Raw genomic sequence first — 72,089 nt, forward strand, 5'->3', positions numbered from 1 at the left:
GTTTGCGTTCGGTTTTTGCTGTATGGACACGAAATTTAGCGCGTTTGCTCTGGTGTTGATGTCGAATTTACCGTATCGAGCATTACGAATCTGTTTTTTTACTCAATTTTGTCAATGTGTAGTGGCAATTGCAACCGCAATCGGAAAAGATCGAGAGCGAAAGAAGAACACACTCATGCACACAGTCCGTGAGGCCGTCGGTAAATGTTGTGCTCAGCTGTGGTGAAGCAGCTTGCAAGATGGACGCTTGTAAGTCGGCCGAGGAGCAGTGAAATATTAGTGCATCATGTTGCATAAGGTAAGATAAAGTATAAGATAATGTTTGGGACCTTTTCTAATGTCATTTTTTTCTGGTTCCTTGTGTTTCAGACGACGATTCCAGGAGCGACCGACGGCGTCATTGGAAGCGTCATCCGCACAGTCATGTGCACTGCGAGGGAAGGCTGCTTTCGTACAGCCGTAATAGTGAAAATTTTTGTTCGTTCATTTCTTGGGATTGGTTGTTCAAAGTGCAGTGAAAATAGTGTGAAAGTGATGTAACAAATATTTTTATATTAAAAATAAAGTTAAATATTTCGTGTTGCAAGTGTTGTGTATCGACTGTGTTTCCTTTATCGCCGAACAGAACGAAAGAAATGGAAGGGAAAACTAACACTAACACATGGAAAGAAATGTCTCGATACCCGAAGAGAACACGAACGCCGGAGGGACACGAACACGCACACATGTTCAAAACCTTCTCAATAACGACGCCTTTCGCGAAGGTATTGAGAAATTATTGAGAAGGTTTTGTATATGTATGGGTGGGATTTTGCCAGGTGGGCCGCTGCAGAAACGAACGAGTTTTATCTGCAATTATATAAAATGCAGTTGTTTACATGCAGAAAATAACAATGAGGAGTCTTCTGCATCTGCTACCATAGCGAAAAAAGCGTTATTCGCACATTTATCACCGTCATGTTCGTGCAACCGGTACCACCGTCATGATCATGCTGCCGGCAGAACCAAAGGAATGAAAGAAATGAACGTGCTTTTTTACCATGATTCAGGTCCATCTTGTACTAGAAGAGGGTCCTTAACCTTTAGATGATCCTTTTACATCGCACAACAGCTCCAGTGCCATCTCACAGTGGTTAAAATGGGTTACAATTTTCATCACCGCATCCGACCTATGAATGTGCATGTGATATTTTTTGTCGTGAAAGTTAAATTATTATCGCACGTTTGGTTGCAAGCAGAACTCTTGTTACATTATATTTGCCCCTCTGATGTATTCACAATAGTTTACGCTACGATCACACGAAAACAAGACGAGACAAACTCATGACGGTTTGATGACGGTAATGATGATGCTGTTCCACTGGAATCAGTGTCCGAAAATGCATGTAAAATAGAGACTATTTATACCTTCATTCAATTCAGGAAACACTTTTCGCTGAGGCCGAGGCTTCAACGAAACCAAAATACATACCGACTTTTAACTGCACCATCAATTTGGTGCATCTAGCGCAAATTCATGACGAAGACATACACCGCAGTGCATATTTCGCTTGACTCCATCATGGGTGCTTTTACAGCCCTATATTAGCCCCCAATGCAACACAGACGTAAAAGACAAATACATAACACATTAGAGATTCAAACGCATACAATACGAGTTCGATTCTAAATATTAGACAGTAAAATGATTGGGGGATGCATAGAAGAAAAAAGAACTGGTAGGGAATGATGGGAGAGGGGGCAGGATGGAGCTGAAAATTTTGTTTTTGGCAGCGTTGCCAATTTTTTGGCTACTGCAAATGTCAAAACCTGCCTTAGCCATCGTTATTCGGGCGCCCGAAGGTACCAATTTCGGGCGCCCTGCGGGAGCATTTTCGGGCGCCCTTTCGTGTGACGTTTGGAGCTTGGGTTTATACCTTTTTCCGATCGAATATTTGACGTTAAGCCATGCCAAGGTGATTAAATATGGTGTGCCAATTTGTTTGCCAAACATTTTTTCGGCAAACAAATGATTTTGTTTTCCGCAGTTTGTCAAACAGAATTTTGACAGTTTCTCCATACGATTGACATTTTATGTTTGGCAAACACTTTTCATAGACCAGCGGCTAAGCAGCCCTCTAGCAGCGTTATGGTTCGATTTCAAACATTTCAGGCTATTTGGGATGGATCATCAGAGAATCTGGATATATTCCTAGATTCAGTAAACCTTTTAAAAGAAATTACTCAAGGTTATCAAAAGGTAATGCCAGTTAAATTTATTAAAACACGAATCACAGGCAAAGCTAGAATAGGATTTCCAAAAGACATTGAAAAAATGTTGAATTTCTAGATAAATAATCAATCTAGATGTGAAGAAAAAACAAACCATAAGAAAATTAATAATCAATTTATTGTGTCTACTTTTGAGGTGTCCGAGATGATTTGGTAGTTTACATTAACACACTATTACTCTAGACACAAACATTATACATAATTTATTTCAGTTTTAATTGTACACGCACCGCCCGTAGCACACCGAACGCTAAATCCTTCTGAGCCCACGCTTCGCTCCTTCTGATTGCGCGCTAAGCCGATCCTGCGGTCAGCGCCATTCGGGCACTCACGCACTCATCACACGAGACAACCATAGCCGAGCGGCTGTCAGTGCGTGGCGCTAGCAATCAGGTTGGGCCATAACACAGTTAAAAACAATACAGACAAGACAAACTTAAAAAATATGTGGAGAAGTCGAAATTTAAAAAAATAACGATATGGCTGTCAAAGTAGAAGCGGATACACTCATAGACAAAATTGGCAATTCAGAAACAAAAATCTCACTTAAAGTAGGACAATATTCAACAATCACTCTTTTATTACTTACGGAACAATGAATTAATTAATTCTCAATGTTTCATTTGAGAATGGGATAGTTAATCATAATTTTCATTTAATACCAGGTATTATAGAAATAGAAGCAGGTGGTATTCTAGGAAGAGATGTCTTGTGTGTCTTTACAACATACAATTGCAAAATAGATTATGAATATTACTTAGTAAATTATGATTTAAAAGGAATCTCTCACCCTATAGAAGAAACACATTTTTAGTATTTTTAGTTTCACCAGCAAGAAGTGAAACTATTCATAAAATTTCACCAAAACTTATTAAAGTAGATTCAGTAACACATGCACAGGAAGTAATACCTGGAAAATTTTGTGCTAACACAAAATTTTTGAAAGAAAAAAAATAATTTTATTACAGCAGAAATAAATAAGTAAGTTCACAAATATTCAGTATTATGTTCGCAAAGGGTTAACGATTTCAAAGGGCCGAAGCCGTATTTATTAACAAGTAGGACCGATCCACAGGTAAGATATAAAACAACACACATTAAAATTGCGTCCGTCGTGTGACAGCGGTTCGATCGAGAGTGTCCTCGCGTAGCCATCCGAATGATCGCCAAACGGAGGCTACTTATTACCGATAACGGCGGGTTATCGGTGAGTGCCCTGTGCTCGGCTTCAGGTGTGCACAACACAACATCTCCCCCTTTAATATAGCAGGTACGGGTCGAGCCAACGCAGAGCTCTTTTATTTCTAGAGGAGAGGCGTGGCGGTAGCTGCTGTTCCATCTCTCGTGGTCGATTACTATTTGTGTTGGATGAAGATGATTGATGAATCAGCTGGGGGCGAGGTCGAGCCGGATGAATGCGGGACAACTGTTGATGATTATGCCGAAACTACGACAATGCCGATGATGATGATGGATCAACCGAGGATGAATGTGTCGTCGTGGCTGTAGCCGACGATGGTGATGACGATGACCGATTCCAAGCTTCCAACAAGACGTCCATTCTCAACCGGTGATTCGGAAAATACCGGAGTTTGCATTTTCCGGACTGTTAGTGGTTCGTCGCTTAAGCTGATTCATGTGCCTGCGAATAGTCTGCTGGTCGCTAGTCTTTATACGGTACATTACTTTTCCGCATTTTGCTACCACTACACCTGGGGTCCATTTCCAATCGTTTCTTATATAAAGCTTAGCATATACAAGATCGTCTCGCGTTGTTGCTCGATGTTTGCTTGGGGCTCAGCTTTAGGGATTGGACGTATTAATTCCATACATGTGCGAATTTTTCTCCCAAGTGATGATGGTAGCTTCATCATTGTAAATCTTTTTTATCGCGCGTTTAAAGGTGCCCACAAACCTTTCCGCCTTTCCTTTCCTATCCATTTGATTGCGGGTGGAACGGAGCGGTAGTGAGATGATCGATTCCGTTGTTACTACAAAAATCCTCAAACTCAGCATTAATGAAATGACGACCGTTGTCGCTAACCAAGGTAATTGGCATACCATAGCAAGAAAACAGGCTTCGTAAAATGCTTACAGTCGCTGTAGATGTTGTACTGGCCGTCCGTATTACCTCCGGCCATTTGGGAAAAGAATCGACTGCTACTGAAAATGAAAAGCCGTCGATAGGCCCGGCATAATCGATGTGCACTCATTGCCATGGCGCAGTTACTTCAGGCCATGGCACAGGATTGGAATGCGTCGGTGATTTAGCAGCAGATGAGCAGGCTCCGCAATTTACAACTAGTTCTGCAATTTCTCTATCTAATAGCGACCAATAGACGTAACATCTCGCTAACGATTTCATGCGTTGTACACCTGGATGGCCGTGGCCGTGATGGAAGCTGTAGTTGACGAAGGCATCTCTGACGTAGAGATGTCGGGATGATCACTCTCTCTCCGAATAAAATAATGTTGTCCACCATAGACAGTGTGTCTTTTCTGACGTAAAACCGTGCCAGATCCCCATTGGAAACGCTATTTCGTGACCATCCTTCCTTTATCGCGCAACCTCACGCAGAATCGGATCCGTTCCTGTTGCGATTTCTACTTTTCTAAAACTCAGAACGAATAGGGTTAGCGAACTAATTGCAACTGACAGAATGTCGTCATCTAGGCTAATGCTGGCGATGACGTAGTCTACATTCAACTTATCATGATGTTTTATCAGCCGCGATAGGATGTCTGCTTTTCCGAATTGATCAGTAAGTACATACTGTATCTCAATATCGTACTACTGAAGGGTTAGAGCGAATCTCTGTAACCGAATTGCGGTGTATATTGGAATACCCTTCTTGCGTCCAAAGATTCTTAGCAGCGGCTTATGATCCGTTTGAAGGTAGAAATGACGCCCGAAGATGTACTTGCGAAACTTTGTCGAAGCGAATATTATAGCCAGACCTTCCCTATCAATCTGACTGTAGTTTGTTTCCGCCTTCGTTAAAGCACTTGAAGCATGTTGTACGACTTTATAAGTTCCGTCAGGGTACTTGTGACTGATGGTTGCTACCCTGGCGGCACAATTGTACTAATAGTGCACCGGTTAGGGCAATTGCAATTGTACGATTAGGCATACGAAGAAGAAGATCTATTCGTACAATTCAGATAGACAGCTCCGATACTTCCCCCAAGGTTCATAATAATTATTATTTCTCAAGGTTATTAAATATTAATGAATTTTTTTTTATCGTTTGTTTTGTTTTCTATTTTATTTCACTACAATGTTTTTATATCACAATACATTACCACACAATCTTTAAAATAGTTCTAGTCAGGCATTCTGACCGAAACTGGAACACACGAACGAAACATCCTATCATGACGAATGCAGGATGATGATGATGATGCCCACCGGAATGATCATCTTCTTCCAGTATTGCATTGTCCTCGTGCTCGATGTTTGTCCGTGTGCCGAAATCGTCTTCCTGCGGTTGCTGCCGGTTCCTGCATTGGAGCTCCCTGTGTCCTGTGCCTTCTGGAAATGTAGTTATGATACATGTTTACATGTAAATGTAGTTATGATACAACTGTGACTTTTTCAACAGTTCCAGGTAATGTAACAGGTGGGCTGATAATTGTTTGGCCTAACACATATATCGCGCTAGAATATTTATATCCACTAGTCAAGGCCCGGTAGAACCTACCAAATGCCCGCAAACTCCGGGATCCATTTGAACTCTAGGATGCATACAATCTAAAGGATCTATGCAAACTTTAGGGTGCAAATGTTACCTTGTGGTATAACTGTTGGTTGGCCGAATCTACAATTTTCGGTTGAAACAATTTTCTCGTAGTATAGATCATTCTTTAGGATGAATATCAGATGGAGATCAGTAAACATTTCTTACCGTGTTGATCGAGTTTTTTTGTGATCTCGGGCGACTTAGGATTGCAGTTGAAAGTAATGAAGAGATTCGTTTTCCCGAAGGTCAACGCATCCTTGTGAATTGTGCTCGTTTGTACCGGTTAATTTACAACAAAGGATGGATTTAAATAACACCGTATTCCCGAGGATTGAATAGTTCGACAATGGGTTATGCTGCTGCTGATTTGAAGCGTTGTTGGTGCCTATATTCCCATGTACACTCTGCAATTCCCCAAATGATGGTCTGAATGGGGCGTTGAACGGATGCTGGTCAGCAGCCTCATCCCAGAACTCCAGAAGGAACACTTTTGCACGAAGCTGTTAAGAATTATTGTCTTTCTTGTAGCAAAATTGCAGCTAGTTCTTGGCCCTCATCCTCTCCCATGTATTCTATACATATCCGAGTGGTGACTATCACGATCTACTCCATCTGTGATATAGCTGTTCAACGTTTCCAGGTTGTGAAAGATTTAGGAGTATTATTAGATGAAGCTCTAAAGTTCAAGGAACAGATGAATAGGGTAATGAGCTGAGCAAAGATGACCCAATACAATGTCGTTAGTGGAACGATATGCACGATCCCTTCAGTTAACGTTCCCTGTACTGTTCCTCGGCGAGGCCAATAGTCGAAAGCGCCAGCGTGATTTGAGCCCCTGGCTTTAGCACTAATATGGTCAGAATTGAGAAAGTGGAGAGACGGTTCACATGGATTTTAGTAGCATGAATGTGCCAATACCTGAATACAATGTACGCTGGCAATTGTTACATCGTGAGGAGCATAAATCTCGCTACTCTCAAGTAGGTGTCTTATCTATCGCCAACCTTCGATTTTGAGAGCAATGAGAAATTTCAATGTCATGTCCAATGTGTTCGATTACAATATTTCCTTACAAATTCTCTGTAACCGTCTTATTAATGTGAACCCGTTATAATCTATTCTTACTATTGCTTGTCATTTGTTTAATCCCTCTTTTCTGTTATATTACCGTGTCGTGATTGTTTATTAATTAGGTTTAGGTTTAGTTTTAGCCATAAGAAACTCTTGGCTTAGTCCTGATGGCGAACAATTTATCCTGAATTTATCAAAATCTGAACCTAAATTGCTCGGCTAGACGCTACCCAACCCGTAGACTGTAAGTTACAATGCACCTTTTCGCGTCAGCTCATCCTCCTAGACCCAATCGCAAGGTATCGTAGATTTGATTTTGTTCAATTGATTCGCGTTAATTGCTCGTTGACATATTTCTACGCCGTCAGTAAGCAGACCGGTGAATTTCTTTCCAGCAAGAGACCTGCTACCTTCATCAACATCGATCTCTCTGGATTTCGTTCGGTGGAGTAGCAAACTCGCCAGCTAACATACTGTCCAAATCCCCTCGAACCGTGGTCTCCGTTTGTCCGGATTATGTAGTGATAACAGATGCTGATGGTAAGCAACAACACGCAACACGATTTCGGTAGAGTGCGGTGTTGATTCAGGATCTTGTTGCCCTATTCTGGGACGTTGAGGGCAGTTGCACGGTTGAGGTCCCAACCCAACCCAAGCGGCAATGTTTGCGACAAAACGCGAAAGTTGCATGGTTTTCTCCCGTTTCAAGCCTTCCTCCAACCCTGAGGAAGACACTGCCTCCACGAACTCGGTTGCCGCGGGCGATGTCTTTGGTTGCAAGCTGTCGACATCGAATTCTGGCATATGCCAGCTCTTCATCGGTCTCGCTCACCTCGAACTTCGTCACTCCCATTCACCGTCTAACACTCTCTTCACATTCGTGTATGCTATCGTTCTTCGTAAAATAATGAAAAGTTAACAAGCAGAAAGGTAAGATGTAATAATCGTTATAGAGAATTTGTTTGTTGATTTATTTTGATTTGTTTTAGCTAAACAACATATCCATGGATTCCTCATTGCAATCATCAAAGAGATCCGGTCAATATTACCGGCGAATCCAGAAACGCACTCTGAATGAAGCGGTGGAAGAGGAAGGAGAAAGCAGCCGGATGCCGATGTTTATAGGTAAGTTAACACTTCTTAAATTTAATATTCGTCTTCGAACTGTGTTATGTTATCAGTGGACTAGTGTTTCTGTGATTTGGAGACTGTGATTTCGATATTTTATCGTTGTATAATGAAAGTGGATTAGTGGTTTTTGTGATTAAGGGACTATTATTATTTGTATGTGTTGTTTATCGAAAATTATTATTCAAAAATAGTGCGTATGGTACATGCGTCATATTATTGATTTTTTATGCGTGTGCAATGTGTGTTACTGTAGATTCTAAGGCTACCAACCAACGGATTAGCCAATGCCATTTTGTATTGAAAGGCGATGATGTCGGATGTGTGCGTGCAGAAAAGTGCGTAAGTTCAAAGGGCGCTGACCTAGGGATCGTGCTAGCAACGAACGAACGAGAGAAAACCTGCTCAGTAAAGCGTAGGATTGATTACACGATTTATTTGATTGAAAATAAAAAATGTGTTCGTTGTGTTAATTAATTATTATTCGATAATATTTCCAGTCACTGCACACAAAATCGTATTATTTGTTTATTTTGTTTTAAAAAGTGAAAGGACGTTATAACATTTATTAAAATTGTTCATGTAGTTAGTATGCCCTTTTTTTCTTAAATCGAGTTTATGTACGATCATGTTAGGCTGTAGTTTCGATATCGATTATTACAGCATGATCGAAATAATCATAAAAAATCATTGAAGTTAAACACTTTTTTATCTTTTTCTGTGACGCTTAGTTCTATTCTGTGTTAATTTTTCGGGACCCTCTTTTACTTAAAAAACCATAAAAAATTGTTTTATGGTTGTGTTAAGTACAAAATTACAAATTGTCGTACAGAATTAGAGATAACAATTAATTGTAGCTATGAATAATTCGTATTTTCATTTGTTAATGTTACCAATGGTTAATATTTATTTTTATTTTACATAAAATGATCGATGGTATAAGACGAAAGACGCAGATCTTGTTTCCGATGAAAATGATGTCCTGGAGGACATTGATTACACGGACGAGCAAACGGAGTTTGAGGAAATTGACTTCCAGCAGAGGTTTATAGAGGAATGTCTTCGCTTTTGGGCACTAAAGACCAATGCGCCTCATTCCTCTATCAATATTACATTGAAAATTTTTCAGGCCAAAACAGAACTCTACCTCCTAAGGACGTTCGTATGTTGTTGCGTATCAACCAAACAAACAAAGAAAATGTCAGCATTGGAGGCGGCAAGTTTTGGTACAACGGCGTTGGAAAGTGCCTTCGAAAAACATTCCGGTGAGTAAAGGGTAGCTTTACTTCTTTTTTAATTATAAGCTTAATTATTAAGAGCGAAATGTGTTGCTTCTTCGGTAACACTTAACTACGCTAGACAACAAGCACATGTTTCTAGTAGATATTCTAATAGATTTTTTAACTCTAATGTTAACAACCACGTACCTGGGCTAAGCCATACATTTTATAAAAGAAATTGTGGTATTGTTTCGTGTCGTAAAATTTACAGATTTTATGCTGGTCATTTGTGCTTTTGATTATTATTTTTATATTGCAAACGCAACTATATCAAACATGTAGCAAAAAAGCTCTTCATCGTCAAATTTAGTACTTGACATTTTCTATCTCGACGGTATTCGTACCTTAAACACGAATTCATTCATATGAATTTTGATTATTCAATAAAGCATTTAATTTTATTTTATTGTAGTAATATTCGCTTGGTGGCTGACACCATTTTACCATTAACAATTTCGGTGGATGGATTGCCGCTTCACAAAAGTTTGCGCAAGACATTTTGGTCCATGCTGATGAATGTTCATACAATGCCACACATAAAACCCATGACGGTGGCAATAGTTTTTGGCAACAGCATACCCGATTCAGCCCATGAGTACTTGGAGAAATTAGTCCAAGAATTGAATGAGCTTATGGATCGAGGCGTAACATTGGGCCGTGACATGGCAGTCGTAAAAATAAGTGTTCGTGCTTTTGTAGCCGATTCACCTGCACGCGCTTTTATTAAGGGAGAATATGAAACGTTTAAAAGATGACTGAAATAATAATTGTTACTTTTTTAAATTTCAAGGTGTGGCAGGGCATGGAGGCAAACATGGCTGTTTGAAGTGTACGGTTGTTGGTTACCGTCACCCAACATCTCGAACAGTCTGCTTTGCCAGCGTGTCTGGCCCGCTTAGGACCGTTGCTGGTTTCCGTCAAGGGATTTATGGAGATAGAAAATTACATTTATTTACAAAAAGCGATACACCGTTGGAAAGGCCAAGGTCTTGGCTACTTTTCTACATAATCGCCATTTTTTCCAACACCTTGCGCATCCGCAAGATGAACTTGTCTATGCCGGCAGAATACCACTCTCCGTCCGCCTCGCGCAGCCAGGTGTTGACTTCTTTCTGCACCTCCGCGTCACTTTCAAATTTCTTCCCTCCGAGATATTTTTTCAGGGCGGGGTAGATGTGGTAGTTCTTTGGGGCCACGTCGGGACTATAGGAAGGGTGATCGATGATGTCCTAGCCAAATTTCTTGAGCAGGTCAAGGGTAACGTTGGTTCAGCTACCTGAACAGCTAGGGCCCCACGGATTCGGGCCGGGTTACAAGATCAGGAAGCAGCAGTGGACTGGAGCGCGCGTACCGATGGAACGGGACCCAGCGAAGCTCCAGCACATCGTCGGCGAACTTTTTCCGGAGCGACCGCCCATGGAGTGGCCCACAGCGGCCAGATTGTCGGAAGAGGACATCGACCGGGATCCCGTCACCGAGGAGGAGCTGTTGAGCATTGCAAAATCGCTCAACCCGCAGCGAGCCCCGGGCGACGACAATATCCCGAACGTGGCCCTGATAGCGGCGATGACGGCCTTTCCCGGTGTCTTCAGGAGAACGTTCCAGCACTACATCCGGTCAGGCTACTTCCCGGACGAATGGAAGAGGCAACGGTTAGTGCTGTTCTCCAAGACGGGGAAACCACCCGGGGAACCGTCGTCGTACCGGCCAATCTGCCTACTGAGCGTCCTCGGGAAAGTACTGGAGCGACTCATTCAGCGCAGACTCACGGAGCATCTTGATGCGACGGGTGGTCTGTCTGACGCCCAGTACGGATTTCGAAAGGGACGCTCTACGATGGACGCCATCAACAGGGTGCTCGCCAACGGAAAGATCGCGCTCGACAAGAAGGGCAAGGGCGACCGACTGTGTGCGATGGTGACAATCGACGTGAAGAACGCCTTCAACACGGCCAACTGGACAGCGATCGGAGAGGCTCTGCAGCGAAGGAACACGCCACCGTACCTCCTGGCGATGCTGCGGAACTACTTCGAGAATCGCACGCTCCACTACGAGACGGACGAAGGATTGGTCTCGCTACCAGTGTCGGCGGGCGTGCCTCAGGGTTCGGTTCTAGGGCCAACACTGTGGAACGTCATGTACGACGACCTTCTCCGTCTGGAGCTGTTCGGGAAGCGAGCGGACATCATCGGGTTTGCTGACGACGTGACGTTCACCCTCGTTGGACGGGACACGCAGGACATCAGCGCCCTTGCTACGAGGAACCTGGAGACGATCGAGCGTTGGATGGGAGGAGTGGGATTGCAGCTGGCCCATCACAAGACCGGCTACATGATCTTCTGCACCCATCACACCCCGCAGATAGGCCAACTACGAGCGGGGACACACACGATCGAATCCACGGAGACGCTCAAGTACCTCGGGGTTGAGCTCTGCCGCAAACAGCACCACGGTCGACATCTAGAGGAGGTTTGCAACAAGGCGACTCGTATCACGAACGTCTTGACCGCCCTGATGCCGAACAAGTGTGGCCCAAAAAGCAGCAGAAGGAGACCCCTGGTGAACGTCGGGAATAGCATTGTCCGCTACGCTGCGCCAGCGTGGGGACGGAAGCTTCTACAGAGGAACACTCACCGCACCACAGTCCAGAGGTCGCATCGCACCGGAGTGCTTCGAGTGGCCAGCGCATTCCAAACGGTTTCATACGACGCCGCCTGCGTGGTTGCAAGCACCATCCCGTTAGTTCTCCTCCTAGAGGAGGACATCCGCTGCCACGACGAAAAGGCAGCGAGGGGAGGTCCAGCACCAGACATACGGAAGCGGCAGCGAGAAGAGACCATGGAGCGCTGGCAACGCCAGTGGACAGCCGGCGCAGAGCAGCAGAGTTCGCCAGGTTTGAAGACAAGGAGGCTGATCCCGAACATCAGTTCATGGGTTGGCCGCAAGCACGGGGAAATAGATTTCTATCTTACCCAAGTCCTAACGGGACACGGGTTCCTGCGGAGCTACTTCGTCAACAAAGGTATCCTAGAGGGCTCGCCTAACTGTCCGGTGTGTGAGCATGACGTGGAAGATGTCGACCACGTGATGTTCCATTGTCCACGGTTCGCCCGAGCACAACACGAGATGCAGCAACAGAGCCACACCCGCTTGACGATGGACAACCTTGCCACGGAAATGTGTGCCAGCCGCAGCACATGGGAAGCAGTCCGGACGGCCGCACGGACAATCTTCAAAAGCCTCCAAGTGAGGTGGAATGAGGAGAGTCCGCCGACGGCCAGAAGACGACGGCAGCAGCGACGGAGGAACGCGCATCAACGGGGGCAGCAATAGCGGCCCCCCGCCACCAACAACACCAGGACAACGGAAAACAGAAGCAGCAGCGGTAGCGACGAGTAACCAGAGCAGCAGCAGGAGCTAGGACCCACCCGAGAGTGGCGGCCACGGACGGGTGGATTCTGAACAACAGCAGCAGCAGCAGACGGAAGACACGAAGCGGCAGCAGCAGCGAGGACAACCAGGAAGGACGACGCAGCAGTGCGCAACAGCAAGGGTGCTACGCACACACGACCCCGCATGGAGTACTACGCACATCAGCGCATCGGCAGGGTTCGGATCAGGTCGAGGAGTGGTTTAGTGCGGTCGCATCGGTTGCTTGACTCGCTTCACGGGTCAAGCTTCATGATGAATCCCACATAACCCATCTCGAGGGGCGGTGTCTAGCCGCGATATGCCCCTCTAGGTGGGTACCTTTTGAAGGTTCCCTCCCCGTTAACAAAAAAAAAAAAAAAAAAAAAAAAAAGGGTAACGTTGGCTGTGTGCGGGCGCGCGTTGTCGTGGTGAAATTTCACTCCTTTGCTCAGCAATCCCGGGCGTTTGTTTTTTATGGCACGACGAAGCTTTTCCAGGGTCTCACAGTACCTTGCTGCATTGATAGTGGTTCCCCTTGGCATGAAATCCACCAACAATACCCCGTGGCGATCCCAAAACACCGTAGCCATCACCTTGCCGGCTGACAGTGTCACCTTAAACTTTTTGGGTTTCGGAGAATCGCTATGGCGCCATTGTTTGGACGACTCCTTTGTTTCGGGTGTGTAGTGATGAGCCCACGTTTCATCCCCCGTAACAAACCCTTCCAAAAAATCATCGCCTTCCTCTTCAAAACGGGCCACAACTTTGGTCGCACATTCCACGCGCCGCTTCATGTGGTCTTCGGTCAGCTGTTTCGGCACCCATCGGGCAGAAACTTTGTGATACTGCAAGTTGTGCACAAGGATATGACGGATTGTTTCGCTGCTACACACTCCTCCAAGCTTCTCTTCCAAGTCCCTAATTGTCGCACGGCGGTTTTTGAGCATTTCTGCCTCCACTGCTTGAACAATCGCATTCGAGACCGACGGTCGGCCACTTCTCTCCTCGTCTCATTAGTGCGCCCGGAATTGAACTCGCGGCTCCACTTACGCACGTTTTTTATGTCCATACACTTTTCCCCGTAAACTTCAACTAGTTGACGATGGATTTCAATAGGTGTCACCTTTTTCGCACTCAAAATACGTATTACAGAACGCAATTCGCACTTGGACGCTGACGCAAGGGGTACCTCCATCGTTGACGGCTGCTCAGCCAAGACTGAACGGTCGGGGAAGCCTCACCCAGCAGCAAAGTGGTAGTGGGGGAACCAAGGAACACGGCGGTGTTGCCAGATTTCACCTAGCGCGTGATCCGGTGAAGTTGCAGCGTTGGAGACCTTACTTTATTGTCAACCCTCGTACAACGAGATCATTATGGCAACGAACGGTACCGCCATGTATATCACAAAAGGATCGGTTGCTTTAACTTTAAAGAACTGTAGGTTTGCATCTCCCGAAAAAAACAATACACTAAACAAGCAACCAACTCCAGTGATTACATCGAAAGTGTTGAAACACTTTTATTTTATCAACATGCGTTATTTGAACCGCGAACGCCGTACCGGTGCTATTTACAAACAGGTGGCTAAGTTCCTAAAGATGGACGCAGCCGAAGAAGCTTACCAGCAGGTGGGCCCTAGCCGGAATGGCAAGTTCAACTGTTGGGTGGTAATGTGTCGTGTAAAATAAGGGCTTCGTTTTTTCAGTTCCTATCGAAGCGGTTGTGGAATTGCCTGGATTGGTAGATTTCAGTCCATGTGGATCGACGAAGGCATCCGTTACTGAGCGCTATCTTACAGCTTTTGCGTTTAATACTTCTGCATGCCAAAGCCATCTTAGCAGACCATAACATATCCCTCCCAGCAGAAAATATTCATCTCCAAAGTGTTTACCTGTCCACGGTTCACATTGCAGACGAACGGGGGAACGCATGGTTTCTGACCACGGACGGCACTATCGACTAGCTGCAGTCTGCCTCGGATGGCACGGATGTTAATGTAGACAAAGTCTACGTGAGAGGACGTAAACTGGGCCTGAAAATGCATTTGACGGTCCTATGGACTCGAGCAATATGCCCCGTACATATCCGATGCCTCCCTACTCCATTCGTTGCAGGATGGTGGGAATTGTAGATCTAAAATCACTCTTCTCACATATGCAAGTTATTTTCATCGCTAAGATTCTCCTCAACAATATTGATGCCTCATCCTTACTATCTATATTCATTCCGGCGGGCCTTACCTCTTACGGCCAAAATGATCCTTTTTTGCGAGCTATGAAATCATTTAACTGCTTTTTATCATTTCGATTGTAATATCTCGATATCTGCTTTTCGAGTCCGACTAATTAATGACTCTTTAGAATCCTCTATGTTTAGTTTGTTTCCTCCTCCTCCTCTGACGCGTTATTAGATTTAAGATTAGACTATAAGATTCCTTTTGTGAAGCCTTCTGAGCGGACAAATTATTTTCCGTATATGTCTGAACAAATTATTTCCTCTTAACACTATACAATCATTGTATATCCAGCAAAGGATACACCCGTGACCTGTCGAACGGTGCTGATCTTCTGTGTTTGACCAGTTGATTTTTGAGTCACTGCTACACACCTTTTGGTACGACTGGAGCGACGTCCTAAGTCTGGTAGTTGGCGGTCAAATGCAGTGCCGGAAATAACATTAGCGTCTTACGTATTTCCCGGTCAAACATGTCATGTTACGCTGCACACCATGCGTGTCAACTTTGCGCTCAAATATGTACACATTTACATTACCTACAGAGCGCAGCACTAATTTCGTGAGCGCACCATTCATCTGTCGCTACATTGTGATATGTAGAACATAATAAAACTATTTCGGAGATTGTTATATCTTAAACCACAACAACTACAAAATGCAATTGTGTTTAGTTCAAGTGCCCATAACTGGAGTATATTAAATAAATTACTGAGTTCAGTTATGTGTTGTTTGCTGAAAAAGGGTTTGCTGAACAGCGAATCGATCACCTGATGTAGACCGGTAGAATATCGGGCCACGGATGTCGTTAACTAGCCTTGCGCTTCGTATTACACCTTCCAAGGAATATAAACGTCTGCGCGACGAATTAACCGGCGCAAAAACTTCTCTACTTGTGGCTTGTACTCCGAATCTACTTGTAGGCCTTGATCTAAATCCTCTAGCTGTTCCTCAGTTTCTAGCGGTGTTAATTCAAGCTCCGACCGAAAGAGAAGCCCTTCATCTGGCCGGATTGCTGCTGCAAATTCCTCAATCGCCTATCTTTGCCTAACAGCGTCTCTTTTAATATGGTTCTTCTAGAAACGATCCATCTTCCACAATAATCCACGGGACGCCGTTGACAAAAACAGTATTGATTTCCATTTCGACAATTTCACAACAGAACACAACCAACTCGAAACACAACTACACTAAAAAAAGACAACAATTAAAAAAAAACGCAATAAAACAATATCATTTGACTACCTACAAAATCACAACATATTATTGCGCACACCCATTACGCGACTTTTTGATGCATCCTTGAACCAAAACCATGACTTCAACGCAGCAGATTAAGATTTAAGTTTCACGCGCTGCGCGTAGAATAAAACGCAGTCGTTAGCAACTCTCCTGAGCAGGTTGGCAAATATCACAATAATGTCTTCCCTTCACTTTCCCCACACACAGCTGATATGTGGTAGCAGTAGCAGGACGACAGAACAGCACATTCCAAGCCAAAGAATAAATACTAGGGCGAAGAGTAGTGGAAAAAGGACAAATAGTACTGATAGACACGTGTACCACCTCCAACACCTTATTTTATTTTTTGCCTTTCCCTAAATTTCCGTTCGTTAAATTTTGCAAAAGCTAAAAAAAGCGCTTTAGCCAAGCCACACACCTCAAAACGCGGCCGAGTTAAGGTCAAACCTGCTTCCCTTGGCACATAATCAAGACCGAAACGCGACGTCTAAAAACGGTCACGATTAGTTCCAAGTTTTGGGTCGCGCGACCTTGCTGTAAGCGAACCCGTTAAGTTATTGTTGTATAATAAACTCAATAAACAATAACTGCAACTACTACTACTAAAGTATACATTAAGATCAGATTGGTTTTAGAATTCGTCTCATATTCTTATTTTTTATCATTATTGTTTGTATTTGTAGTTGTTTTGATGCGATATTCATGTCGTCAGTAAACAAGCCTATTTGTTCTTTTTGATGTCTAACGGTTTCTGTCAGTAATACGATTTTGTACAGAGTACAACATAGGTGCCTCTACAACCTTTTCAACACTATAGGTGTGCTAAAAGAAGTACAATAATTCGATTGATGAACATTGCTCAATTGTATTATTTCACTTGGTACTTGTATTAATAGACTTGGCGCGATTTATCTCAGTAAGATTTTTAGATCAATGCTAATCGATTAAATGCGATGAAAAGTCCATATGTAATTGTTGCGAACAACGGTTCGATTGAAACCACACAGGCGGTACGATAGAGGGGCGATAGGTGGCGCTCGCGTCAAACCAGGAAGAGAATGATCGAATGTTATGCAGGGTATGCTCAGGGTATGCCCGAATGGTTTGTTAGAAGAAATTATGCATTGTTAGCAATCAAATTTGTAGCATTTTTTAAAGTTGTTGCTTCAGTAACACTAAACTGGTTTCCGCAACAAGTGTGTACGAGTAAACACGTTCAGCGCCATATCATCCAAAACAACTGAAATATGCCAAATTCGAGCGTATGTTATGGTACGGATTCAACAGTTCGTTATTCTGTTATTATTATTGCACATAGAAAATTATACATAACAACATTTTGTTATTGAATCTGTTATTGTCTACACTCTGAATGTTCTTTAACAGAACGAAAATGTTTGCCAGAAACTATCTCGTTTCACTCAATATATAGTCCCTCGAGAGATGAAAACCCCTGCTTGATACATGGTTACAAAATACACATACACACACGCTTTGTTTTCGGCTACTATGTTTAAAAGTCTTGTACCAAAAGGCACAAGCACAACCAAAGCGTACCTAGGTTCTAGAAATGAATCTGTATTGCCCCAAAGTAAGATATTTACGATAGACTAGAAGCGATGTGTTTATAGTAGTGATGGGAAAAATTAAGTTTTGGCCGGAGCTCCGAAATTATCTGGAATCTATTCCGAAGAGTAAGTAGAGTAGAAACAGCTTTTGGATTCGATTCCGGAATCTGTTGCAGAATTAGATCCCGGAATCGGAATTGATTTTGGAGAAAATTTTATTCTTTTCCTTCTTCTTTATTGGCGCAACTACCTCAAGAGATCTAGGCCTACCATTTCTGGCTTTCTGTGGCTTTATTTACTCGTAGCTGGATAGTCAGTTTTGTGTACGGGGGATTGGTCCGGATGAGATTTAAGTCATTTCTGTCCGTTTGTCCGAAGACCGGCGCCGCTGTATTGTATTATATTGTTATCATGCCACCGGGCTGCCCCCGAAAAGATCTTTAATCAAGTTAACTTTCATGTTGATCTCGTAATAAACTTCACTTCAAATAAGACTCGTAATAAAAGATAAAACAATCTATAAAAACTTATTTGTAAAATTTCAAATTTTCCCAAAAATACGTTACATTTTAAGATTAGAAACCTTTTGTTTAAAATTACTTTAATTTTCGAAATAAACGAAAAAATATCAACTATTAATGTGCTGCCCAACGTGAAAATAAGAAATCGATCTCTGAATGTGTCGTTTGGCCTCCGCTCAGGATGGCATCTCCAGATGGAATGTTTATTCACTGTCATATCAGGTTGTATGTATACAGAGTTCATGCAAGGTGTATTCATGTAAGGTGTGACCGTAGGTAATAATTATAAACTAACGTTACATCTTCCCTTTCGAGTCTGTTAATAATATTGAAATTTGCCATCGCGATTTGGACGCACTATTCTTCCGCTCCTAGTCGTTACCGAATTTGTTGGGGGTACCGGCTCAGAGACGTGTGGTGTTATCGAGTCTGGCAAATTAACTTCCGGCTGAGGATCAACTTCTAGGTGGCAATCTTCGTGCAGATTCTGATGATTGTTTGTGGTCGACTGTATCAGGCATGGCTGTCTCTCGCAGTTGTTGTTGTCGATGTTCTGTGCAGTTTTCTTATCTTTAATGTCTCGGACGTTTCTGCGTAGCACTCTTCCATCTTCTAATTGTACTTTGTATGATCTTGGCTCTACTAAAGTCTCTGTGATTTTGCCGTCGCTCCAAAAGCCTGACTTTATATCCTTCAACATCACCGGTTGTCCCACTTGATATGTCTTGGGTTTCACAGTACCTCTGTCGGCATATTGTTTCTGCTGCTGCCTCTTCTGTTTCAAGCTTTCTGTTACTTCTTGAACGATCCTGGGCTTGAGTACCATGTTCGAAACTGGAATGGTAGAACGGATTGTACGATTCATTAGTCTTTGACTTGGAGATTGCAACTCATTATCTCTTGGTGTAATTCTAGTTAATAGTAAAGCCAGCTGTATATCAGAACCGTCCTCCGCGCATCTCTTCAGCAAGTTTTTGGCAGTTTGCACAAACCTTTCCGCCAGGCCGTTGCTTCTTGGAAAGTGTGGACTAGCCGTTGTATGGTCGAATGACCACTCTTTACTAAATGTGGTGAATTCACTGGCAGAATATTGTGGTCCGTTATCAGTGTACAGCACTCTCGGTATACCATGCGTTGCAAACCATCTTTTCAGTTGCTCAATTACTTTTTTAGATGTGGGTTCTTTTAGCTTTGTAAAGTCGAAATAGCCTGAATAGCTATCCGCTATCAAAATGTACTCACTGCCACCGAAATGGAACAAGTCAGATGATACTATTTCAAACGGAAGTGTAGGGATTTCATTGTTGATCAGTTCATGTTTAATGTTTGACCTTTGATGTTTCTCACAAACTGCACATTGTTCCACCATCCGTGTTATTTCTGTTGTCATTCCTACCCAAAACAAGCATTGCTTTGCACGGCGTATGCAACCTTGAACTCCTGTGTGACCCTTATGAATTTCTTTTAGCATCTTGTTTCTTAGACGGCTAGGGACTACAATTTGATGAGAACGAAATATTAGTCCCTCGTACACGGCCATTTCATCTCTAAAGTACCAATACTTTCTTATAGCTTCTGAAAGGATTCTTCTTTCGTTCGGCCAACCATCCATTATTACCTGTGCTAATTTGACCATTTCTAAATCATTCCGACTTTCTACAATTATCTCTTCTCGTGCTGTTTTGGACATTTGTAGAATAATATGTACTTCCAGTTCATCTGATGGTTCACTTGTCGATTCTTCGTTGTTTACATCTCTACTAAGGATGTCTGGTAGAGGGATGTCCGTTCCTTTTTTATATACTATTTCAGGTGCATACTGGGTTACGTCAAGGATAATGCGTTTTAGTCTGGGAGGAGCTCTATCAATAGATTTTTTGAATATGGTTTCTAATGGCTTGTGGTCTGTTTCTATACTCAATTTTTTTCCGTAGATGTAGTCGTGGAATCGATTGCAAGCAAATCTAATAGCTGCTGCTTCTTTTTCAATCTGTGGGTAATTTTCTTGTGCCTTTGTCAGTGATTTGGACGCATATGCGACTGGCTTGTTATTTTGTAGTAGAACTGCACCGAAGGCCTTGGAGCTAGCGTCCACAGACAGAGTGACATTCGCGTTAACATCGTAGTAAGCTAGTATAGGTGGACTTGTCAAGGCTTGTTTTATTTTCAAGAACGCTTCTTCTTGGTTATGGTCCCATAACCACTCAGTGTCTTTTACTAATAATCTTCTAAGCGGTTCAGTTAACGCTGATAAGTTTTCGACGAACTTTCCCAAATAGGTAATAGTTCCCAGGATTCGCTGCAATTCTAGCTTGTTTGTCGGACGCTTCAGTTTTTGTACTGCTTCCAGCTTCTCTGGATCAGCTTTCAGACCTTTATCTGTGACCAAGTGTCCTAGGAATTTGACTATTTGTCTGTTGAAAAGACATTTGTCTTTATTTAATTTCAGTCCTGAATCTTGTATTCTTTTCAACACTACTTTGGTGATATCATCCAGATTATCTTTTGTTTTAGAGTGAATCAGAATATCATCCATGGAGCTTTCTACGCCGTCAATTCCTTCTAATAATGTGCTAATCATATTTTGAAATACTTCTGGCGCAGATGCTAATCCAAACGGCAATCTTGCGCAGGTGTATCTTCCCCAGGGTGTACCAAAACCAAATATTTTTCCGTTCTCTCTGATACTGGTATTTGCCAAAATCCTTTTTTCATATCCAAAATCGAAAAATGTTTCGATCCGCAGATACGGGCTGAGATTTCCTCCACTGTCGAGAGCGGATGTATTCGACAGATAAGGTTCTTATTTACCTGTGATGGATCAATGCAAATGCGTAGCTTACCTTTTTGTCGTACGATGACCATAGCGTTAAGTACTGGTGTTGGTTCTGTTATTGGTTTTATTACGCCCATTTTCACCATCGAATTTATTTCTTTTTTCACCGCTGATCGAAGCGCATGCGGAATTCTTCTGGGCGGATCATTCCGAAATGTTGGGTTATCTACTAGATCGATGTCATATATGAATCCTTTGATGCAGCCTAGACCGTCGAAAAGCGAATTGTCCATGCTCACTTCATCCACTCGTGCAATCAGCTTTAAACGTACACTTGTTTTTCTTCCTAGTATGGGTGTCACGTCGCCGTCAACTATTTTGAACGTTGCGTTTTCTTTACGACCACGGACCATTAGTGGAATATTTGCTTCCCCTTTCACATTTACCTTGTGGTTTGTGTACGAGACTAATCTTTTTGTCCTAGAAAGTTTAAGTTCTTCTCCTAATGTACAAAAGATCTTCCACGGCAGCACGTTGCAAGAAGCTCCGCTGTCCAGCTTAAGTGAAACGTTTTTTCCTTTAATCGTCACCTTTTCATACCATACATCTTCATTTCTTTCGTCGTCATCCTGGATCGCAGCTATATACACTTCTTCCACTGTCAGATCTTCTTCGTCTTCCATATCCACCATTCTTACGTGTCGAGTTGTTACTGCTCCTTTTGTCGGCCGGTTAGATGATTTGTTCACTGATTCGGGTGCACTGCTGTTGAAGCATTTTTCCGCGAAGTGGCCTTTCTTTCCACACTTCAAGCAGTTTTTGTTAAATGCTGGGCACATTCTTCGTCTGTGCTCTCTACCACAGCGATTACATGGAAACGTGTCATCACTGTGCGATATGCCTTCTTTCCTTTTCTGTCGTACTTCATCCACTTCGACAACAGGCTTTTCTATTATTACTTCGTTTTGTTTTCGTGATTGTTCATAATTTCTCACTAAATCGATCGTTTTTTGTAGGTCGTTGTCATCGTTCAGCAATTCCGGTATCAACTTTGTGTGACGCGTGCCCGCAATGATCCTATCTTTAACCATCGAATCATGTAGCACACTAAAAGCGCACCGTTTTCCTTGTTCTTTGATTCGAGTGAAGAATACATCACACTGTTCTCCCTCACTCTGAATAATTTTCCCAAATATATATCTCTCGTACGTTAAGCACGATTTCGGAACAAAATAAGCCTCAAATTTTTCTTTGAGCACATTAATGTCCGCTTCCTGCGTTTCCGTTAAACCAAAAGTGTCTAGCACTCTAACACTGTCGTCGCCAATGCAGCTCATAAACGTTGCCGCTTGTATTTGTGGTGCTTTATTTTCCAGCCCTGTCGCAACTGAATACCACTTGAACTGACGCCACCATTGTTTCCACTTGGGTGCCATGTTTTCCTCGATTGTGAGCGGCTTCGGTGGTTTAATCGACGCGGCTTGAGTCGACATGACCACATTATCCTCGTTCGGCATTTTCACTGCTTACACTCCAAACTCGTCTAAATTGTATAATTCCAAACTTAGGAAACTATTTCCTTAAAAAATTTGACTGATCCCACTTCTGACACCATGTGTCGTTTGGCCTCCGCTCAGGATGGCATCTCCAGATGGAATGTTTATTCACTGTCATATCAGGTTGTATGTATACAGAGTTCATGCAAGGTGTATTCATGTAAGGTGTGACCGTAGGTAATAATTATAAACTAACGTTACACTGAATAGTAAATATAAACGATATTATAAGGGAATTTGAGTTACGCGAATTGCTCTCCCAGCCAACCAGACTACGACCACAGAGTCTGATTAGGGTCGTAGAATTTTCATTTGTTCTACACTACGACTTTGTGGTCGTAAAAGCAGATTGGTTCGAAATCGTGCTATTTTATATCATACCCATATAGCCATTCTACGACCGTCGGTCGTAATAAAGTCATATAAATTTGATTTTGTATGGAAATGGTCTTTGTATATAAGACTGGTTTTTGGCCATGCTATGTAACGCCAAGGAGGCACAGAAAAAAGTCTTGACAACAACTATAATTGAAAACAGGTTTATGATCCAACTGAAATGTATCTGAAACATGTTATATTTCACCAAACTATCGAAACATTTCATCGATTTCGGTTGTAGTTTCAAATCTGTTTCGATAAATGTCATACAGCTTATCGAAGATAGCGATATATTTCGTTTTTTCCTATCTGTCATGTCAGAACAATTGTCAACACTTCATTTGATATAAATCGTGTGTTTCTGTGTTTCAGGCAGTCAATAGTGTTTTTGAGGCTAATATTAGCTATCTTTTAGCTATTTGAAACGTAAGTAGCCGTAAATATTGTTAAGCGAGTATAATCTGATTATGATTCCTTCGATTTTCTGCGATAGGAATGGATTACGCTGCAAAAATAAGGAGAACCGGTATGCTGTACAGGCGTCGTACTAAAGTGGAGAAAAGCAAGTACAAGAAGGGAGAACGAACCTTTGCGAACATCGATCTGGCAACAGGTAAGATTACTTTGCACTTTCCAACAGGAAAATACTGTAAAACTAGGGAAACTTGTGGTGTACAACGATCGGAGATGTTTTTCGGGCCGCCCATGGTAGACTTATGGCGGCACTAGATTTTTGTTCTTATATCCTGTAGTAGATCGGGGACGGTGCGGTGGTGTAGTTCATCGGCATTATCTAACACACGTCTGGTACCACTATCTAGTTTGGACCATCTCTTCTTAGCGACGAGTGACAAACCAACTAAATCAGTCTAGTGCCGGTCCGTCTAGAAGAGGTAAACCTATCGGCCTAGAAGAGGTAAACGTAGAACAGCCTAGGGTTCGATCCCTGAAATTCTTGCGATAACATCGATGCCTTCTGTAAAACAAAGGATAGACACGACTAGTTTGAAAGTGAGGCATGGTTGAAGAACATCACATGCAACACGATGAGCACAATATCGAACCCGTGGATCTCTCATTTTTCCCCCCGTACACTGGGACCTTCCAGACGGGTTGTCAGAATTGTTTTGATATGGAAGTACATTATTTCCTACTATGTATTGACGCTGACGGACCAAGCAGACCTGCGCCAAAATATAGTAAATTACACTAGCGGTCTGATAAAACAAACTTAGCGGTTGTACAAATATAGGATCTAGCAAAAAAATCTGTTAACTCTAACTAATGGACTGAAAATATCTGAGTACTCTCTTGACCTAACATAGGTCATTTTAAACTTAAAATTTATCCTACAGAGCAATCCCCTGTCTCCGGCCCTCCTTTCTGGTACATCCATCTTGTTGTTGCAATGCGTCGGTTGTGTCCAGGATCCTCAGCACAGTTGTTAGTAGAACATTGATCCATTCATACGCCTGGCTATTTTTGTTCTTAATTTTGTCCATAAAAACGGAAGAATAGCTAAATTATTTCTAGTAATTACATATTTCTATTATGTTCATTCTTTTTATTCTTCTATTTTAATTTTTATTGGTTATAAATTTATAGATTTATCTGAAGCCCAATCGCATGTTAACGAACCCGCGGAAACGAACGTGCCATCATCAAGCTTTGACAGAGAATTCAATCGTGATACAAAGTATGACAAAGATGGCAAACCATATCCTGATCCTGGCAACGACGAAGTTCCTGATTCTGACAACGACGAAGATCCAGCTGCTGATAACGACAAAGATCCAGATCATGATAACGACGAAGATCCAGATCCTGACAACGACGAAGATCCAGATTTCAATGTCATGAGCCTCCGAGATTGTTTAAAATATTGGGCTTTGTTGAAAAAACAATCGCACTCATCTGTATCTTTATTGCTGAAAATTTTACGGATGAAAACTAATCATAAACTACCTAAAGATGCTCGAGCTATTTTAAACACCAACAGAGATGTCCTGGAAATAACACCAATTGGAAATGGATCGTTCTGGTACCGTGGAATAGAAACGAGGCTAAGAGAACACTTGAGGTAAAGTAGTTATCAACCTTATTAAGTATATCAAACCTTTGTTGTCATTTTTTTAAATTTTTAAATTGAGCGCGACTCAACAGTTTTTCAACTTAAAATACAATGTTAAATACGAGTTTTAAAACAAAGCTACTTGTTTCGAATGTAACTTTCTTCAAATGATTTACGTTAATTTTGATACAATTTACTTGCACTTTTTCGCAGTTCAAACAATGATGTTTAAGCAACATTATTGTCATGTGGGAGAATAAAAAACCAGACTAGATTATATGTCGTAATGATTCCTTTGTTCTTCACTATACAACGATTCAAGTTTTCTTATTAGAAGCTATTGTTGGCTACTACATAAAAATGTTTGCAACTTTTAAGTATTATACCTTTGTTTTCTAATATTGTTCTATTTTTTTCAGATATGTCCCGGTAACCCTAGCTAGTTGGTCTCTTAATGTTTTTATCGATGGGCTTCCAGTACACAAATGTAACAGAGTGCAATTTTGGCCCATAATGATAAACATTCATGAAATGCCCCACATTGCACCAGTGACTGTAGCATTGTTTTGCGGAAATTCAAAGCCTTCAAATGTACAGCAATTTATGGAACAATGTGTAGATGAGCTGAATAAACTGATGGAGCATGGATTTATAATTTATAATCGAAAAATAAATATTAAATTACGAGCTATAATTGCTGATTCGCCGGCTAGAGCATTCATCAAAGGTAGTATGAGTACTAAAGAGATTTATCGTAAAAAACAATAATCGATTTTATTATTTGCAGGAGTGGCGAATATCAACGCGAGAGACGGATGCTTGAAATGCACCTGTGAGGGTGAATACAATTATGACGGAAGATGTAATGTATTCCTAGACACAGACGCATCACTTCGAACTGATGAAGAATTTCGTCGAGCGGCGTACGGAAAACACAATAGAGAAGTATCTCCTTTAATTAAGCTGAATAATTTCAACATCGTTGATAGAGTTATAGTAGTTGATGAACTCCATTTGCTTGACCTAGGAATATCGAAGAGATTAACTGTGGGTTATCGAGATGGAACGTTAGGAAAGAGAACAAAATGGACAGCAGATCAAATAGACAACATATCAAGTTTCATTTTAAACACAAAGCTTCCTAAAGAGATAGATAGAAAATTGTCATCTTTAAAATACTTGAGTGATTGGAAAGGCACACAATTCAATACTTTTTTTTAAATATTTAAGCATATTAATATTTAAAAATAATTTGCCTCATGAAGAGTATGAGCATTTCAAACTTCTGTTTTGTGCCATTGTTTTGTTGTCTTCCAACGCTTACGAATCTTATTGGAGTATAGCCGGAGATATGCTTCAGCAATATGTTAAAGATTTTGCCATTATATACGGCGAAAGATATGTAACAAGTAATGTACATAATCTTCTACATATTTCATCCGAAGTGCAACAACTTGGACCACTGCATTCCTTTTCTACGTATCCTTTCGAAAATGCATTGGGTGATTTGAAAACACGGATTCGTAAAGGAGGTCAACATATTCAGCAAATTAAAAACCGGTTCTCTGAGTTAGACGCTTGTCATATTAAAATTCGCAGTAGAAATTACATCGAAAAATCCATTGCAATTACATCGAAACCCAACGGGGACATTGTCTTGCAAATGAAGAATTATATTCTAAGCAACGAGGTAGGAGATAATTGGTTTCTAATCAGAGATAACCAAATCGTGAAGTATACCAGAGCTTCAGGTCAAGGCAAAAACATAAACGTGTTTGGTAATGCTATTAGCACAAAATTTGATTTTTTTGTTTCACCGTTTCCATCAAAATTGATTAACCTTTACGTTGGTGATCTTACGAGTTTGTCTACGATAGAAGATTCTTATCATTATAGTTTTATTAAATGTAAATTAGTTGCACTATTTATAGACGAATGTTTTTCCGTTTTATTCATACCTCTTGTACATACTTTAACATGAAATTAAGTTAATATACCTTAGTGATAAGAAAACTGATTATTAATTAAAATAAAATGATTATTTATTTTGGTTGGCGTACTCGAGATGACGATTTGCGTATCCCTTTAGCTTTAGCACGTTCTTCGGCATGTTTAAGTCTCTTCATCAGAAAAGTTTTTAACATTTCATCCGACACTTTTATTACGTTAGTGCTTCCAACATGTTTAAACAGTTTTAGAATGTTTTTGTATGAATTCATTGCTATTTTGGTACCAGTTTTAGAAATGCCTGTCCATGAACATTTAACCAAAAAATGTTTATCAAAAATGCCATCAAGAAGCGCAAACAACCTGTTTTGAACATTTTTATCAACTATTTCTATTTTTTTAGCTTTAGATATTTGTTGGAAATATTCTTCATTGCTCAACTTTCGAATTCACTGAGCTCCTCGAAGTTAGATATTAATGGTTTGTCGACTAAAGCAGCTTCTGCGTTTCCCACATCGGTGTAGTTAAGTAGGGTTAAATACCCAATACCTTCTATTATTCCCACACGATGAGTAATTTTTTTTGATTTTTCAGAATCTCGGTATTTACCCGGTCTTGAGCTTTAATGAAACTTTCAAATTGTTTAGTATGAGCTGTCAGCAATTCCTGTAGTGCAGCATAATGAGAATTTGATTCTGTTAGGTTGTGTTGAGAGACGCTTTCCGATGCTTCTGATGTAGATGGTGCTAGTTCTGGTGGTGGTGTTATTGGTAGCAAATTTGTTGCTGGTGTCGTTGGACATGACAAAACTGTTACCGGTGATGCTGATGAAGGCAATATAATGCCTGGTGCTGCTATGTCACATACGTCGTTTTCGTCGTTCATCTTATGTTGATTGGCTTACATTGTAGCTAACATTTTCTCAGAAAAACGTTCTTCGTAAGCTATTATTTTTGGTTTTTCCTTTACAGTTAACGGCGATGTATCTGTTGCGGTGGTATCTGTAGATGATTCGCCAGACATGTCGGCGGCGAGAATGATTGCATCATCATACATGAGGCCTTCATATTTTACTAGGCATTGCTGCTTAGACCAACCAGCTTGAGGAACGGAGTTTTCTTCCAACAATAAATAATTAATTTTTCCTTTACAGTTGGGCCAAAACAGATACATTTTACCGCTGCTTGTTCCTTGAACCCAGGAATCTGGAACAACAGATAGTTCTCCATGGCCCCTTGCTCCACGGGTTTGTACCACCGAAAAGGGCATGCTTGTTCTGCGGAACCAAATCATTCTTTAGCGTGTTTTGGATGTACACTACATGTTTGGTATGTATGTTCGTTTACTACTTACCTTTTTACTTTAGAAATACACACTAATGCTATATGTTTTCACTTAATTTCCTTTTTTGAGGTGCAGCTCTCTCAGATTTATTCTTCGCTGTATGGTTATTCCGGCACCAAAGGATGGACAAAGCAACAATTTCTGCGAATCTTTGCACTTGTATGTTCAACCAAAATATTATCTCCGAACCAATCCATGCAACAGAAAGAGAATGCAAATCCTGTTGCCTCTTTCTCTCACTCGAGCAGAACGAAGAATAAAATTAAAACGAACAGTATTTAACGAGTCTGAAATGTTTCATTTATTTATGAGAAATATTTCACAAGAACCTAAATATCGTTTCAGAAATATTTCAGACGTTACTGAAACGGTTTCAAAGCGTAACGCATTTAATTTTCACGTAACGCTTCCTCAAATTTTCGTAACGAGTCTTATAATTGCTGCTGCTTGTCCTCATTTATGTAATCAATTACGACTCCTTATATCGGTCTTTCAATGGTCGTATTTCAGTTTTTGGCTATGTGGGTACCTAATAGATTTACTACATAACTTACCAGGCTAACTTGCATGATCGTTGCTAATAATTTGAAGCGGTTTTAGAACCTACTTCAATCTATACAGCTATGATTCTGCATACGATACTTCATTAACCATTTTTGTTTTCAGGCTGTCCGTATCTTTCATCAATATAATTATTATCATTGGCATGTACCAAGTTAACTAAACCAAGGTTGGATAGGTTCTGGATAAAGATATCAATTTCCGGAAGACGCTTCGTATACAAGTCGTTAATCACCTCAGATCTCAAACGTATATAAATTACCCATTCGCTAATCGTCCATTCAAAACAGCTTTAGAAGCTCGTTTGGGAGTTTGCATCACATTTTACCTTGGCGAATCTATGTAATCTATTAAGAAAAAGAATTCGTACGTAAATTATTTATTAGTACTATTCGTTTCTTATTTATCCAGCAACCTTTCCTTTGCGTAGTTGTCTTCTGTTAATTTTCGTTATTCATTCATCTTTTTGACTAACTTTTTTTTATAAAACACAGATTTACAGGATAAAAAAATGACGAAAGTATAAATACATTTGGTGGTAAAGTAGATTTAGTGAATAATTTTCAGTTGAACGAACGAACGAACGTCCTTATGGACAGACAGGCTTGGTAGGTCCAAATTAAGTTAGAGGGATGCCGTTGATGAGTCCACCAGACAGGCCGGGATTATGGATTGGCTAACGGCGGTGCTCGACCGTAGGTGGTTTAGAGGACTCCTACAGCAGGCCAAGACCACGAAATGCCGGAAAACTCAAACCCGTTGTTATCATTTAACACCCAGTTGAACATCATTAATTCAGAATGTCAATTGAAAAACTGCATTTGGTTAGAAAAAAAGGTAAAATTGAATTCGTAAGCATGGTAAGCAAATACTGCCATACAAGCACCGATCACGATGTTGCACGTGCTACTTGGCAAAAGTTATTCATTGTACCGTGAATGAGCTTCCGAGCACTAAATAATATCGAATAATTAACTGATGTATAAGCTCTTTACGATAGTGGATAACTTGGATGCATCATTCGGAGTCTGTTTAGAGCTCTTCAAGTTCAATGTAAGTTTTAAATGTCGACGATGTTGTGTGTTTTAAATGTCGAAACTGGATCCACACACAGGATTTCAAAATCACCATCTGAGTAGACACCAGAAGTACTCAATGAATGGGTAGCAGAATATACCAAGAGACTTGACCTTTAAACAAACAACAAGTAGATAGATAACATGGAATTTGTATAAAATGTATAATCTTAAATAAGTTAATTTTTCATACATAGACTGTGAAGCGGAAATCTAAGTATAATCTTATTTTACGTAACTAAAAGTTAAGCCCCCCCTCCCCCTTATGTAACAAATTGTAACGCTGGTACTGACCCCCTCTCCCCCCCCCTATCAGCGTTACGTAATAATTGAATGAGCCCTTATACGCTTCAAAATTGTTCCAAAATTATTTTGTATGGGTGTACTATATTCCCCATGATTAAAAATAGTTTCTCTATGTTAAAAATAGTTTTCAAAATAAATTTCGCAAGATCATACATGAAATTGTTAATCAAAAATTAAATTGGTTAACATATACTGTAAACAAAAAATGAAAATTATGCCAATAATGATGGATTGCAACGAATTCAGTGCAATAGATGTTCATTGCAGACACCTGCAGATTCTTTGGTTTTAAAACAATATTATTACATCTATATTAAAACTGCAAATACTTTACAAACCAAATCAAACCAAATATTGGTAGTAAAAAGACTAAGTAAGACACAAAAAATCCAACTGGTTTCATCAATAAGTTTCAGGCGCACTTGACAGTACTTTAAAATATATTTAAAATTAACTGGGAAATGATTTTAATGGTCTGCTTTGTAGTTATCTTGAAGAGGGTTTAAAGACATTTAAAATGTAAAGACTGATTAGTACAATCAAAAGACATCATAATTCTAATTTGATTTGGTACAACCATGATAACACTTGTTTAAGATTTAAAAGCATAGGAAATGTTCCTTGGGGCCCATCATGTTTGCAATATGATCCCCGGATCGCTAGGGATCACCATCTCCATACAAGGATCGGATCGAATCAACCGATACCCCTCCAACTTCTCACCACTACTTCAAAGGAGTGTCTGCACACGCTAATGAATGCTATGTGAGGGATTAATCACACATACTATGTTATTTAATGTTTCCCACAAGGAACACGTCTGTTCTTGTCGAGTGGTTCACGTGTTTTGCTACCCCTTTTATAATTTCTTTTGCTGGTGACCCGACTACTAGACGTTGATCTGTTTTAATTTGATTGTGTGATATTAATCGTCAAGAGAAGTATCAAATGGATCGTAATCAGCTCTTTCAAAAACTATGTGCAAGTGTAGCGAAGGCCTATCCTTCAAAGAACAAAAAGCAAGTTCAAGATTTAGCTGTGCAACAATGGAATGAAATAAAAAAACAGAATGCCAAAGAATTCTCCTCGTTAATTTTGGAACAAATTTCTGTCCATGAAAAGAAAAGCATGGACCAGAAAGGAAAACTTTTGCAGTACTGGGCCAAGACATTTACAAACAAACAGATTGAAGAAACAGGTAACAGTACTGTACATACAAAAGTATCAACGGAGGCAGGATCAAATCGAAACGATAATTCAGTTGCAATTCCAACGAGTTCCGGTGTGAAGCGCCCTGCCGCGTCAACAGCCCCAGCTCAGTTCCAGTTGAAAAATGATCTGGCACGAATCTGCGACGATATTGTAAGTAAAGTTATATATTTATTATATTTGGTGTAGGTCCAAATTGATCTTAGTAAATAAGCGAACACATTTTGTAACACTTTTTGTTTAGCCAATGTATGGCGGACAAGTTTATATTAAATAAATAAATAAATAAATAAATATTTATTTAATAAGATAGTGACATTAGACATCTTTTAGGTCAAGCTACGCGACCGTGAAAATAGCGGTTTAATCTTCGAAGAAGATGTGGCCTTTTTGAATAAACTTATGTTAGAAAGAAAGGAAAAAGAAAAGGAGCTTCGTATGAAAATTAATGCACAAGAAAGGCAAAAAAAAAGTTTCGTATTGAAAAAAAGAAGGCACTACAAGCCTTGTGTACGAATTTTCCTAAAGCGAATGAATACTTAAATGTACATTCAAGTGTGGGAAGACCATCAATTGAGGAGAAGCAGCCTGAACTGCAATCAACCATCAATTATTTCGATTTCGCTACATGGATCTGCTGCCGAAGGGAAACGTCACGATGAAAGTATCCGTACTGTTAAAACGCTTTCGGAACTCAATGAGGCATTGCAACTACGTGGATTTCAGATCAGCAGTTCTGCCACGTATTTGAGGTTGATTCCCCGCAGGTCAAATACGCTTGAAGGAAAGCGACATGTCACAACAGTTCCTGTAAAACTTCTTCGCGCTATGAATGACAATCATACAAAACACCAAGACGGTGAGTTCTGTACAGCAACAATTAATATGTTGGAAGAAATGTCTTCATTGCTTGGACCTAATGAAGTTGCGTTTGTTAGCCAGGATGACAAAGCACGAGTTGCCATCGGAGTTACTGCAGCAAACAAACAAGCTCCTCTTCTTATGCATTTAGAGTATCGTGTGAAATTGTCAGACCATGACTGGGTGGTGGCGAATCGTCACAAATTGATACCTTCGGTGTACGCTGGAATCAATATAACACCAAACGGCATTGGTCAGCGAGAAGCAGTTGGTTATAGTGGCCCTACATACGTTGCTATTCGGTCAGGTTTGTATAATGTACTAGTGGTAATTTGTTTGAATATATGTAAAAAGTCACTTGTACTTTCATCTCTAGGAAAACATTCTTCTTCAACGGCTCTTTCACATGGACTGGATTATGAAAGGCTAGTAGAACTTCCTGAGTTCGATAATATCATGCAACACGAAGGAAACGTAAAGCCAATCCATGTAGTAATTGTAGACGGTGGACCTGACGAAAATCCGCGATATAGGAAGGTAATCGATGTGGCAATCCATCATTTCCTGAGATTCAAACTGGACGCTTTTTTTTGGCTACTAATGCACCTGGTCGAAGTGCGTTTAATCGCGTAGAAAGAAGAATGGCGCCATTGTCTCGAGAATTGTCAGGCCTTGTTCTCCCTCATGATCACTACGGATCCCACCTAGACGAAAGACTTCGGACTAAAGATTTGGAATTAGAGAAAAAGAATTTTAAATATGCAGGTGAAACGCTTGCAGAAGTGTGGAATGACATAACATTCGATGGATTCCCCGTAGTTTCGGAATATATTGACCCGAGTGCCTCCGAGTTATCGTCTGATTCCATCCTTAGCTGTGATGCAGAATGGTGTTCAACACATGTACGAACTTCACAGTACTTTCTGCAAATAGTTAAATGTTCAAACCGCAAATGTTGCAGCGCACCCAGAAGCAGCTATTTCGATATAATGCCCACGCAATTCATGGCTGCTCCGATTCACATCAATCAAACTACAGATGGGATTAAAGCCGTAAGTCCAAGTTTGTTTGCGAGTGGATCGTTCGTTTCGCTTTTCCTAAATAACTCCATGAACACAACAAAAATCCTACCTAAAACCCTTCCATCATACAAAGAACTGCCATATGATCTATATTGCCCTTCACTACAAAAGGCGTTGCAAAACAGAATTTGTCAAATTTGCGGAATATATTTTGCTTCACAAGTTATGCTAAACCAACATAATCAAATTCATTCAAAAAACGAAAGGTTGTTAGAATCCAGTGTCAAACACTAATAAATTAAAGGAATAAAGTGGACGGATGTTTATTGGTCGAAGGATCAAGAACGACTGACTAAAGATGGCTTCGTATGCCACCAAGAACAGAGTTGCCAAACTGACAACGTCAACATACAATATATACAGGGTTTCACAATAAGGTTACAGATATTGTATCCCAACAAACACCACATAAATAAAAAAAAGAAGGTGATTACGATCAATGATGAGGAGGATATATGGGCAGACTCAGATAATGAAGATTTAAAACACGTTGTAAATGATGATACTATCCCAATCGTTAGTATTGACGAACATTTGCAGCCAGTTTGGCAAAATTTGTAAACTGAAAGTAAAAGTATGTTGTTTTTTTTTCATTCCTTACGTTAATAAAATTTAAATTTCGTACATTTTTCGTACGTTGTGTACGTTGTGTAGTTGGCAGGAAAAAGAAAGAAATTTAATAGGTTGAGAGGGGGGGGGGGGGGTGGTCATCGAAATGTTACGTAATTATTGGAGGGGGGTTGCGTCCAGTGTTACGTTTTGTAACAAGGGGGGGGGGGGGGGGAGTCAAAAATTCTTAAATTTTGCGTTACGTAATAATTGAATGAGCCCTTGGTAAGCGTTGTGTAGCACGTAGTGTAATGTAAGAAAAGTGAAAGCATGAGGAAAATAATAGAATAAGTTCGAATTGCTTGAATGCAGCAAACTTGATTAAATTCTGTTTTGTTGAAATATGGTAGATGATCGTGCTTAAATGCAGAAAACCGAAATGGGTTAAGTTTAAATGCTGCACGAATCCAGGTGGAAAAGAGTTGCTTAAATGCAGAAAACCGGAATGGTTTTAGCTTGAATGCTGTACGAATCAAAGTTGCGAAAAAGAGTTGCTTAAATGCAGAATGAGCAGTTCAATTACCATACATAACACAAATGGTGAGCGTGGGTCAATTTTCAAGGAATCGCTTAACCATTTTCAAATATCGAGCAATACACGCCGAATATGACGAGTTACGAGGAAGCCATAGCCAAACTAGACAGATTTTTCTTGCCTAAGCAGAATCCTACGTATGAACGGCATTTACTAAGACAGATAAAACAGCAACCAGGGGAGAGTTTCGACACCTTTATAATGAAGTTACACATGTGGATTTGGCGATAAAATCGAGGAGAATATAAAAGATCAAATAATCGAGAAATGTCAATCCTCTGGGTATGGGTAGTCTCAAATGCATCCCTAGTGGGTTTAAATCTAACCGAAATAGAGGAAGCTTCAGAAGCAGACAGAATCATCTAGTTGGTTCGCCAAGGAATAGAGATCGGCGATTGGACTGAAGATACCAATGTCTTCAAAGTGTTTTCAACAGAATTGTGTTTTGCGGGCAAAATACTGTTGCGAGGAAACAGAATAGTAATACCGACTGCGTTACGAGAGCGAACTTTGCATCTAGCGCATGAAGGACACCCAGGCATGACCATCATGAAACAGAGACTGCGAGCTAAAGTATGGTGGCCAAAATTGGACATGCAGGTAGAACGTTATGTTAAGAACGGTCGTGGTTGTATGTTGGTATCTGCGCCATCCGCGCCCGAACCGATGAAACGGAGAGAACTACCATCGGCCCCTTGGCAACACTTAGCAATGGACTTTCTTGGACCATCATCATCAGGACATTCACTACTAGTAGTAGTTGAATATTTCAGTCGCTATATAGAGGTAGAAATCATGAAGAAGATAGATTCTAGTGAGACTTCAAAAAGATTAAACTCAATTTTTGCTCGTTTTGGGCTACCCTTATCAATTACTGCGAATAACGGGCCCCAATTTTCCAGTGAAGAATTCTTGGAATTTTGTACCAGTAACTATAAATTAGTCAGCACTACTCCGTATTGGCCTCAGCAAAATGGAAAAGTTGAAAGACAAAACAGATCTCTTCCTCAAAGGTTAATTATAAGCCAGCCAACGAATGCTGATTGGACCGATGAATTAAACAAATATTTATTGATGTATCAATCTTCACCTCATTCGATTACTAAGAAAACACCGTCAGAGATGCTTTTCGGATATAACATTAGAGATCGGTTGCCATCCATTTTTCAACCATTAATTGAACATGAGGAATTAGCAGATCAGGATTAAGAATCAAAGGAAAAAGGAAAGAGATACGCAGATAAACGAAGAAACGCTAAATTTAATCCCATACGCGAAGGAGACGATGTTCTGGCGAAAAGAATGTACAAGAACAACAAACTCTCATCAAACTTTGGACCAAAAGTTTTCAAAGTTATAAAGAGAAAGGGAGGCGATGTACTAATATCGGCTAAGGAATCAGGAACGATGTACCGTAGACATGTTTCTCATTTACTAAAAATTCCTACTGGTGACAGTAACCCCTGTACATCAAAAACAATAGATGATATAGTGCCTCATAATAACGAAGAAAGAATGGACACGTCTACAGGTACAATAGATCAGCCAAGCGTAAATGATTCAAGCGACACGTCCGAGGTAGTCGCACCAAAGAGCAAACGAATTACTCAAAAGCCAAATTACTTGCATTACTATGTTTCAGCAGTAAGAACCCAGTCGGTTAATAACTAGATCGATTCATTAAAGAAAACGAGGAGTGAATGTAGTGTAGCAACCTGGCAATGTATAAACCTCGGTATGTTAGTTGGGAACTGATGACCGGGAGAACAATAAAGTATAGACAGTTGCACATAGACAATCGGACGAGTAAGATCTCTTTATTCAAAACATTACAGATAGTACTCCTTTAGCTTCGTTGTATATCGGCTCTACATACGTAACAGTATCGGCGGTAATCTTAGCTTTGGCAAATGTGTGTTCTACACGTAAGCATATTTATTTGGTTTACTGTACATATAAAAACAAGATTTATGTTACAGAAATACGTTTTATTTAAGTTCTCAGTTAGATACCCTAAGGACAGATTTCCCTGATACTTGGTAAAATCAAGTAAGCCTTACTTGATAGGCATATGATCAGGTGGGTTCTTATGCAAAGAGAATAGTAGTTAATATAGTATCCAAACGTTTATGGTTTTGATTATGGTTCGAAAGAAACAGGTGCAACTTCCAATGATAAATCTATCTTCGAAAAACTTATTTACAAGTTTAGAATAATGAATGCAGGACTTATGATGACTTGTGATTATGTTATGTTATCCACGAGCAGCTATGGTTGGTAGAAGCCAAACACGCTCTACAATGCTCTAACGCTTTATTTCTGAGCATCTTACGCTGATCGCGACTAAGAACGTTTCATCAGTGTTGGGCAAAGTTCATGTACCAGAGTTTTACAAAGGTGATATGTTGGCTAGCCGAAAATGTAAAGATGACACAATGTTGTGGTTCCACATAATGAAACAGTTGTATTTATTAAAACTGTGTGCAGTTGCATCACACCTCCTTGGCCGTTTAATCCCGACTGCCTTACGTTTCTTGATCCTGAGAAGAGTATAACGATCCCTGATCGTCTTTCTTTCTTGTCGCTCTTGTGCTTTTCAACCAACAAGAGACTTCTCGCGGGGTGTCCACTTGAGCGTCCGGTTGCGTACGCACCCAACACAGTGGCACAGACCCTTTTTTTTTTTTTTGTTAACGGGGAGGGAACCTTCAAAAGGTACCCACCTAGAGGGGCATATCGCGGCTAGACACCGCCCCTCGAGATGGGTTATGTGGGATTCATCATGAAGCTTGACCCGTGAAGCGAGTCAAGCAACCGATGCGACCGCACTAAACCACTCCTCGACCTGATCCGAACCCTGCCGATGCGCTGATGTGCGTAGTACTCCATGCTGGGTCGTGTGTGCGTAGCACCCTTGCTGTTGCGCACTGCTGCGTCGTCCTTCCTGGTTGTCCTCGCTGCTGCTGCCGCTTCGTGTCTTCCGTCTGCTGCTGCTGCTGTTGTTCCGAATCCACCCGTCCGTGGCCGCCACTCTCGGGTGGGTCCTAGCTCCTGCTGCTGCTCTGGTTACTCGTCGCTACCGCTGCTGCTTCTGTTTTCCGTTGTCCTGGTGTTGTTGGTGGCGGGGGGCCGCTATTGCTGCCTCCGTTGATCCGCGTTCCTTCGTCGCTGCTGCCGTCGGCGGACTCTCCTCATTCCACCTCACTTGGAGGCTTTTGAAGATTGTCCGTGCGGCCGTTCGGACTGCTTCCCATGTACTGCGGCTGGCACACATTTCCGTGGCAAGGTTGTCCATCGTCAAGCGGGTGTGGCTCTGTTGCTGCATCTCGTGTTGTGCTCGGGCGAACCGTGGACAATGGAACATCACGTGGTCGACGTCTTCCACGTCATGCTCACACACCGGGCAGTTAGGCGAGCCCTCCAGGATACCTTTGTTGACGAAGTAGCTCCGCAGGAATCCGTGTCCCGTTAGGACTTGGGTAAGATAGAAATCTATTTCCCCGTGCTTGCGGCCGACCCATGAACTGATGTTCGGGATCAGCCTCCTTGTCTTCAAACCTGGCGAACTCTGCTGCTCTGCGCCGGCTGTCCACTGGTGTTGCCAGCGCTCCATGGTCTCTTCTCGCTGCCGCTTCCGTATGTCTGGTGCTGGACCTCCCCTCGCTGCCTTTTCGTCGTGGCAGCGGAAGTCCTCCTCTAGGAGGAGAACTAACGGGATGGTGCTTGCAACCACGCAGGCGGCGTCGTATGAAACCGTTTGGAATGCGCTGGCCACTCGAAGCACTCCGGTGCGATGCGACCTCTGGACTGTGGTGCGGTGAGTGTTCCTCTGTAGAAGCTTCCGTCCCCACGTTGGCGCAGCGTAGCGGACAATGCTATTCCTGACGTTCACCAGTGGTCTCCTTCTGCTGCTTTTTGGGCCACACTTGTTCGGCATCAGGGCGGTCAAGACGTTCGTGATACGAGTCGCCTTGTTGCAAACCTCCTCTAGATGTCGACCGTGGTGCTGTTTGCGGCAGAGCTCAACCCCGAGGTACTTGAGCGTCTCCGTGGATTCGATCGTGTGTGTCCCCGCTCGTAGTTGGCCTATCTGCGGGGTGTGATGGGTGCAGAAGATCATGTAGCCGGTCTTGTGATGGGCCAGCTGCAATCCCACTCCTCCCATCCAACGCTCGATCGTCTCCAGGTTCCTCGTAGTAAGGGCGCTGATGTCCTGCGTGTCCCGTCCAACGAGGGTGAACGTCACGTCGTCAGCAAACCCGATGATGTCCGCACGCTTCCCGAACAGCTCCAGACGGAGAAGGTCGTCGTACATGACGTTCCACAGTGTTGGCCCTAGAACCGAACCCTGAGGCACGCCCGCCGACACTGGTAGCGAGACCAATTCTTCGTCCGTCTCGTAGTGGAGCGTGCGATTCTCGAAGTAGTTCCGCAGCATCGCCAGGAGGTACGGTGGCATGTTCCTTCGCTGCAGAGCCTCTCCGATCGCTGTCCAGTTGGCCGTGTTGAAGGCGTTCTTCACGTCGATTGTCACCATCGCACACAGTCGGTCGCCCTTGCCCTTCTTGTCGAGCGCGATCTTTCCGTTGGCGAGCACCCTGTTGATGGCGTCCATCGTAGAGCGTCCCTTTCGAAATCCGTACTGGGCGTCAGACAGACCACCCGTCGCATCAAGATGCTCCGTGAGTCTGCGCTGAATGAGTCGCTCCAGTACTTTCCCGAGGACGCTCAGTAGGCAGATTGGCCGATACGACGACGGTTCCCCGGGTGGTTTTCCCCGTCTTGGAGAACAGCACTAACCGTTGCCTCTTCCATTCGTCCGGGAAGTAGCCTGTCCGGATGTAGTGCTGGAACGTTCTCCTGAAGACACCGGGAAAGGCCGTCATCGCCGCTATCAGGGCCACGTTCGGGATATTGTCGTCGCCCGGGGCTCACTGCGGGGAGGCACAGACCCTTAGTGGTAGAGAAGCGTTCTGAGAGTTTTTCATTCTCCATCGCCTGGTATGTGCGTTGGTCACTCTGTCAGTCTGTTAAATTTGGGTGCGATCAAAGACGAGCTCGTTACGTCGTAAAGTTTAATCATGGGTATTGAACTACGACAAAACTAAAAATATCGCTATACAAATTTTAGTTGGAGGCGACGCATAACGTTGCCATGTTACCATTTCCCACATCCTTGGATCATTTTTGTGGTGTGAAGCATTTATCTTCGCACATTGTTGCTTTGATCGTTAGCTTTGATTAAACCAAAAAATAAATTATTTTAATGCTTGGTTTAGTGCAGAACTAAAAAAAAATAAATCTTTGCAGAACAAACCAGCCAGTTTAGCCAGAATCTAGAAAATGTAATAAAAAAGTTATGTGTTACAACAAATTGCTACGCATCCTTATTTGCTTTTATTGATGATATTGATGATGAAAAAAAAAATAAATGAAGTCACTAACACTTTTAACGACACATCACCTAAATGTGGATGGTCCCCGACGGTAACCATTCAAAAATGAGTGATATCGCTATACAAAAATTCAAGTATGCTTCGACTGCGGCCCACGGTAATAAATGCGATTTTTACATGGCGTAGAACGCATTAAAAACTACACCAGAAGCAACCAATCAAGTTGAGTTTCGCAGCTTTTTCAATATTTGTGCTCTATTATAGCGGTGATTTTTTTATTTGTGAAAAATTAAACGATACTACTAGCGAGCGGGTAAGCTTCACAATGATTTAAAGAAGTATCTAACAGTAATAAACAACTGTTAATATTGATTTTAGAAAAAAATGAATTCGACAAATCAGGAGCAAGAAGAGAGTATTGGGTCTGGAATCTGGCGAGAGTTATCCAGACCATCAAGGTTGGCGCCTTATGCAACTCCACCAGAAGAAACACCTATTGCGCGAATTGCTCGGTTAAAACGCAAACGACAAGCGGAATACCGCCAACGTCTTCGAAGCGCAGCAATCACCGTACCGGAAGAATCCTCAACAGCTATTGAGATAAATAATACAACGATGCCTTTACCCTCAACTACGCAATCATCAACGGGTGCCATCGGTCAAGTTCCTGTTTCTGAGGCATCGATAGAAATACCATCCACCTCAAACTGGATGGCACGATATGCAACCCCGCCCAATGAAACGCCTATTGAGCGAAATCGCCGTCAGAAACGAAAGCGACAAGCCGAATATAGACAACGTCGCCGTGCTTCTAATACAATGGAACTTTCTTTGTTATCATCTGTACCTCAACCAACAACTACTACATCTGATACCAATGCTGCGTCAATGCCCATCTACACCAGTATCGATTTTGCCCAACTCCCATTACGTCAACGGTGGGAAGCAATACGTCGCCAACAGCTCCGTCGTCGATATGGGACAAGGTTGTTAAAAGCTGGACTTGGCTACCACGATGTTTACAATCGCCCTACTCGGCATCGGCTGAGCATTCGCGAACCATGCCAATATTGTGCAGCACATAAATGGCCAGGAGAAACGGGCACTTTATGTTGCAACAGCGGCCAAGTTGTGTTGCCATCATTCGCCGAACCGCCACGCGAACTGATCGAACTATTCGCCAATCCTCATTTTTTAACAAATATTCGGTCGTACAATAACGCATTCGCATTTACTTCGATGGGGGCATCAATCCGACCGAATGATCGTGTGCGTCAGGACCACACGGTAACTGATGGTAGAGGAATATATACTTACCGAATACAGGGAGCGCTCTGCCATCGCATCGGTTCACTAGATCGAACTCCCGGGCGTGTTCCAAAGTATGCCCAATTATATTATCACGACTCTAGCATTGAGGAGCAATGGAACGAAATGGTCGAAATGCGCTTGGCACTGAGCAGCAGGTTAGATCGCGAAATTGTAACAAAACTCCAGCGAATGTTTGAAATCTGCAATCCTTTGACCACTATATTCCGTCACGCGTACGAGCGGATGGCACGCCTGGAGGACGTACGGTTGCACATTCATGCGCGATTGCCCGGTCTTGATCAGCGTCGCTATAACCGACCCATCGCTGAAGAAATTGGTGGTATATTCCTCAGCTCCGAGAATGGTCAACCGCGTGATATCGTCCTGCAGAACCGCACTACCGGGAGCCTCATCCGGGTATACGAATCTCACCAGATGTTTGATGCGTTTCAATATCCGATCCTACATCCATACGCTGAAGTAGGCTGGTCGTATGGCATGCCAAAGGAACTGCGTCGTGTTTATGCTCAAGCAAATGGCCGCACTGGCGATGACCAACCCGACGGTAATGCTGCTTTGGTACAAGACGAAGGTTTACGCTCATCACGACAAATAACTCCCCGCGAACATGCCGCCTATCGGTTATGTACACGGGACGGGGATATGTCATTGATACACCGTGCCGGACGACTGCTGCAACAGTATAGTGTAGATCAATGTTGTAAAATTGAAGAGCAACGACTGAAATATCAACGAGAACACCAGGCGCAGCTACGAGCCGATGCTTACTCTGGTATTCTGGACTACGCAGGTTTAGCAGATAACCAAACTCTCGATGAAACTACCAGTCACGGACGAACGTTGGATCGCGCTGGGTCGCGTATTATTCTTGCACCAACGTTTCCCGGCAGCGACCGGTTCATGCGGGCCCAATACCAGGACGCAATGGGCATTGTACGTGCGTTAGGAAAACCCGATCTCTTCATTACAGTTACTTGCAACCCAAAGTGGCCAGAAGTAACCGAAGCGTTGTTTCCACAACAACAAGCCGCTGATCGACCGGATCTCACAGCTCGCGTTTTTCGTCTAAAACTTAAAGCCTTCCTAAACGATCTTTCAGCGGGTGTGCTTGGGCTTGAGATAGCACGCATACACGTGATCGAGTATCAAAAACGTGGTCTCCCGCATGCCCACTGTCTGGTGATTCTGAGTGATGCTGACAAAACCACGGTCGGCAGCCGACTACGACCGACTGGTGTCAGCTGAAATTCCTGACTCGGCAAACGAGGAGCTTTATGACACGGTGCGCAAGTGCATGATGCACGGACCATGTGGTCGGTCGAATCCACAAGCACCCTGCATGAAAGACGGCGTGTGCTCGAAAAAATTTCCCAAGCAATTCACCAACGAAACACGCCAGGCAGAGGACGGTTATCCAGTTTATCGACGCCGCAACGATGGCCGCACTGTCATTGTTAAAGGTGTACCATTGAACAACTGTTATGTGGTGCCACAACCCATGGCTATGTCATAAGTACGACTGCCATATCAACGTTGAAGTGTGCTCGAGCGTGGCCAGTGTGAAATATTTATACAAATATGTCTACAAGGGCCACGATCGTGTTGCCGTTTCTGCTGCTGAGTCTTTGGACGAGATACAGCAATATTTGGACGCTCGATACATTTCTGCGTCTCAGGCCATGTCGACCATCTTCGGCTTTGAGATGCAGGCCAAAACGGTAACTGTTGTTCAGTTGCCAATACATTTAGAACATCAGCAAAGTGTCGTATATCGAGCGAACGATAATATGGATTCCGTGCTTCAACGAGGCCACCACACCATGCTGACGCGCTTCTTCCAGCTGGCAGCAAACGAACCGAGCGTCCGTTCACTAACGTACCAGGAGATCCCGGCCCATTATCGATACGCTAAACCCTCGCGGCGATTACCGTGGTACGATGGCACAGGAAACCAATGGATCCCGCGCATTCGTCAGACCGACATTGTAGTTGGCCGTATGGTTTACTGTCCCATGTCGCAGATGGAACGTTACTGCTTGCGTCTGATGTTATGCTACCGAAAGGGTCCTACATCATTCGAGGATCTGAGGACAGTTGACGGTACGATTTGTGCATCCTACCAGCAAGCAGCCATCATGACCGGACTACTGCAGGACGATCTTGAGTGGGAACGAGCGCTCCAGGAAGCCGTTTCGTTCCGAATGCCCCATCAACTGCGCCAACTATTTGCCCTCATCCTTTCAGAAGGCATGCCGCAAAATCCACGTCGACTTTGGGAGGTGTATGCGAACCACCTATGCGAAGATTTTCATTGGCAACATAGGGATCGATACACTTCCGAGGAATCGGACCAAAATCGGTTGTTGCGTGCGGTAGAACAGTTTCGAAGCTTGCGTATCATCGACGATTATCTTCGCGGAACGACTCCTATGAAAACACTGGCCAGTTTTCCGGACATGCCACAGCTCGGTGAGTTTTCCGATTTACCAGCCGATCTCCTCCGAGTTGACCATACGTCGAGTGATAATTTTCTGATCGATGCTGAGCGTTCATACAGTATCAGCGAACTGGATGAAACACTTGCTTCGATACATGTGCTCAATACTGAGCAGCGTATGGTGTATGACATTGTGATTGCAGCGGTGGACCGTAATGGAGTGGGAACGGATTGTCTTCTTCAAGAGGAACAAATCCTGTTCTTTCTGGACGTACCTGGTGGCACCGGCAAATCTTTCCTTCTTGAAAAGATTTTGGCTTACACGCGTCGCCAGTCGAAGATAGCTCTCGCTGCAGCATCGAGTGGAATCGCCGCATTGCTTCTTAGTGGCGGGAAAACGGTGCACTCTACTTTCAAACTGCCCCTTACGTTAGATGAGAACACGCAATGCACCATACCTGTCCAGTCGTCACTAGCGAACCTGATACGGCAGGCGTCGTTGATCGTCTGGGACGAAGCTTCAATGAGCAGTCGCTACGCCCTCGAAGCCGTCGACCGTACTCTGCAGGACATCGTGGGTGTACGTCGGTCATTTGGTGGTAAGGTGATGTTGCTCTGCGGTGACTTTCGCCAGATTTTACCAATCGTCCCGAAAGGTACTCATGCACAAGTGGTGCAGCAGTGTATCAAAAAGAGTGAACTATGGCAACAGTTCCAAGTTTTGCGCTTGAAAACTAATATGCGGGTTCAAACGGCACCGGATGCGCAACATGCAAATGACATAAAGGAGTTTGCCGACTTTTTGCTCCGCATTGGAGAGGGCCGCCATCCAACGTTCCTAGGATCGGATCCTTCAATTGCCAAGCTCCCTCGCGACATGGTACTGCCCCGTACAACCAACCTGGAGGCCGACGTTCGATCGTTAATCAGCCGAGTTTACCCGGATATTAGACAAAACTATCACCAACCGCAATATTTTACTGATCGTGCAATCCTGTCACCGAAAAACTTGGATGTAACAGCCATTAATAATACCGTTCTTCAACAACTTCCTGGTTCCGAAAAAGAATACCTATCAGTTGACACGTTGGTTAACCAAGAAGAGCATGATGCGCTACAGCTGCCCGCTGAATTCCTCCACTCGCTCAACATGAGCGGAATTCCGGTTCATCGGCTTCTTCTAAAGCAATATACACCGGTATTACTTTTGCGAAATCTAAATACCGAACGCGGACTGTGCAATGGGACGCGCCTGCAAATCATCGCACTTAAATCGAACTGCTTACATGCACGAATTTTGACTGGCAAACATCAAGGAGACGACGTGCTATTGCCCCGGATCTTCTGTGACAGCAACGATGCGAGCCTTCCATTTCAAATCCGTCGCAAGCAGTTTCCAGTCCAGGTTTGTTTTGCGATGACAATTAACAAGGCGCAAGGCCAGTCCCTGCACCATCTTGGCCTGTACTTGCCCAACGAGGTGTTCGCGCACGGACAGCTGTACGTAGCACTGTCCCGAGTAACCTCGCGATCAAATGTAAAGGTGCTCATCGTGAACCCTGAGCGAGAAAATCAAAACGGTGTTGCGGTGAAGAATGTCGTGTACCAAGAGGTTATCAGGGATTAAATGTTGGATTATAGGGTAAGTTCATTCTATCGGGTCAGTTAATGAAAGAATATTTATCAACTTACATTACCCTAACAGGAAAACAAAGACGTCCCAGAACCGTGGTAAAACAGAATGGCACTGCAACCAACGCACTATGATAAAAATGAAGAAAGCGAGTGAGAGACAGTTTTCAATGGTGGTATTTCAAATACCATCCTGGAGGGATGGTCCAGTGCGAAGAATTTCAATTAAAAAAAAACGTTAATTGAAAATTTTTGTGATTTACAAATTTTTTTGTCTCTTCCATATTTTTAGCCGTAAATATGTGGAAATATGTATAAGAAGCAAGTTGTCCATCTATACAGGATAATACCTTCATATCGGCCATAAAAGGATTCATTGCGTACTTTCATTGCTTGAAAGCTTAATAGTGCATAGAATTGATTGTATAAAGTGAAAAAATGCGATTAAAATCGAATAATTGGAATCATTTTGGACACAACAAACTTCAAGAAGACAACACCGTGTCAAATTTCTGGTGAAATTAACATCTTTCCCTGATCCTTAAGATGCGTAGCCCTGTAACCGGGCCAATTAGCTAGTAAGATAAAAAATCATGTTGTCAACTGTAAATCCATCGTTATACAAAAAAAATCATACTCACTAATTCAGTGCTACGATCGGCTCGAAATTTAGTTTGCTGGACAAACTGCTTACAGTGAATCTGTCCTTTCCCAACTCATTATCCCAGCCTTTCTAGCGGATGTAGCCAGATAGATGGTAGTGCCATGGTATGGCATCAGCGTACCATGCAGGCATATAATTACAGTGTGGCATGCAGGATATAATTACGTTGCACGTGTGATCGTATCAACATTTCTTGACTCACATCCGTTCGTCTGCATGTCATCCGATCAGTGGAGCTAGACGACATTATCGCCGATCGTTGGAACTTGTCCCCTACGGAAACGGTTGCACTCTTTATCACTTGACTCTCATCCAGAAGGCTAGCCCCATACAACACGACACCAGTCATCGATCAACGCAGGTCCCCTACGGAAGAAAACGCATTCTTGCAGCCCGATACTCCGGAAGCTAACACATCCTCTTCATGCGCGATTCCCACGTTTCGCAATAGATAGCAATCAGTTCCCGAAAAGTATAAAAGAACAGGGAACATAGAATTAGGCGATTCATTTCACACTTAGTTTTGTACTGGTAGGAAGTGGACCCGCGAGTTCCCACTAATAATCAATAAATTTTTTTTTTATCATAACCTGTGGTGACTATAGTAAATATATGCTTAAAGATTTACAATCCACCCGAAGATCTTCCAAATCAACTATTGATTTGCCAATTCTCTCTCCAGATATTGGTTTACCAGGGCGTCGATTTCGATCTTAACAGCCGTTCTCTTTCGGGGGGAAAGTTGCTCCAGCTTTTCTCGCAATGACGACACATAGTGCATTTCTGGACGATTCAGGTGGTCCAGAATTGCATGACTCATTTCAACCAACGTCTGTAATGCCTCACTACATTCCTCATCGATGCGGGAGTTCTCCTCGCGTCGATTTTGACGGGTTGATCGTACCGCCGATTGCCGATGGGCCTGGTTGATGCTCCTCCTCCGTCACCACCTCCTCTTCCAACATCTCCTCCTCCAACACCACTTCCGGCGCAGCAGTATCCAATAGTGCATCATTTAACCATTCTTCCATCATCACTGCATCCTGGGATGGATCCACACGTTCCGAAGTCTTCAACCGCGTGTTCGGAAGCTAAAAGATAAAAAAGAATTTTTGGAAAAGATATGCTAGTTATTAACGTTATTTTATGTATTGTATGTTATGAAACATTACAGATGTTTCATATTTTCATATTTTTCCCTTTTTTAATAATCCCCTGGTTATTTATTTCCTTTTTTTTCAGCTTCCTAGTACACAAGAAGAATGGATAAAAGTAAGCGATGGTTTCAATCGCAAATATGGATTTCCCCACGCAATAGGCGCTTTGGATGGAAAAAATGTAGCTATTCGTGCTCAAGCACAAAGTAGAGCATCATACTACAATTATAAAAGCTTTTACACCATTGTCCTATTGGCTGTAGTAGATTCGGATGTGAACTTCCTATACGTAGATGTCGGCTGCAAGGGTCGTATTTCCGATGGAGGGGTATTAAAAAATTCGGAATTATACAACCTCTTGGAAAGAGAGGAGCTTAATATTCCTAACGCGGACAAACTTAGGCTAAACGACACGGTTAACATACCATACATGTTTCTTGGAGACAAGGCCTGTCCCTTAAAAAAATATTGCTAGAGACCATACTCTACCCGAGACCTGCGTAGCGACAAAGGCAAAGGCCTTCTCTAGATTTATTGTCAATAAGGAACCATATTGCGCATTACTTAACAACTCTAGAATAGTTATTCTATTACTTTGTTTTTTTTTTTTATTGTTAACTGTTGTATTGCTTATCATACGGCCCTCGGCCGTCATAATGGAAAAATAAAAAAAAAATGTTGTATTGTTTTATATTGCTATTGTTAAATATGAATTTTTAAATATACATTTATTATTGACAATATAGATATTATTTGCAACTTTCTAATCAAACTTCCGAATGTATATATATATATATATATATATATATATATATATATATATATATATATATATATATATATATATATATATATATATATATATATATATATATATATATATATATATATATATATATATATATATATATATATATATATATATATATATATATATATATATATATATATATATATTCCGTATTCTCTCAAGTGTAAGTGTACAATGACAAAGCCGCAACCGTTTTATATCAATATACATAAATAATAATACTTACAGAATTTTTAGTTTTTCCCCCATCAAAAGTGTCCGCGAGGAAAACCATTTCATCGTACCACATCCAATCAATCCGGTACTTTTGCGATGTTCCTACAAGCAAGCAATGATTGATTGTATATTATCAGTTATATTACAAATAAAATATTTTTAATGAATGTTCATGCTTTACCTGCTCCGGATGACATGCTGTCCTTCCGGACCTTGGTGTAGTGCCGATAGGAAGAACGAAGACTCTTCCACTTTTCCTTGACTTCGCTGATGGTAAAGCCTGCTCTTCAGCTATTTTCGCCCACGCTCTTTCCCGCGCCATGCCGTTACAATATTCATTCAGTGCCACTGTTGCGTCACGCAACAGGCTCTTTTCGGATTCTTTGCAAAAGTTCTACTTCCAAACACACACGTTGATTTAACACGTTATATTTCCACGAGTTAAAAAATTTACATGTGTTATACCTTGCGAAAAAGAGGCCCTAATGCGCGCTGACACGTGCTTATATCTACGGTCGTCAACCCAGCCTCTCCGGTCATCGCTCCAACGATGCTTCGTGCTACTTCGGGTTCTACAAGACGACGGCAGCGCCCTCTCTTTGCAAGCGCCGTAATCACGACCAGTTTGTTATACACCTTGGTCGGACTGTTTACATTTGTCAACACTCCCCCCCAGTGTTTTCATCCGTGGAGACACTCCTTGTTTGTCCGACATCTATGACAGCTAATTTGACGACCGGCCGTTCCAGCACTTTTCCGGATGTTATTTGTACATGTGCTCGGCGTACTTCTCCGTCCTTCGACTTCACGGTGCTTATGACGCGACCCTTTGGCCAGTAACCGCGAGGCAGGTTTTCATCTATTAGTAGTACCAGGTCTCCATTACGTAGTGGCTTCGTTTGCTGGAACCATTTGGTGCGCTTGGTGAGAGTTGGTAAATATGTAGAAATCCATCGCCGCCAGAAAACGTCCGCATAGTGTTGGGAAGTTTTCCAGGAGTTTTGTAGTGCTCCTGTCGCGGCATCGAATTGGACCGTTGGTTTTGCTCCAGATGACGAGCCCAGCAGGAAATGGTTCGGCGTCAACGGAGCATCCTCCTCACGATCAACAGGTACGTCTGTCAACGGACGGCAGTTGAGAATATGTTCCACTTCGATCAACCAACTTTGAAAGATTGCGTCCGTGGGATACCTGGTGAAACGTACATAATCCAGAGATGATTTAATGGATCGTACTAACCTTTCCCATGCTCCTCCGAAGTGCGGCGCTGCGGGCGGGTTGAAGGTCCACTTCGTTCCGGTAAGGTTTACCTCTTCTATCACCTGGTTCATGTTCACTTCTTTTAGGGCTTCACGCAGCTCACGGCTCGCCCCGACGAAATTCGTTCCTTGATCGGATACTATCTCATTTGGTGTACCTCGACGTGCAATGAAGTTCCTTAGCGCTAACAGACACGATCCGGTGGTCATGGAATGAGCAACCTCGATATGCACAGCGCGTACTGTCAGGCAAGTAAATAGTACTCCCCACCGTTTTTCGGTCTTCCTACCGTTGACTACCACAAATGGACCGAAGTAATCGATCCCAGTGAATGTAAAGGGTCTTGTGAAGGCGGATAAGCGACATGCAGGGAGATCGCTCATTAATGGTAGGATCGGCTTTGCATTTTTTACTCGGCAGAGCTGGCATTTTTTTCTTATTCTGCTACAAGTGGCCCTCAGCGCGGGGATCTCGTACTTTTGTCGCACCTCGTTTATAACGATACTATGGTTCAGGTGCCGGTATCGACGATGGTAATCATCAACGATGAGGTCGGTGACTGTTGCTGATTTTGGAAGAATAATAGGCCTTTTCGTGCTATCTTCGACGAATGAGCACGCATCAATTCTACCTTTCACGCGCAGGAGGCCTTTTTCGTCCATGTATGGACTACGTTTAAAAAGCGCACTTTGCCGGTTGAGCTGCATAGTTTGGTTAGGGTTGTCTCGAGCCTCGCGTAGTATGCGATATTCTTCGTTGAATGATTGCTGCTGCAATTCGCGAAGGATGGTGGATTCTGCGTCTTGCAGCTCGGCTTGTGATAACGGCCCTTTTTGTCGTACGTTTGGCGTTCGAGCATTGGTAATGAAGCGCAATACATAAGCTATTGCCCTTTGCATCCTCGTCCATCGAGAAAATCGCGTGGGATCGAACAGCGGCGACTGCTTGCAATGAGCGTTGACACATTTTCGTTCCTCTTCGTGCGTTTCATTGTTTTCTAATTTTTCTGATGGCCACTCTGATGTAGGACGGCTGAGAAAATCTGGTCCTTCGAACCATCTGCTGGAGCTGAAGTGTCGGTGTAGTTGTGACCATTTTGTCCCTTCATCAGCAACATTAGACTTGGTCGATATCCACGACCATTCCTTAATCTCGGTAGTCTCCATGATTTCGCCCACTCGGTGTGCCACAAATGTGCTGTATCTTCGGTGGTCCGAGTTAATCCAGCAGATGACGTCTCTGGAATCGGTCCAGAAGTATCGTTGGTGTATTTGCTGTCGATGAGCGTTCGCTATTGCGGTGGCTAGTCTTGCACCTAAAACTGCAGACTGAAGCTCGAGTCGTGGGACGGAGATGTATCTCAAAGGTGCTACTCGAGTTTTTGCTGACACTAAAGCTACCTCGATGGTTCCTTGTCTTTCATATCGGAAGTACGCAACCGCTGCAAAGCCGTCCTTACCAGCATCTACGAAAACGTGTAGCTGCAATACACACCCGTCTAAAGGCAACGATCGTCTGTAGCAACGTGGAATTGAGACCTTCTCCAGATGAGGCAATCCTGCTAACCATTGTTTCCATCTTAATTCTTGCTCGAACGGTATAGGATCGTCCCATCCGACACCACTTCTCCAAACCTCCTGCAGCAAGACCTTCAAATATAATAACAAACCAGCAATTAAACCTAGGGGGTCATATATTGTCATTAAAACCTGTAGCAGTTGGCGCTTAGTTGGTGTCACATCGTCTTGAAGTATCTCTTGCCTTCGTGTTGGTATTTTAAAGCGGAACGTATCGGTACTCGTTTCCCACCACATGCCTAGTACCTTTTGCGTCGATGGCGTGGAGGCAATGTTAAGATCCTTCTCGCCGAATGTCTCACCACCCACCTTGCGAAGCACTTCTTGCGAGTTGGAGAGCCAATTGTGTAGCAGAAATCCGCCTTCTGCGTGAATACGCGTAACATCACGAGCTATCTCAATCGTTTCTGCCGTAGTTTCGGTGCTGGTGAGCATATCATCGACGTAATGCTCGCTTTTTATGCAATCGACTGCGCGGGGATGTGTGTCGATAAACCTGTCGGCGTTCAGATTCTTAACAAACTGGGCGCAGCTGGGCGAACAGCATGCCCCAAATGTCATCCTCAGCATAACGTATTCATCAGGGTCACGTTGAGTATTGCTCCAGCGCCATAGAAACCGTTGACTGTTCTGATCCTCTTTGTTCATATGCACTTGATGATACATTTCGCGTATATCCGCGGAAACTGCCACTCGATATTCCCTAAATTTCTGTAACACATTCGGAAGAGGTGTTAACAGATCTGGCCCAGTTACTAGCATCGAGTTCAACGATACTCCTCGATATGATGCCGCCGCATCCCACACCATTCTAACCTTGCCTGGCTTGTTAGGGTTAACGACAGGAAAAACCGGAAGGTACCACGTTCTTGGATGTTCTATCGACCTTTCTTCTGCTGACAGCTCACGAATGTACCCTTTGCGAAGATATTCTTTTATTTTCTCGTTCATTATTTCCTGCAGTCGTGGCTCTTTCTTCATTCGACGATCTAGACACTCTAGCCTTTTCAACGCCATGGAGCGGTTGTTTGGCATACGTACTTCATCGTAACGCCACAATAATCTCGTTTCATACCTATCACCGATCTTGTGGGTATGATTTGTTAAAAGGTCGAGTGCGCGTTCGTTTTCTCTCGATTGGAAAGCCTTTGCGTTTGACGATCTTATATCTTCCAGGGCAAAGCTCCCTTTTAACGCTGCATCTATTCTATCTTCGATGTTTTGACATTCACATACGGTTATGCCATGGGTGAACACTCGTTCGTTGGCCCCGTGACCATCTGGGCGGCAGCAACCGGATACTACCCATCCGAGCCGAGTTTTGGTTGCAACTGGCTCGTTTAGCGTACCCTCTATGGTTTTGAGTGGTCGCGTAAGGTGGTAGTTGTCGATGCCAATTAATATACGCGGCACTGCTGACTTGAAGGAAAGAATCGGAAGCGCGTTTAGGTATCCGTACCTTTCTCCAAGCATCTTGGCGCTGACCGTCTGTGGTGGGAGCCCCAGGGATCGTACTGTACGCACTGCGGACATCTCGTACTGTTGATCACTATCTCGTGCGCCCGAAATGTAGATATTCGTCTGTACAGAATCGTTTTCTTCGCGTATCTGTCCACCGGTCCAGCTAAGACAGAGCGGCTTGGTAGAACCCTCCAGTCCTAATTCCTTCATCAATCGATGCTCCATTAGGGTGACCGTAGAGCCCTCATCGAGTAGCGCAACTGTGTATATCCTTTTGCCGCGTCCGTGCAGCGTAACAGGCACGTACCGCAATAGTACGTCCGGATGCGAACCTGAGAAATGCGAAAGATTAGCTTGATACTTGCTGTTTTCGGCCTCTGGCATCGCCGATTTGTCGTGCAGTAGGGGGTGATGCTTCCTTGCGCAGCCATTTTTTCCGCATGTCCTCTTGTCTCGACACTCGTCCCGGTGACGTCTCAAGCACGCACTGCAGAAATGGTTCTGACGCACGTGCTTCCAGCGGTCGTCAGCCTTCATCTGTAGGAACGCCTCACAGCAGTCCAGTTGTCGGCATCGGTCGTCGCAAGCGCAGGTCGTTGTCGAGGGTTGAATATTACGCACTGGGGTGTGAACGTTAACTTGCTTCACAATTTTCTTGTCGTCCCGTTTGGAAGAAGGAGGAATGACTAGTAAAGCAGCCTCCTTAATATTCCGCATCCACTTCCCGAAATCTGCCAAGGTTGCCGTCGGATTTTCTACACAATGCATTCCCCATTGCAGCTTTACCATTCCGGGGAGTCTGCTCACTAGCTCTTGCAGGAGCGGTCCATCGAAACGGTTTTCCGAACAGCTCATTCGGACTGTGGCACATATCTCTTCCACCTCTATGCTGTAGTCAACCAGGGACTCCAAATTTTCTGTTTTGGGCAGCGGTGTACGCCTGACCTGCTCCAGTAATGTGTTTATCACTATTTCGGGACGCCCAAATCTCGCTTTTAACGCCTCCATCACTTCTGGCAGGTTATCCGCATGACGTAAGCGGCACTGCACTTCTTTCAGTGCTTTCCCTTTTAGTGCAAGCTGAAGGCGCAGGATATTTTCACCGTCCGTGTACCCGCAGAGACGGGTTGTTGCTTCATAGCTTGCCATGAACATAGACCACTGACCAGGATCGCCAGAAAACTGTGGTAGCTTTCCGGTTACCGCTTGCCTCGCGGAGCGTTGGACCCTGGTCAATTCGTTGCCTTCTTCCGTCGATGTTTGACCCCACGCCGTCGAAGAACCAGGCGGTGCACCATACGAAGCACGTGGACTCGACGCCATCATGTTTTCCTCCATTTTCCGTTCCATGGCATTGAGCCTGGCTAAAACAGCGTTCATAGGGCTCTGCGTTTCCATCCTTTCTAATTTACAAAAGGCGCATAACCACTCGTTGCGTTCTGCCCCGGATTCGCGCATGGGCAGGCACATAACGTGCGTTTGTCTATTGCAATTTCTACAAGCGATCATCTCGTTCGTTTCGGTTCCGTTACATGCGTAGCAAATTCGCACGGAACGTGACGGTCCTGGCGCATCGCTTTTCTGATCGATGCACGCCTTTATTTCCTCAAAGAGGCGACTAATCTCCCGCATGGCTTCTCCCTGCTGGTTCTTCGGTGACGACGACCTTGGTTCGGTCGTTTTTGCGATACACGGCGGGCAAAACCATTCTCGATTAAGCACAGAATCATCTACGTTAACGCAATCAAAATGATACGGTGCCTGACACGCGTCACACAAAACGCACTTTTCACCTCCCGGTTGGGAGCACACGCCACACGACAGCTTTTCACTCTCAGCTCCCATAATTTGCGTTTGGTCGACCGACATTGCCCGATTTCCTCAGGGCTCGATGAACGTATATCCGATTTCCTCAGGATCACACTTCACGACACTATCCGGTTACCACTAACGCAATTCCGAATTACTCAGGATTAGTAATGTTCGAGTAAAACACGCGCGAATCCGACTTTCTCAGGATTAACCACTCGTATCGCGAATACACACACGAACCCGACTTTCTCAGGGTAAAACGCGCGCGATCCCGAGTACTGAATGTGCGATTTTTACACGAATTAAAGGAGTATGTAAATTTTTTAAAATGTTGCGTCACGCAACAGGCTCTTTTCGGATTCTTTGCAAAAGTTCTACTTCCAAACACACACGTTGATTTAACACGTTATATTTCCACGAGTTAAAAAATTTACATGTGTTATACCTTGCGAAAAAGAGGCCCTAATGCGCGCTGACACGTGCTTATATCTACGGTCGTCAACCCAGCCTCTCCGGTCATCGCTCCAACGATGCTTCGTGCTACTTCGGGTTCTACAAGACGACGGCAGCGCCCTCTCTTTGCAAACGCCGTAATCACGACCAGTTTGTTATACACCTTGGTCGGACTGTTTACATTTGTCAACAGCCACGTTCCACAACACTGGTTGCTCCCGAACCGCCGCAATGAAACGTGTCGTACTATCATGCGACATAGTAACAGACTCAAAGAGATGGTTAAAAAATCATTAAGGATTACTTATAATTAGTTACATGCGACTCGGTTATAATTGCACACTGCACATAAATAGATAGTTTAACACACGTTAAACCATTACATTGACCGGAAGAATACGATAGTTGCACCGCGTGTTGACTATCCAGGAGTCGTAATCAATGAAAAGGTGCTCGTCCTGCTTGGCTAATTGGCTGAATCAAATACTTAATCTGCTCGGATGTATTAGTAACGGATCAAGCCCCTCGGAGGCGGAGTGAGGCCTAAAGACACTTTATTTCAGCTTAACGAACTAAGGGACTCCTCGAATGAGATGAAATGAAAAAAATATATATATATCTGAAGGGGGCTCCATAACTGTCGAACTTTGAGGGGTGTTCTAATTTAGGGTACCCTCTGGCATGCGTGAAGGTTGGTGCATGCGTGCACCACTTTATGTAAGATACTTTTACACCACATAATATTAAGGAACGTAAATGACGAGATCCTAGTCGGGCACCTACTCCGCCCATCGTTAGACTCGCTAGCGGATGCCTCCGTGGGTGCAGATATTAGTGAAGATGTTTAATCCTAACCGAAATTCTACACTTGCACTACGGATGTCTTTTTCCTAATATTGAGCCAAATACACCCTCTTTAACAATCGGAAACGACCAAAACCAACATGGATCAATCGTAAAATTCGATGTTTTCTTTGAAGTGAAGAAAGTATACTGCAGCATGAAAAACATTCGACCGATAAAAATACGAGTTACAACATAAATAAATAAACGAACTAACTACCAATGCACTTACCATTTTCTTCGCTTTCTTTGGCATCTGTGCCATTATTTTACTCTCAATTTCAAAATATATACGCCTGGTTTTTACATAGTTTTCTTTATTTATTAATCTTCTTTATTTTCAATTTTAATTATAGGATGCCAAAAGTATACGCTAGTTATATACAGTTTTCTATGAAATAAATTAAATATTAAAACAATATTATATTTGAAAAAACAACCGTTGACACTGTTTTCTTTTATAATTTAAAACGAGTTGAGGAAAACTATTTATAGGTTTTAAAAGATACATTTTTTCTTAATTTACACTAAAATATTTCATCCGATTTGGATCACGCATTAAAAAGTTATTTAATTTTAAAATTGGTCGTTAACGGTTCGATGACAGCGTCGTGCTTCATTTTTTCCTGCATTGCAGAATATGGCGTGACGTCGCGCTAGCGTGAAATCTGACAGCGTTTACGCTCGATCACGCCTATTTCTACATACGTCTGAACACCGCTTTTAATGTGTTGTGTTTAAAGTGATTATACTAGACGCACATATTATCAACATTTTAGGGCAATACCAACTGTGCAGCTCGTCCTGAACAACCGCGGGCGCACGATTCGGCAACAATTATCTTGGATCATGATCATTGTTATTCATCAATCAACACTCTTAATCCAGGAGATCCCATTCCATCTACATCATCTTCCGATCCAGTTACAAATAACCAAGGAGAGTCAGTTTCTGGGCAGCTAGCGGCTTTAGCAGGTGAAATTAGAAGCCTGAGAGAAGGTCAAGAATACCTTCTGACCACTTTTGAATATGCCATGGAGACTGTGAGCGATCACCGGCCAATTTCGTCATTTAAAGTGCAAACAATGAAGTCCAGAGAGGAACTAGAAAGTTTTGACGCACAATGATCCGATGCGGAATTTATGGAAAAACTCATAAGCTGTATCAAAACGGAGACCGGGGAACACCGACAAATGTATATCATGCACAATATTGATATTTTATTTTATCCAGAATTAATGGCAGCGTGTAGTTCGAGTGAAGTCGGTACTCCCCATCCTAAAATTACTTTTAAACCGTTCCGAAACATCCTACAGTTATTTTCCGTTTTAGGAGGTAGTGGTGGCGATACACTTCCTGCGTATAAAGTTATGGAATATTTAAAGGAAAATTTTACCATGCGAAGCAGAGATTGAATACCTTTAAAAATGTTCGCGCATCAGCTCCACGGTCAATAAGGACCTATAATAGGCTCGCACTCCAAAACATTATAAACAATAGTACAACTTAATATGAAATATGCTCATTTCTACATACATGCATTAATCGCAATTTGAACTAAACATTAATTTTTGATATAATTGATAATTAGATTGTGCTCGTCGTATAATGAATTAACTGTTTTGCTATTGTTGAAATATTTGATGTAACTGTTTATCAATATGTTGTAAACAAACGATGTTTACACCGACCGCTGCTGTCACTGTCGGACATTATATCGTATTTACGAAGTTGTCGGAAGAAAGCTTCACGGTCGGGATATCTGAGTACCGCGGTGAGTGAAGGACTAACCGAAAAAGAATGTATATAAGGGCAGGACGACGCACGAGCCGCCCTTTTTTACCGCTAGAAAACGTTGACGAATAAAGAACTAATTTTTTGGTTCGCTCTAGTAAGATAGCGTTCCTAATTAATTATCGACTTTTTGCGTTTTCTACACAATATGTAATGAGGGTGTTTGAAATACATTATGTGATATTTGGTAAATTTATTGCTCTGTGTACGTCTAATGTCATTTGTTGTTAAACGGGATTACAATTATTAACTATTTCGTTTAGTTTTACAAGTTTATTTTTCTCCTTTTTCTTTATTTGTATTACAATAGCGATATAACTAAGATTAATACTATGAATATAATATTAACTACAGCCTAGATCACTAAATTAATGTATGCAGCAAAGGAACAAAAACTGTTTCCTCCTGATCTACTGTTCTTATTGCTGCCATCTTTGCCTTAATATCGCTTGGCTTAAACTCATAAAAGGTCTGAGATAAATCAGTTTCATTGCCTTTGAAAATGTACAGGGTATAAGAAGAACATGACGAGTTAAACTGTGCACTTGGGTTAACCAGTTTTCTTCCTACTATTCTTAAATTAGAATCTACCATTTCAGCAAACACAAAATTAATAATTTCTTTTCCTGCGGAAAGAAACCATCCGTCGCGCAAGGTACGGTTCAGAGAAAATCCGAGTATGTGTAACGTCATATTTTCTTCCACTCCTTTTTAAAAAACTTCGTTGTTGGGTTTTGTTATTGGAACAGCAAAGCTTTCAAATTCTGATAATCGATTTATAGTTTGTTCCATACATTTAGGACCATGTCTAAGCATTCTTTTGATATGATTTAGAGCATTTTCGAAAGGATAAGCAGACATTACGTTGAGGGGCCCAAATTCCTTCACTTCGTAGGTTAAATGCAACAAATTGTGCATATTACTGCTTATATAACCTTCACCGTATATAGTATAGTACATTTCTACATAATTTTTCAGCATTTCAGAGGCTTGATCCCAAGTATCATTATACACGTTCGACGAAAGCATGGTAACTGCGACAAAATATAACTTGAAGTGTTCATATGTTTGAATAGGCAAATGGTTTTTCATTACCAAAAAACTTGCATACAGCAAAAAACTGCTAAACTCTGTGCCTTTCCAATGCAACAGTTCATCCAAGCCCCTGAATTTGCGATGTATTTCCCGAGGAAGTTAAATTTTTTCAATTTGTGCAGAAATGTGTTAACAAGTCTCCACTGACCATTTAATATTAGGTGCGCAAATAAATAACGGCCGTTTTTTCATTATCAATGCCGTTTCTTCAAGTTTATTTTTACTCTTGTCATTTTTATTTGAAGAAATTGGGTCAATCAAAGTATTTGCCATTATTATTTATTACTTTCTTCCACGGGTAAATAGCGGATTCCTTTTCGGAAAAATGATTTTTGACGCATTCCAGGTATTCATCCAATTCTGGATCTGTTCATAGGAGGAGAACTGCTGGTCAGCCAATCCATGTGCCATGGAACGGAACAGATGGAAATCTGATGGTGCCAGATCCGGTGAATATGGCGGGTGCGGTAAAACATCCCATTTGAGGGTATTAAAGTAGTTTTTCACAGGTTGGGCAACATGTGGCCAAGCATTGTCATGCAACAGAATAACTTTGTCGGGGCGTGATGAGTATTCTGGCCGTTTTTCACGTAGTGCTCGGCTTAAACTCATTAATTGTTTCCAGTAGCGTTCACCAGTGATTGTTTCTCCCGGTTTCAGAAGTTCGTAGTAGATGATGCCGAGCTGGTCCCACCAAATACTCAGCATAACTTTCGAGCTATGGATGTTCGGTCGACCTGATGATGTTGGGATATGACCGGGGGATCCCCATGATTTTTTGCGCTTAGGATTGCTGAACAAAATCCACTTCTCGTTTCCCGTCACGATTCTGTGCAGCAACCCCTTTCTGTTGTGCCGCTGGACCAGCAATTAACACATGCAGAGTCTGCGTTCAATGTCCCGCAGCTTCAACTCGTGTGGTATCCATTTGCCCTCCTTCTGTATCATGCCTAACGCATTCAGCCGTGATGATATGGCCTGACGAGTTACACCAAGCACGGCTGCAAGCTCTTCTTGCGTTTGGCAGTGATTTTCCTCCAGTAAAACCGTTAATTCTTCGTCAGCGAACGTTTTGGGCCTTTCTTCACGTTGAGTATCCTCCACGGCGAAATCACCGCTTCGAAAGCGTCGGAACCAATCCCGACACCTTGTTTCGCTAAGAGCAGCATCACCGTAAACACTCGAAAGCTCTCGATGCGCTTCGGCTGCCGTTTTCTTCGCTCGAAACAAAAACAGCAACACCTCTCGCATATGGCGCTTATCCGGCTCAAAATAAGACATTTTCAAGAACTAGGAACTTTTACTCGCACGAAATAATCACTAATCTGTTTACTGAGTTTGATTATGTCATTCCCGAACTTGATTTATGACGATTATAAACGTCAAAATCGCGCCACAGTCCACAGTGACCCCATCGATTTAAAAACGGCCGTTATTTATTTACGGACCTAATAGCACCTCACTTGCCGTAAACTGGTCCTAACAAGTTTCGACGCGTTACACCTCGATCTAATGCATGTAATTTGTCGCCAACAAAAACTTGTCGAACTATGTTGAAATGCTTTAGATCTAACAATGGTGAATGCCCTACTTTGCGACCGACATAAATACCTTGCCGAAAATCAGCATCTGTACGTGGTGGAAGCTCAGTGCCAGGAAATGTTACTGTTCTGGATATTGGGTGCCGTCTGCCAACGACCGTGCACTATTAAGCTGCATGCTTGTTTTGCATTGAAACTAACGACAGCTGAAAGTAGATATAGAAAGTATTGTAAGATAAAAAATCATTAAAGGTGTCGGTCAGTGCACATGCACTATATTCACCTTTTGCAAATGCTCGAGCAGGTGCATCCGCTACAATTCCCAGCACTTTGATGTTGACCAGCGTTTTTCGTGTTCCGAGATGAATCCCTTCGTCTATGAGCAAATTAAGTTCCTGCACTAGTGGTCGCAAATATTCTTCCGCTGAAGTGGGTTTCGATGTTCCACTGAAAATTGCCGCAGTCATAGGCGCAGTAACATCATCAACGGTCAACAAAATTGGCCAAAATACCGTTGAACTGCTGGAATGAAGAGGCAACCCGTCTATGAAGAATTTCAATTTCAGCTCGATACCAGTTTCCATTACGGTGTTGCTGAAATAGAAAATTTGGTCATTAACGTAAAAACTTGAGTAATCATAATTATTAACTATACCTGAATAGGTTATGGAGACAATTGCTGACTCCGTTATACCAAAATCGGCCGACTCTAATAGGAATGATTTCCTTAACTGCTCTGCTGGTTCGTAATAATGTGCGAGCGTCCGTTGGAAGTTCCCAGGAGGTTTTCTCTCTTAAGATGCGCAAAATTATGTTTATCGAAGTATGAGTAGCGTTCGTTTTCAATGCCCAATACCGAAGATAAGCCTCGATTGAATTTTGGACGAAATCAAACACTACAGATTCACTAGCTTCACTTTCGTCGTCGTCTGAAGAAACATCATTTACATGTAGAATGTTTTCTTCATCGACGATCTCTACTTCATCATCGATGTTGGTTTCAACGTTCATAACGATGTCCTCATCGTTTGTAGCAGATACCGTTCTTGCGTTATTTTCCGCATAATTTTAAAACATATTCAACATACATATCGAAATAATATCTTACCGTTCTGGGTACATGTCCAGCACATGAGCACGTACAGGTACAGTTGGCTGAACGCATAAGTGCCACCTTTACCTTTTTTTTTTTCTTTTTTTTTTTAACGGGGAGGGAATCTTCAAAAGACGAACACGTAAAAGAAGGGTGGATACGGTTGCCATAAGCGTCTGTAAACCACCGTCCATCCGGTGAACAGTGCGGGATTCACCAGGTCCGCTAATTCCGGGGGAAGGAATTAGCGTCCTGGCGCGACCTCGCTAAACCACTCCTCGACCTGATCCAACCCTGCCGATGCGCTGTGACGCGTATTACTCCTTTCAGGGGCGTGTGTGCTATGCACCCTTGTCGTCGATCCTCTGCTGCTGCCGTCGCTGCTCCGATGTCCCCTTTCGCTGCTTCTGCTGCTGCTTCGACGTCTTCGTGTGTTTGTTGGCTTTGCTGCTTCATCTAAAAGAAAGAATAATGAGAAGAAATAGAAATTAAAAGTTCTTTGGATGCTGCCTCGCCAAACAGCATCTACAATGTTTTGCGAGGTTATCGCCGTCGTTGTCGTCGCCTTCGCCGTGCCGTCGGTGGGCTCACTTCGTTCCACAACTGTTGCAGTGTCTTGAAGATTGCCCTGGCGGCCGTGCGTACTGCGTCCAAAGTGTCCTCGTCGGCGCACATCTCTGTCACAAGGTTCTCCATGGTGAGTCGGGTTCGACTACGCTGTTGCATTTCTTGCTGTATTCGGGCGAATCGGGGACATGAGAACAGTACATGGCTCACGTCCTCCACGGCGTTGGTGCAAACTGGGCAGTTAGGTGACCCGTCCAGGATGGCTTTCTCGACGAAGTAGCTACGGAGAAATCCCGTAAAGAGCTGGGTTAGGAAGAAGTCCACTTCCCCGTGCTTACGGCTTAGCCAGACGGAAATGTCTGCCTCAGCCTCCTTGTCTTCATTCCTGGAGCTGTGGGTTGCGTCCCTGCCTCTGTCCATTGTTGCTGCCAATGCCTTAGCGTTTCCTCATGTTGCCGTTTCCTGATGTTCGCAGATGTTCCACCCGTCGATTTGAATTCGTCGTGGCAGCGAATGTCCTCGTCTATCAGGAGCACGAGCGGGATGGTACCGGCGACAACACATGCCGCATCGTACGAGACCGTGTGGAAAGCGCTAGCTACCCGGAGTACTCCCGTGCGATGTGACCTTTGAATAGTCGTGCGATGTGTTTGTCTTGCCAATGGCCATCTCGCCCATGCCGCGGCTACATATCGGATGATGCTATTGGCGACGTTCACCAGTGGTGTCCTTCTGCTGCTCCTAGGACCACGCTTGTTCGGCATCAGAGCGGTCAAGACGTTAGTGATCCGTGTCGCCTTGTTGCAGACCGCTTCTAAATGCCGGCTGTGGTGCTGTTTACGGCAGAGCTCGACCCCCAGGTATTTCAGTGACTCCGTCGAGGTGATCGAGAGACCTCCCGTCTGTAGCTGTCCTTGCTGCGGGATGTGGTGGGTGCAGAAGATCATGAATCCAGTCTTTTGATGGGCTAGTTCCAATCCGACTCCTGTCATCCATCTCTCGATCCTCTCTAAGTTCGCTGTAGCCTGTGTACTGATCTGTTCCGTTGTCCTTCCCAGCAGGGTAAATGCCACGTCGTCCGCGAAACCGATGATGTCTGCTCGTAGTCCATCGAGCGGTATTCGGAGTAGGTCGTCGTACATGACATTCCACAGTGTTGGTCCTAGAACCGAACCCTGTGGAACGCCTGCAGATACTGTCCTCGACACTATTCCTTCATCGGTCTCGTAGTGCAGCGTCCGTCCTCCGTCGCAGCATGGCCAGTAAATACTTCGAGATGTCCTTTCGATGCAACGCCGATCGCCGTCCAATTTGCCGTGTTGAAGGCATTTCTTACGTCGATCGTCACCATCGCACAGAGTCGGTCACCCTTCCGCTTCTTGTCCAGCGCGACCTTCCCGTTGTTTAGCACCCTGGTGATTGCATCCATTGTTGAGCGCCCTTTGCGGAATCCGTATTGAGCATCAGCGAAGCCTCCCGTCGATTCCAAGTGGGCTGTTAATCTTTGCTGTATCAATCGCTCCAGTACCTTACCAAGGACACTCAACAAACAGATCGGCCGATAAGAAGAGGGCTCACCAGGAGGCTTCCCGGCCTTAGAGAACAGCACCAATCGTTGCCTTTTTCATTCGTCTGGGAATATGCCGGCATCGAGATAGTGTTGAAACGTTCTCTTGAAGACTGCTGGGAAGGCCGCCATTGCCGCGGACACTGCTACGTTCGGAATGTTATCGTCGCCCGGCGCTCGTCCTGGGTTGAGCGATTTGGCTATCCCGACTAGTTCGTCGTCCGTCACTGGTTCCTGGTTCGTTGCGTCGTCTTGTTGTCCAACTTCCGGTCAGTCCATGAGTGGTCGGTCCGGGAAGAGGTGATCCACTATGTGTCGTAGTTTTGCTGGATCACGTTCCTGCGGCACTCTTGCTCCCACCCATTGCTGCTTCTTGATACGGTATCCAGGTCCAAATCCGTTGTCGTCCAACTGCTCCGGTAGCTCGTCGCTTTTCTGCTGCTTGCTTATCCGCACTGCTCGCTCTAGTGCAGATCTCGCAGCCGTGCACGGTGGGTGTCTCTCGGCCCGCTGTTCGTCCGTTCGAGCCCTCCGCAACCGCCTTCGCATTCCGACGTTGGCGTATCTCGTTCGTCCACCAGTATACCGCTGGTCGTCCGCTCCGTTTCCGGGGTTCTCTCGGCATTGTAACATCGCAGGCGATTGTCATGGCCCGGGTTAGTTCTTCAGCAACCTCAACGCTTCAATGAAAAGGTCCTTGTTGAAGTGTTTGATCGCCCAACGTCCCTCTGGCTGCTGGTCGATGCTTCGTTGCTGAGTCCTCCGCCTTACGGTATACTTGATGGTGCCATGGTCGCTCGGGTTCTCGTCCGTTACTCGCCAGCCGTTATTTCCCCCCAGCGAAGCACTGCAGAATGTCACGTCCACGATTGAGTTGCGTCCGTTGCCGCCGTTCCACGTACTCTGCCATCTTTACCTTGCGCCGGTAAAATGCACCACTTCGTCGCATACGTTGTGTTTACGCCTTAGACCACTACTTAAGTACGGGTTACTTGGGTCTTGTTTTATTGTGACAGTTTAAGAAGAAGTAGAAGAAGAAAAAAAGGGATACGTCACAAAAGCAAAGGGATCCACATCAAGCGCCACGTGAATTATAGAGACGAAAATACAACACAAAACGAATCACGATAAGGAGCAGTTTTGCTATTAATTTTTAGCATACGAACACCAGAAAGTCCGAAAGCAGTATCCTAACCTAAACATTTGGTCCTTCGAACCGGATATCTGGACATTCCTGCTGCAAATTTGAGTGTATCGAGGTTTAACCTCATTCACGCGTTGCGTAAGTGAAGTGATTGCGTACATACTTCTAATATTCTTTGTGTTGTAGAAAATCGTCAAAACATCCACTGAATTGCGGAGATGGCTACTGATACTAAGAAGACCCAGGCGAAGATTGTGACTCTTCGTTCCCGTGCGCAAATGCGTGCAACGGAAGAGTTCATCATAGGGTTTACTGAAGAGAAGAGCAACCAAGTAGAAGAGAGGCTAAACTTGAAGGCAGTTTGGAAGGCGTTTGAAGCAGCGCAAGGGAAGTTAGAAACCCTGGAGGATGATGACACTCAGTTGACCGGCTTGTTCGAACAACGCAACGAGTTCTACAACAAGTATTGTGAAGCGAAGGGTTTCTTAACCTCAAATGTACCACGTGCATTGCCTGTTCCGGATGAGGATGATTCGGAGAAGTCTAAACCCAAGGCAACTGTGCGGCTACCCAAGCTGGATTTACCAACGTTTGATGGTAGCACAACAGAGTCGATCAGTTTCAAGGATCGATTTGTGTCAATGATTCATGAAGCTGAAGGCATGATTGATGTGATAAAACTGTAACGCAGTAATTAGTCAGGACACGTTAGAATCGACCATCCGACGATTTTGGGAGTTAGATGCGCTACCATCCTCATCATCGACCGAGTTAGATATGCGAGAAATTGTTTTCCGAAACGAGTTCTCGCAATAACGAAGGTAAATTCGAAGTAAGGTTACCAAAGACAAATGCACCGCAAGCACGTCTTGGTGAGTCCAAGAAAACAGCGGAGAGGAGATTCCTCAATACTGAACGAAGATTACAGCTGGATCCAGAGATGTATGCACAATATCAAAGTTTCTTGAAGGAATATGAGGACCTGGGCCATATGGAATTGCTGACAGAACCCGTAGATGATAGTATTCCTCATTGCTATCTACCACATCATCCAGTGCAGAAAGAGTCAAGCACAACGACTAAGGTACGGGTAGTTTTCGACGCGTCATGCAAGACTACATCGGGTTACTCTCTAAATGATATTCTCAAGGTTGGTCCAACAGTTCAAGTAGACCTTTTTTCACTGATCCTGCATTTTCGAACGCATCGAGTAGCTATAAGCGCGGATATTGAAAAAATGTATCGACAGATTGTAGTACATGTTGATGATCAACCATTCCAGCGAATTTTATGGCGTCCAAGTGCTGCAGCAGAATTAAGATGCTACCAACTAAAGACCGTTACGTATGGGACAGCCTGTGCCCCATTTTAAGCAACCAGAGGTTTAAAGCAAATCGCCCTCAACGAAATGGAGACCAACCCGATTGCAGCAAAGGCCATCCTAAATAATTTCTACGTCGATGACTTTCTGTCTGGAGCTAATGATGAGAAGTCTGCTGCTGCTTTACAGAAAAACGTGACCAGATTATTGCGGCAGTATGGTTTTGTTTTAAGAAAATGGTCATCTAATTCTCAACGCGTTCTAGACTATATCGTTGATAAGGACTTAGCCACACCTCGTTGTCACAATCTTGGAAACGATGCAGCAATTACCACATTGGGACTAGTTTGGTTTTCAGGAAAGGATCAGTTTAGTTACAACTTTAAAGACGTCAAAGTGCCATCAACCATCACTAAGCGGACTCTGTTATCATCGGTTGCCAAAATGTTCGACCCTCTTGGACTTGTAGGCCCTGTCGTGTGTAAGGCAAAGCTACTAATGCAGCAGGCTTGGACAACAATGGACTCAACAACGAAAAAGCCCATTGATTGGGATGCGAACCTGCCAACCAAGCTCCAAAATGATTGGAAATCCTTCCAAAAAACAATATATCTTCTAGAAAGTCTACACATCCCACGATATATTTTTGGAGCGGAAATGTTAGCTGATTGCGAAATCCACATCTTTGGAGATGCCTCTGAACGAGCATACGGTTCCTGTTGCTACATACGCGTCAGTTCAGAGTCAGAAGTGTCTACCCGTTTACTAGTAGCGAAGTCTAAATTAGCGCCCGTAAAATCTCATCATTCGATCGCCAAATTAGAACTATGTGCTGGATTGTTGAGCGTTCAACTTTTGAGCAAGGTATCGACAGCACTATGGGTCAACCCAACCAAGATAACGTTTTGGAGCGATTCCACTACAGTGCTACATTGGTTAAATGCATCGCCGTGTCGATGGAAGACGTTCGTGGCAAACCGTACTACACAAATCCTAGACGCCACGAACATAAAACAATGGAAACACTTGGCAGGAATTGATAATCCTGCAGATTATATTTCTCGAGGTGCAGATTCAACGGATCTTCTTCATGCAGATAGATGGTGGACTGGACCATCTTGGTTTTCGTTACCAGAAGATCAATGGCCAAAGGGCCATTTCATACCGTCGGAGATGATGAAGTTTTGGAAGAGCTTCGAAAACAACGATATTGGCGTCAGCTGCGATTGCAACCACCTTTTGCGATGAATTGTTTGCGAAACATTCATCATACAATAAGCTTCTTCGCGTCTTCGCATACTGTTGTCGGCTATTAATGAAGGCCAGGAAGCGTAATGGAGCTGAACGTTCTATAGAATTCTTAGACGATAGTAATCGCAAGTTGCTGTCAACAGCCGAAGTACAATTCGCAGAAATAATATTATGTTTATTGTGGTCCCTTTTTTGTGAAATTCGGAACAAGGAAGGCTACGCCACGAAAGGTATACATCTCTATTTTCGTGTGTTTTGCCACGCGTGCGGTACACATCGAAGTGGTCAGCGACTTTACCACTCCAGCATTCATCGCTGCACTGCAACGATTCATTTCACGACGCGGACGGGTGAAGGAGTTAAATTCAGATAATGGCGCAGCATTTAAGGGAGCTGCAAATCTTCTCCAGCAGCTTTATCACCAATTGAATATAGATACCAAATCGCGTGAAATGCTTTTCAATTGGTGTGCTGTGAACGAGATAGAGTGGAAGTTTATTCCACCTTGTGCCCCTCATTTCGGCGGGCTTTGGGAGGCCGCGGTGAAATCAGCGAAGCAACATCTGGTAAAGGAGCTAGGATCGTCAACTTTGTTGTATGACGATTTTTTAACCTTGTGTGCACGCGTTGAAATGTGCCTCAACTCGCGACCACTCACACCTATCCCGAACTCGCCTGATGATCTTGAAGTGTTAACCCCAGGTCACTTCATAACTGGATCAAATTTTTAACTGGTCCCTGAAGTAGACGTAAGGAAGGTTGCGGACAATCGGCTAGCGCATTGGGAAAGTACGCAAAAAATGATGCAAGCTATCTGGGCGCGATGGTATCCAGAATACATTCAACAGCTTCAAGCGAGAGCGACTAAGGTTTCCAAGCCACCCGTGCAGGTCGACATAGGAAGGATCGTAATCTTGAAGTAAGTAATGTTAACAGATTAATTGTAAACAAAACGTTATTTTTCAAAAATAAACAACCATGGCGAACGAACGGATCGACGAAGAACGTCTGATTAATTTAGTGCAAGAAAAGCGCTACATTTGGGATCATAGGGATCCCAAATATAAGGATACGCGCTTGAGAAAAGCAACGTGGGAAGAAATAGGAGCGGAACTCAACATTCCTGGTATGTTTTTAATTCCCAACATTCCTGTTCAATTCCCTTGTACAATAATCAGATTTCGATGCTACAAATGGTGTTAATGGTGGAAGCTATAATTGTACCGAGGTTGGAGAACTTTTCCCGTGCATCTAAACCTAGCGGTCTTCCCAGGTACGATTGCCAACGTACCTGATATTTACCATGGGACTAGGTACGCTACCAAGTACATTAGGATACTAAAATGCATGGTTCTCTTGGTAACGGACCTGCGATCACCGCTAGGCGTAGATCGCCGTATCGTCGCCGTCATCTACGGTAATGCTGTTTAAAAAGTTGAGCGCGGCTACGATGCGGGCTAGTTACAAAGATCTCCATGTATAAATTAAACATAAATAATTAAAAATAAACTAACAAAATAAGTTAAGGGTTGATTCGGGAATTGTCGCGCGTTTATACAGTACATCAAATTAGAATACTTACTTACTTACTTACTGATTTATCACTTAAGTTAGTTACACAGAATGTTAGAAATAAACGATATTTCTAAAATCTGAAACACCCACGTCCTGCTTCGTTATTACTTTGGTATCTTCTCCACGGATTCGGTCGCCCCCGACATTGGTGTTCTACGAAGCAATCCAATAATGAAAGAAACCTTCGCTCCGGTTCGAAGTTGGTTGTTCTTTTGAATCGGTTGTAACGACCTAAAATTCAGAACGGTTGTCTGCCCAGTGAGAACGGATTGCGCCCAGCGCAATTGGCTCTTTCCGAAGCAATCTTTGAAGGTCGCAATCGATTCAGGTCTCGGTGAAAAGAATCACGTCCGCGTCCTAAGTACTTTGTGCAACATTGTTTTGTGATCCTTATATACTTCGTTGATATCAAAATGAGTATAATAAAATCGTCATCATTTGCTCGAGTAATAAGTAATAAATCAATTTTTTAATATAGAATTCAACGCATTTTATATTAAAGTAAAATTAAAACAGTATCAAAGATTTCATAATCAACGGTTGGATGTTAAAATCCGAAAATCCGGAAACTTAAAATATATTAAGAAAGCATAGCAAAAAAATCATGTATAAAAATTTCAAAATATAAAACATATTGAATATAGAACTTTCTTGTTCATATCTTAAAAAATACACAGGAAAATGTTAGAAATAATTCGTTACAACGTACTATTAAAAAAAGGTTATTGGGTTGTGGTGTTAAAAAAATAGTCCTTGAAAATATCTCTAATCTCTATTGCTTCGCGAGAAGAATGGTTGTTTGCTCTGTAGCTATTGGCGTTAGAATTATGTGTGGAACTATTGCCCGGATTTACAACAGCGTCTTTAAAATCTATGCATAGGTTGTGCAATAAACACACTGTTTGCACGATTGTTGTGACGTGATCCGGAGTTATCTGTAATTCTGTTTTTAAACATCGCCATTTGGGCTCATTCAATTATTACGTAACGCTGATAGGGGAGGGGGGGGGAGGGGGGGCAGTACCAGCGTTACAATTTTTTACATAGGGGGGAGGGGGGGGGGGGTTAACTTTTTGTTACGTAACATAAAATAAGATTATACTTAGATTCTCGCTTCACAGTTTATGTATGAAAAATTAACTTAATTAAAGGATTTTTTTACAAATTCCCTGTTATCTATCTAATTGTTGTTTGTTTAAAGGTCAAGTCTCTTGGTATCTTCTTATACCCACTCATTGAGAACTTCTGGTGTCTACTCAGATGGTGATTTTGGATTCCTGTGTTGTAAAGGATCCAGTTTGCATCCATTGTCACATAGCAAGCATCGTCGATTCCTAAAACTTAAATTGAACTAGAAAAGCTCTAAACAGACTCAGAATGATGCATCCAAGTTATGCACTATCGTAAAGAGCTTCATATAATCATACATCAATCATTAACCATACTACAGTTAATTATTCGATATCATTTAGTGCTCGGAAGCTCATTCACGGTACAAAAAATAACTTTTGCCAACTAGAACGTGTAACATCGTGATTGGTGTTTGTATGGCCGTGTTTGAACTCAGCATACCAGTTAAAATAGTTAATTTTAATGGTGCTGAAATTTACGATGCTTATCAATTCAATTTAACCGTTTTTTCCTTTTTCCTTTAATTTAACAAAATGCAATTTTTGATTGACATTCTAAATTAATGATGTTCAACTGGTTGTTAAATGATAACAATGGGTTTGAGTTTTCCGGCACTTCGTGGTGGCCTGCTGCAGAAGTCCTCTAAACCACCTACAGTCGAGCGCCGTTGTTAGCCAATCCATAATCCCGGCCTGTCTGGTGGACTCATCAACGGCATCCCTCTAACTTAATTTGGGCCTACCAAGCCCAAACCAAACGAGGACGACCTAAAACGGTTTTTTGGACAGGGTCGACCGGTATCATTCTCATGCCGTGACCAGCCCACCGGGGCCCATTCTGGTTCGACGCTTCCGCTGTAAGATGGTAGGTTCGCTCCATTGTCTTTCCACACATACTTGATCAAAAAACCTTCTGAGCATCTTCCTCTCGAACACGGCTAAGAGGGTTACGTCGGTTTTGGACAAAGTCCATGTCTCACAGGCGTATGTAAGTACTAGAGCTATATAAGTTCTATATACTCCCAGCTTCGTTCAACTGAAAATTATTCACTAAATCTAGTTTACCAAGAAATTTAGTTATACTTTCGCCAGTGTTTTAGATCCTTTAAATCTGTATTTTATGAAAAAAGTTAGTCAAAAAAGTAAATGAATAATGAGAATTAACAGAAGACAACTACGCAAATAAAAGGTTGCTAGATAAACCAGACAGGAATAGTACTGATAAATAATTTACGTACGAATTCCTTTTCTTAATAGATTACGAGCTTATCAAACGATCTTCTTAAGCTTTTTTGAATGGACGATTAGCGAATGAATCCTTCGTTTGGGATCTGTGGTGTTGAAGACTTGTGTACAAAGCGTCTTCCGGAAATTAATATCTTTATCCAGAACCTATCCAACCTTGGTTTAGTTAACTTGGTACATGTCAATGATGCCAATTATATTGATGAAAGATACTGACAGCCTGAAAACAAACATGGTTAATGAAGTATCGTATGCAGAATCGTAGCGGTATAGATAGAAGTAGGTTTTAAAATCGCTTTAAATTATTAGCAACGATCAAGCAAATTAGCCTGGCGTGAGTAGTAAATTTATTATGTAGTTTGTTTGTTTCTTTTTGCATTAGTCGAAATACGATGGCATTACTAGGTTACTTAAGAAAATTTGATTTTTTTTTAAACAAGGGGGGGGGGGTCAACGAAATGTTACGTAATTAATGGAGGGGGGTTGCGTCCAGTGTTACGTTTTGTTACTATAGGAGGGAGAGGGTCGAAAATTGACAAATTTTGCGTTACGTAATAATTGAGGGCACTGTTACGCACTGTTATCTGGGTAGGGTCGTAGTAAAAAATTTTTCAGAGGATAACCCTGATCGCCCACGAAAACGTGTGGTACACAGCGCGTAGTGCCCGTAAGAGGTTTAGGAGGAGGAATATTGAGACGATTTGATCGCATTAGTTCGTGCAACCTAGAACAGTTGAACACACCACTATCACTATGACTGCCGTATTCGCCAACATCTACGGTTATAAACTTGCATTTCGCATCTGCCACGGCTTGCAAATGCACAGAGAAATATTTTTTATAATTGAAATATTTTGTGCCAGAGTTTGCCGGAGCCTTCTGACGTACATGTTTGCCATCGATGGCACGAACACAATTAGGAAAATTCCACTTTTCGTAG

At 42.9% G+C, this 72,089-nt stretch overlaps 1 protein-coding gene and 1 pseudogene across 1 annotated transcript; both read left to right on the forward strand.

The window, feature by feature from the left end:
- The first annotated feature begins 42,984 nt into the window (after positions 1-42,984).
- LOC128309196 (ATP-dependent DNA helicase PIF7-like) lies at positions 42,985-45,567 on the forward strand. The gene has a single exon (XM_053045581.1). The coding sequence runs from the start codon at positions 42,985-42,987 to the stop codon at positions 45,565-45,567; it is 2,583 nt and encodes an 860-aa protein (XP_052901541.1).
- Positions 45,568-68,177: 22,610 nt separating this feature from the next.
- Positions 68,178-72,089, forward strand: part of LOC128309197 (uncharacterized) — an 8,478-nt pseudogene continuing 4,566 nt past the window's right edge.

This window comes from Anopheles moucheti, unplaced genomic scaffold, assembly GCF_943734755.1.
Source record: "Anopheles moucheti unplaced genomic scaffold, idAnoMoucSN_F20_07 scaffold_24_ctg1, whole genome shotgun sequence".
Classification (NCBI taxonomy): domain Eukaryota; kingdom Metazoa; phylum Arthropoda; class Insecta; order Diptera; family Culicidae; genus Anopheles; species Anopheles moucheti.

Excerpts from the sequence above, each read along its gene's own strand:
- LOC128309196 (XM_053045581.1), top strand. The coding sequence starts at position 42,985 with ATGTGGTGCCACAACCCATGGCTATGTCATAAGTACGACTGCCATATC.